A 72,089-nucleotide genomic window follows, 5' to 3' on the forward strand; every position below is an offset into this window, starting at 1 on the left:
AAACTACGCCAGACTAAATGCTATGACAAATAATTTAGATATTAACATTTTCGCTAGATAATAATAAATCTGAGTAACAACACAACAACAACAGACTCTAAATTTTCCACTGCTGGGCTATGACCGCCTCTCCGTTTGAGGAGAAGGTTCACAACATATTCAACCACGCTCTTCCAAACCGGGTTGGTGGAAAATCTGAGTAAATACTTTTTTTAATCTGAGTTGAATTATAAAAAAAAAATCATCTACAGTCTACAATCCTCGTTATATTATATACTAATGTTTTTAACGATCAGCAGCACAGTATATATATTTTGATATGCACCACCTAGCGAAGAGCTAGAATGCCTTGTATATATGAACGTAAATGCTCGTAATAACATTGTCCTTAAGTAATTCCACAATTTTAACGGAGTTATAGATCTCCAAGCCTATGAAAGCAAATTGACCAAGTAGCTGATGTGAGATATCCTTACACATACCCAGGTAGAAAAGGAGACGTCAATTTCTTAGATCAGATTGGAAGCGTTGCAAACTTTTATGGTGTTTGGTCATAGTTGTCGAAATATAAAACTCAAAAAACTATTATTAAAGTTATTAATTTCGGGATATTTACCATGTTTTTATTTTTGTTTGGTTGAGCTCGATATTTCGACATTATCTACGAAACCCCTACAGAAGTAGTAGTAGGGGTGAAAGTGACAATAGTAGCGGTGACCGATGTTTACGCAGCAAGCGTACGAGAAAGGAGGTAGTCCGATATGGACACTTCCAACATTATCAACATCTACCCGCAAACTTCAGTCTCGTGAACAAGACATTCGTAGATAATGTCGAAATATCGAGCGCAAGCGAAAAAAAAAATTAATTTAATAATAAAATTAACCATGTTAATTTAAAATCAAAAAAATATATAAACGTAAAATTGAAATACAAGATTCTCGAATCAAAATTTTAACATACTTCCATGCAAATGGTTGGAAACATGAATGTTTCTCTACTTAAGGTCACAACTTCGATTCTCTCAGAGAGTAAATATAAGAACGTTCTCTTATCTGTATGAATTTCACAAAAATAACAGTTGCATTTGGAATTCAGTGGCTCTAAACGAATTTCGCTCAGGCACAGGTCACGTTACAGATTTATCGCTCCTTTTTATCTCAGCTAACATACGACCCTCAGGTGTGGTGAAATAGTTATTACGGTGGATTTTTTTAATTTTTCTTCCCTTTTTTTCTAAATATTTTTACTAAGTCCGGTCGTGCTTGGAATAAAAATTAAGCAAATGTTTTACGGGTAGCACTAACAGAGCAAATATGAAAGCACTTTATTGAAGTATTCGAAATTGGTAACTGAAGTAGATTCTGTTGTTGGTGGTGTTGTGACGGTGTTAAGTTCTTATATATCTTTATTATTGAAGGTTATTTACCCTCCGCAATAAAAGCAAATAATTAAAAAGTAACATAACTAGTTGATTTGGTCGTTAAATATAAAACCATCTGTTAAACCAGTCAACAATTCTGTTGACTGGTTTAACAGACAGATAAACAGAGTTACTTTCGCATTTATAATATTAGTATTTTAATATTACCGACATCATACGGAAGAGTAATTGTTACCTAACCAGGCAAGTATGGACGTAACCTTACTATAAAAAATGGCACTAAATGGTGAGTATTGCTCATAAACCTTTTAAAAAGTATGACACGCTACGAAAACATAAACGGATATACTGTACTTTACTATAAGACCTGTGTTACTTTTAAGAAAGGATTTGATAATATATTTTGCTATCGTGTGGTATATCACGTCTTCGTGTGGTCGCCGTTGTCTTCAATGAGATTATCGGCAACAGGGGACAGAATATATACAATGTGAAAATCTCTGCCAGCCATGTATCAGAAACAATAAGCTCAGGAATTCAATAAGGATTATCTCACTGATTGAAAGGTTGAGTTAATTTGTTCCTACTTGGAACAAATCTTATTCTTACCTAACATTTTTCGTATTTGTAAGTTTCAAAAATTACTTGTGAATCAAATTATGAGGCGATTGTGGAGTAAGATTAGTCGGTAAAAAATGTTCTTGTACTTTTATATACTTGCGCAAGAAGTTCAACTTAAATGCAGCAAAAAATTACTAACTATATACAAATATGAACTAAAACTACTATAAACTTATAGCTACAGTTATAGTTACTGTAACTTGTAACTGTATAAATCTTGGCCGCGTGGAATGGTGGCAAGAATGCTAGCAGCATTTCCCCGTTGAATCGCAATTCCGATCCCCTGGGCAAAAAACGAACCAGCCCTCATTATTTATTAATTCTTATGTTAATAACGTTAATTCCATAACTATATACTATTAATAATGTAGTAATTGAACATAAATTATTGTTACTTAATTTATTTTTTTAATGATATAAATTTTATCAAATAAGTTTAGGCTTGAAGTTGTCTACTTCGTACCTTCATTGTGTAGTTTTCATGTCACCCATATCATAAAAATTTACTCTCATATACGTAAAATAAGTATAAATTCAAAAGATTACTAACCGAGACAGATTATTTTACTAAACATTTTAAAAATAAAATCCGTAAAAAAATTTAACACCGAGTGAGTTGTTTGAATCGACATAACCTCAAATGATATCGTTTGGACCAAAACGTTGATAAACTAAACACGTTACGTTAAAGTAACATTTATAACGTAAATACATAAAGTTATTCTTTCTTAGCTCAAAATATTCTCTATTTACGTAGGCTTTTGTAAGCACTGACTGGGATGAACGCTTCAAAAATATATATGAATATTTAATATGAATATTTTTGTCAGATCTTAAGTGCTTCTTTTTGAAACGAAGGCAGACCTTGTCAGTCAAAAAGGAAGAGTAACGCTTCTATATAATAAAGATTTTTTATTTATATTACTTTGACTTTTAAATTGTCTTGCGGCAGTATAAAATTAAACTTAAAACCACAACTAGGTACTTGTGAATGTAGATTCTACCAAGAAGAGCGGGAAAGTCAGTCATAAGTTATTTTCAAAGAATTCACAGAAATATATACCTATAACATTGATTAACTATAATCAAAACATTATTATGAAAATGATTTTAATTATAGACTAGACGCCCCAGCTTCGTACGGGTACAATACTGATACTAAATAAATACTATTGAATTGGTAAGCGACTTTGTTTTATATTATGTAATGATGATACCCTTTAGGGAGCTATAAGATCTGTTTATTAAGATTAATTTACTACATTTTTTTTTGATTCAGTAATTAATAAATAATAATAAGTTGTTTATGATATTCTAAAAAGTTAAGTCAGGTAATATTAAGATGTCAAAGCTGAGTCAAAGTTACTTGCCTGATTTTACTTTTTACAATATCACAAATATAATCTTGTGTATATTTCTAAGTGTTTGGTGTAAAACAGGAATGTCAAGTGTCTGAAAACATGGCAATCAATCAGCAGCTCGATGATCTCGTTACCAATCATGGAGTCAACATTATGAAAACTGGAAGTGATTTCATATACATTTTATACAAGTAAAACGGGCTAACTGGTGACCAGTTCGTGACCACCCATAGTCACGCTAACGCTGACGCTCCTCCTCAAGGAAAATACTCATTTTATGATGGTTTAAAGGTTTTTCACCAAGGTGATGAATTTTATAATATAATTTCATCCAACGTACGTTGGCTCCTTGAATTGATGACAAACAAAATCAAATCAAATCAATTCAAAATCATTTATTGATATAATAAACAAGAATCAAAACCTGTATACCTATATCATAGATTTTAAAGGATATGCGGTTAATAGAATCAGTGAATACAATTAACAACAAAGATTTTGTTCGCTACCCTCGGCTTCGACCACATATTATAGCTGTCTAAGTGTATCATAGAAAAAGAAATGTTAAATGTAAGTGATGCGGGTCATTATGACGTATGTGGTCGCGTCGATTGTAAGCCCATTACATGAACCACTAAAACTATGAACTAATATTGTTTTAATTAACATTATTTATGATAAGTACTGTGAGCTCCAATTTCAACAGATCATATACTGTCAATTCTTTTGTCTTTTTTATGTTATGTAATGACGATTTAAGAAATTTTATTCGTTCCTTACATCGTCAATGCGTCACCAACCCCAGAAGCTAAAATGCTATACTAAAGTAAAGTAAAGTAAAGTAACAGCCTGTAAATTTCCCACTGCTGGGATAAGGCCTCCTCTTCCATTTAGAAGAGGGTTTGGAACATATTCCACCACGCTGTTCCAATGCGGGTTGATGGAATGCACATGTGGCTGAATTTCGATGAAATTAGACACATGCAGGTTTCCTCACGATTTGCTTTACCACCGAGCACGAGATGAATTATGAACACAAATTAAGCACTTATATAGTGGTGCTTGTCTGGGTTTAAACCCGCAATCATCGGTTGAGATGTACGCGTTCTAACCACTGGGCCATCTCAGCTCAAAATGCTTTGCCCCTTGTTAATACATTTGTTTCCTCATTCTTCATACCGGAATACAGCAATAATAAATATTACTGTTTAGCGGTAGAATATCTGATGAGTACCTAACAGACGGGCTTGCACAAAGCCAGACCACTAAGAACAGATTATAAATTATATTCCTCGCTGATTTTGATTAGCTGGAGAAATTATTGAGTGACCTTGTGTTGTATTAAATTTATTATTTGATCTTAAACTTTATCGGTACATAGTTGGAGAACTTGTATAAAAAATAAATTATTCGTTGCATTTTTTTTTCTTTACTTTTGTAGGTAAACGCTTTTGCTCTAGAAATAATATTCTTATTTGAAACGCTCACCAAAGTAGTAAGTAGAAAAAAAATTAAAAATTTATTTCCACACGCGCCTTATTTTATTTTGTAGTGATTGTCGACTTTTTTGAACTACACACACCGTCCACAGTCGTGTGACGATGGGTAAAATTTTGCTCATAAACACATAAAAAATAAATAAATATAAATAAAGAAAGACGCACAAGAGGCATCTTTATCACAAAAATACTATCCTGGGTATACATATCATAAGTCAACGTAATATATAAATATATCATAATTAAATATCAATAACATTAAAATGCACTAGAACTATCATTTTCGAATTACTTTGACAAAGTTGCATCAGATTATACCGACAGCCATAAATAATATGTCGATGTGTAGCTAACAATAAAATAGTTGTAACGTGACTTGCATCTGTAGTTGAAAAACTTGCTCTTTCACTATTTAAACCGACTAAGGAAATACTTCAGTCTTTCTACAAAATAATTTTGACTCTCAAAGGACTAAACTAGAAACGATAAAATTTTTATTATTCAGTGACTTTTCTTTACAAATTTAAATTAAATATTATCAGATAGCAGAGATAAACATTATTCCTTGATAGGAAAGTAAACATTATTTTTTGTGCTTGTGTAGTTTAAACAAAGTCTTGAACATTTCAAAGTTCCAAGTTTCATTCAATTTTAAGACGTTTCCTGCCTTGCACTCGTTTTTCCGAACCGATACGACTTGGGAACCTTCAATATAACAGAAGAAAACCTTGTGTTGCGAATGTCTATGGATGGTCTATGTTGACCGCCGTCCTGGCCGTTTCATCGCCACTGGGCGTTACTAAATAATAAACAAATAACAAAACGATAGCGCAATTAATAAGACATGCAGCGCCATCTCTCGAAAAGATTTAGCACTCGTCCTCAAGACACTCAACCCTCTCTATCGTACAGTTAAATTACGATAAATAATTAACAGCAAACATAATATAAATCTAGGCACTAAGACACGTCGATAATTTAAAGGCGCGTCATCATAAGTGAACAGAATTATAAATGAACAGTGAAAGATAAAGCTGCGTCCAAATTTCCTAGAAAATAGACATGAGCTTGTTATCGTGGAATTCGTTTTTAACTATCCTTTACACCCCTTTAAATTGACCAGATAAAAGTGTACATTATGCAGCTCGGAGTAAAACTAGGTTTCGATAAAACAGTCCTTTTGATTTTCTCGCATTGCATTCGTTTGGATAAAGGAGAATTATAGCTCATAAATATCTAACTGACAGATTAAAACATCCCCGCCTATTAGAGAATTTAAATTGTAAGTATAATTCTTTATTTCACGATTCTGCTTTCCTACGTGCGATTTGAAAAACGGATAATATATAACACGTGTACTTTGGCGCTAGTTTTGCTGGTCAAAGATAAATTTATAAATCTAGAATTTTCCGTTACCGCGAATTCAAATGAGTATTTCCTGCACAATGCACTCAAATCTAAAATTGCAGTTGTTTTTTTTTACATTAATTGTTATCTGTGAATATCACGTACACATGACGTGAGACGGTGATAAGGTTCCAAATTTAAATTCCATGAAGGGTTTCTAGACAGAACCGAATATCTTTATTTCGGTTGATTATTTTTTAAACCATTATAGATCGACGAACGAACTCAGGAGTTCGAAATTTGAAATTTCATTTCGCTAACGTTAAATTAATATTATTATTTTTTTATAATTACCATTCACGAGTAATTTTTTTTTTTAATTTATAACAAAAAAAGTAAGTATTTACTGTTATAACTTTCTATTATATAGACTTGGCATATCGAGGTGTTTATATCTGTGACTGTTGTCGCGTATAATAATGATCAGTAGGTCAAGAGGCTTCGCAAGTTCATGTCTACAACGGCAGCTGTTAAACCAATATTGAAATTTACAACAGGAATTGTATCTCAGTGAGATTACACAGATCAACAATACGTGATGTAACTCTGTAACAAGATATTAAATAAACAATCTAATTTATTTTTATTTTGTTAATATTTTATTTACTTTTGTTTCTAGACAATTTTATGGTTCAAAAGGCGGACTTAACGCCATCTAGGCATTTTCCGTGAATCAACGTTCAACAACAAACAACAACAACAGCCTGTATATTTCCCACTGCTGGGCTAAGGCAGGAGGCCTTAGCCCAGCAGTGGTTCTCCCTTCGAGGAGAAGATTTGGAACATAGTCCACTACGCTGTTCCAATGCGGGATGGAGGAATACACATGAGGTAGAATTTCTATGAAATTAGACAAATTAGAGTGCAGGTTTCCTCACGATGTTTTCCTTCACTACCGAGCACAAGATGTATTGTAAACACACACTAAGCACATGAAAATTCAGTGGTGCTTGCCAGGATTTGAATCCGCAATCATCGGTTAAGATCCACGCGTTCTAACCACTGGGCCATCTTAGCTCTAATCAAATTCCTTTGACTATCTTTCTTGATTTTCTTTGTAATTTTTATCATTAATTTTATAGTAAACTAGCGACCCGCCCCGGCTTCTCACTGATACCTAATATGTATCATTGTATTTTGCCCAAATTACATTAAGTCGTTATAAATTGTAGCCTACGTGTTATTCGGATATATAACCTATATTACTATAAAATTTCATTCAAATCCGTTCGGCAGTTTTTTCGTAAAAGAGTAACAAACAAACATCCATCATCACAAACTATTGCATTTATAATATTAGTAGAATTGAATTGTAACAATCATATAAATTAAATAATACAAATTTAAATTTTATTGCTTTATTATAATCTTATATTCATATATAGCTTCTTTTTTTACCTCGTGATACATGGTCAATACCGCCATTACATCGCCAATGCGCTAACAATTTGCGACCTGTGCTGTCAATGTGCCTGTATTTAAAACTACTTGAATTGTCTTTAATACAAGAATGATTAAATCGATATTATAAGTTCGATATCCTGATCCATCCAAATCCCATTACAAAATGGGTTAATCAGATTAAAAGTTTAAGTTTTCAACGGAACGAATAGTCTATAAAATCTAGCAAGATCCTTAAGTTATCTTTTATTATTACAGAATTGAGGAGCGTCTGAAGTTTTCTTATAAGTCGGTAGTCCCTCGTTTATATTCCAGGTAAGGGACGCCGATCTCAATCAAACTTCGTCGCCTCTAAAACGTGAGTTCGGCCAAACAGTTTGCTAACTTATGCAAAAACGCGTCCTCGTGTTCTCTTTAGAAGTAATCGGCTCACAAATCAACCCTTCTTGAGCGTTTAAACACAATTAGCAAATAATTCCTGGAATTTGTGGGTCGTGAAATTTATTTGTCGAGATGGCCCAGTGGTTAGAACGCGTGCATCTTAACCGATGATTGCGGGTTCAAACCCAGGCAAGCACCGCTGTTTCATGTGCTTAATTTGTCTTTATAATTCATCTCGTGCTTAGCGGTGAAGGAAAACATCGTGAGGAAACCAGCATGTTACACATTTCATAGAAATTCTGCCACTTGTGCATTCCACCAACCCGCATTGAAACAGCGTGGTGGAATATGTTCCAAAAACCTTCTCCTCAAAAGGAGGTCTTTAGCCCAGCAGTGGGAATTTACAGGCTGTTATTGTTGTTGTTTGAAATTTATTTGTGGGTTATTTTACAGCCGACAATAAACTTTTGTGAACTTTATAGATGATATTATATTCTGATACCTTATCTTTACCAACGAGTTTCCTTGATGTTTGGAGCAAAGAATTAGTAATGCCTTCTTCAAGATTTTCTTCCTACCATTCTTTGGACATGAATATGGCTGGAAATCTCAACCATTTCTGCCCGATAAGCTAGTTACTAGACCATCGAGGAAGTTTGTGGCTTAATGTGAAGTGCACGTTTGTCTAGAGGTACGTATTCAGTCTTGTCTTGAAAGTGCCTAAGTTGTATGTGGTCTCAAGTACAGAGAATATTAACTCCCTAGTCGGTATAAAATACGCCGGTCAGTTTCACTGTTTTGCCATTCTGCTGCTAGCGTCAAAAAGTATAACGGAAAGCGCTAAGTTGACATTCATCGCAAGTCAACAACAAAAATCAAGGACTTGACTGATGGTACCGTAGCCTATTCAAATATTAACTATTATTTTGTATTATATGAAATAAAACTCAGCAACTTCTGTGTCGCAGTATAGCAAGACAGTAATATATCTGCAGTTTTATTACAAGTCTTTCATAAAAGTGTTTTTTTTTTTTTTTAAAAACGCAATATTTTTTTAATCTAAAATAAAAGTAAGTAAAGTAACAGCCTGTAAATTTTCCAATACTGGGCTAAAGCCTCCTCTCCCATTAAGGAGAGTTGGAACATATTTCACCACGTTGTTCCAATGTGGGTTGGTGGAATGCATATGTGGCAGAATTTCAATGAAATTAGACACATGCAGGTTTCCTCACGATATTTTCCTTCGCCGCCGAGCACGTGATGAATTTAAAATTAAGCACATATATATTATAGTGGTGCTTGCCTGGGTTTGAAACCAAAATCATCGGTTAAGTTGCACGCATTCTAACCAATGGGCCATCTCAGCTCATTTAAAATAAGCGAAAGTATTTCTTTATAGGTGTGTTTATGGCTACACTACCAATTCAGTCATTAAAATCTCTCTCAAATTTGGTTGTCATGGAAAATGACTAATTAGTCATAACATCGCCCAATAATAAACGCAACTATTTATCAGTTCTAAGCTAACTTACTGAATTGTAAATTGTGGTGTACCATATTGGGTGATTTAATATATAATATTAATTACGCTTTCTTCCATTATTAATTATATCAAATGGCAAAATGTATAATAGTTGCAAGTTAAAATGAATTTGTACAACGTATATGTACAGAGGTTACGCAAGTCATTAAATGATAACGTATTACTTAGCGTACTACAATTATCAATAATTACTCTGGATGATAATTACAGTTAATAACTTTAAGTTCACAAAACCAGATGATATATCTATGTAATAGCTTACGTAATATATCTAACTTTACTATGTTTTTTTATATAAAAGGTAGACGGCAAATGGGCTACCTAATGGTAAGTGGTCAAAACCAATCACCAATCAACTGCCGCCCTTTGTAAGAAAAATTAAATTGTAATAGAGATTTCTAAGACATTTTCTGTTGCTCGACAACTTTGTGGAACCAGCTTTCGTCGGCGGTTTTTGCGAACCGATACGACATGGAAACCTTCAAGAAAATAGCGTACTTCTTTCTTAAAGGCCGGTAACGCACCTGCAAGCCCCCTGGTGTTGCAGATGTCTATGGGCGGTGGTAGTCACTTTCCCTCAGGTGAGGCTCCAGCTCGTTTGCCACCTATGCCATAAAAAAAGAAACAATAAGCATTCCTTACTCACATCAATACGCTACCAACCCCAGGAGTTAACATGTTACGTCTGCAGTTACACTGAGTGAGTGACTCAGCCGTGACCGTAGTGAGTGACCCATCAAAAAAGAACGTACCAATACTAAATATAGCTGTGTGATGGTAGAATATTTGATGAGTAGGTGTTACCTACCCACGCGGCGTGGTAATACAATTGTTTGTTTTTAAAACAAATAAATATTTGGAAATATTTTTTACGTCTTCATAATCGATACAATTTCATACGTCAGAATGCAATACCAATTTATTTTTTTGTCGTTAACATATAAACACAATCATTTGTTTTTATGTATAACAACGATTAGATGAAATATTGCCAGCGCGATCCGGCTCATATAAAGAATATGATAATACGAATATTGTATCGCGTATTCCTTGGTTATTCAAATAACGTATTCTTTTATATTTATTTTTGTTTATCTATGCAATCGGTTTACAATCAATAAACATACACAACCAAGAAGTTTACATGCTTATAAAAGTATAGAATAACCGAAAAATAAACTGTCATGGCCGGAAACAATTTTATTTTTATTTTTATTTATATGAAACAAATTAATTTAAATAATTGTATTAACTAACATGACTGTATTTTTTTTAAATGTTGAAAAGAGTAACTACTGATTTTCTTGCCGGTTCTTCTCGGTAGAATCTACTTTCCGAACCGGTGGTATGTTCACTCAATTATTAAATGACGATTCAAAAGTGCTTGTAAAAACCCACTTGAATAAAGTATAATATTTTGATTTTGATTATTGTTCTTTGGTCTAGAAGGTCTATAAGTATATACATAGACTCTTGTTTGACCCATGCAAAGCCGGGACAAATAGATAGTTAATCAAAATTAATTTTGCTTAAAATAAATTTGGTTTAATTAAACCATCAAAGATCAATGAAAAAAAAGAATCAACTTAATTCTCGAATGCTGACGATGCACCTGGCCGTCCTTCGGCTGTCTATTAGACGACCCTCAAACAAGATTCCATTGCCATAAAAAAAAAACATTTTTTTTGTAATGAAAACAATAAAAGTCTAAATATAGAACATCAATGAGACGGAGAAACCCAAACTGCATGACGTCCCCGGAGATATTCGGTGCTATTGGACCAGTTTGTTTCACATATTGGATCCCTGAATACATTATGCTAAGCAGAGATTCAATCCGCTTACAAGCTAATGTATATAATAATATTCTTCATATAAGTTTCCATGTTATATGTGACTTTAAGTGTTACAAGCAATTTGAATATTATTTCTAAAATGATTCTATCTTCGGAATTTTCTAAGTGGCCAGGCAACGTGCAAGCATTTCTGAGTACAGATGTGTATATTTGAAGAATTATATAGATTCTATTGTTCTATGTAATAGTTTCCAGCGTATTACACATTTTCAAATTTTGAATTCAAAGTTTAGTCTACATAGGAGCATTGCACATACATATTGATAGACAAAGAAAACGACGACCTCCGTGGTCAAGTAGTGTGTACACAGGTTTTCATGGGTATGCCATTTTTCGGTCCTAGGTTCGATTTTCAACCGAGTTGATGATCACAAAATTCATTACTTTTCTATGTTGTCTTGAATCTGGGTGCTTGTGGTACCGTCATTACTGCTGATTTTTAATGAAAGTTTCGTCAAAATTGGTCTAGCTTTTCCAGAGATTAGCCAGAACAATCAGACAGACTGATAGACTGACTAACAAAAATTATAAAAAAATGTCATTTTTGTTACAAATATAAATGCATTTAGTAAGAACTTCTTACTAAGAAGCAGTTAATTTAATATTACGAACAGAGACTTCAATTTTATTATATGCACAGATTTTCCACGCCACATTCCATAATTTTGTTATTAACATTTTTAATATCGTACAAGTTTTCCAGTTCGACTAGACTTTATCGATTGGTACAAGAAGTGAAGCAGGGAAGTCTGGTCAAGATTTCCTACACTAAGAAAAGTTACAAAGTTCACAATTTTCTTTCAATTCTTGTAAAACACGTTGTCATCTTAAAGTGCTCATCGCTTCTAGTTAAGACGCAGATGTGACCGTCATCTGCACTTGCATTGTTGCTGATATATCATATAATAAAACTACTTTAGTAGTATATCGATCTACATTTCAAAGAAAATAAGGTCTTATATCTTATACTAAACAGATCATTTTTTTATGATTACTTTTTTTGTTTTGTAGATAATAATTATAAAAACTGTTAGTAATAAACTTCCTTGTTTTATTCCTTGATTTTTTGTATATATCTAGAAAGCATAAAATATAATTATAATAAAAAAAACACGTTGCAAAAATTAAACATTTCTGACCAGTTAAATCTGTACGTTACACTTATATGCATTTGTAACTTTGAATTAATCGCATCCAAAGAGGTTTCACTCCTAAAATAGTTAAACTACCCTGCACATTGGCCTCACAACATCCAGTTTCAGAATCCAGAATTCGCCGAAAACTAACCTCAACAATTAAGAAGTCGTCGTCAAGTCCATTGGAAACTTGCATTTAAATATCTATTGTATACAGTCGCTTTTAATCCCAAAATTTATATCGTAATGATGTCTGGCAATAAACACATATACAGGGCACCGCGTCTGTGAAAATAAAAATAAATACCACACACCATAATTCTAAATTCAAAAATCGAATTCAATTAATTTCTCATTAATTGAATCCGCTTTTTTTACATTAAGAAGTCACTTGACGCATCATAAAACGCATCTCGTCCCAAACAAGTAAAGTTAGACGTGGATTCTAATTATACGTTTGACCGGTTCCTCGTATTGTAGCTATCGAATGAGAAAAGTTATATTGCTTTTGTTCAATTCTACGTGCTCGGATTAGTAGAGATTAGAGAGCCTTGTGATTTGAGTTTATAATTTAATTTCCGTACCTTAAAGTCTTTAATTTTATTTGGCAAAACATTACACACATCCTGATTATTAATATGTTATCTATATATTTAACATGCTTATTTTATATTTGTTACAACCTTATTAAAAATTATATATTTGCATAATAGTTAATAATCGCATTTCAGACACAATTTTGATATACTAAGGAAAGACGTCTAAAAATATTATATGATGCTTAACTGAAGTAGCAATCTTTGAAACCACTGCATAGTTAAGGTTGCTTTGAGGAGAAGAATTGGAGTTTATTCCACCACGCCGCTCCAATGCAGAAAGCTGGACGTGTGACAGAATTTGACAGGCTTTTTCTTCAACGCTGAGCACGAGATGAATTATAAAAACAAATGAAGCCGAGGAAATTTGGTGGTGCATGCTTGGGTTTGAACAGGTAATGAATATGCATCTCTTCTAACCACTGGACCATCGGCTCATGCCTAATTAACGTCTAGCAAATTAATCGCAGATAAAACCGTATTCAGTCATAACATGTGATACAGTAACATTTGCATTCTCTGTGTATTTTTAGTACATCGGTGTGAGAATTTGTAATCATCGAACAAAAACAATTTATATGAAACAAATACAAGATACCAGGTATTTAGTTCGAATATAAATCAAGATTATAATATTATGTACGATTAAATTTCATAACATAATAATACTTTTGTAATATTATCGTTTCATAACACGAACATTGGAACAGCGCACTGGATTAAACCTTCATTAGGAATAGAGTTTTGCGAATCAATGTTACAATTGTTATTATTAATATTCCAGTCCACCTCTCCAATTAAGCTTAAAGCTTGTGCTGGGAGTACAGCACAGTACACAAGTCGAAGTAACAAAACCGACTGGAACTTTCATAAATAGATGTTGAAGTTATTCCTATTTTTTATGTATATATTTCGCCACGTGTAACGTAAGGGTTTATGGAAAAAGTTTATACGATTTCATCAAAATCGAAATCACACTAGTGACTTAGTATTGATTTTTTTTCAATTTTTATTGGCATTTAAGTCAATCTAAACTAAATCATGAATATCATAAATTAGCAGGAAATGAAATTCACGCTTGTCACCCAAATTATCTTAACTTCAGCTGAATGAGACTGGGAAGCGAAGTTAGTACAATATCATAAACTATAATCTTCCAAGACGCGCACCATCTTCTGGTAAGTTTTATGTGTGCTGGTAAGGTTTAGTCGTTTTTACAGTTAGGTAATTAAAAAAAAGTACACCCTAGTATATGATGCTAGTACTGTGTATGAGTCATCTATTACTAATTCTGTTCTTTCACCATAATTAATATAAATACGAAAGTAGATCTTTCTGTCTGTTCCTCTGTCAAGACCAAACCACGGAACAGAATATAAAAGAATTTAGCAAACTTTTTTATTTAACAACTGACGAATAAACTCTTAAACACGATCAACATCAATCGATCCGTGGGAAACTCTATGCAACTATGTTCCAGCTTAAAGGACCTTGATAATAACATCTCAGACTTCAGTCGCTAGCGCATGTAGAGATAAATAATCTTTAATCTTCTTGAAGTGATTATTGGTAAGTACTTTGTTGTACGACTTTGAGCAAACTCAACTTTGTAAGTACCACCCATCACATACTAAACCGCCAAATAGAAATACGGAGTATGTTTGTGTTCCAGCTGGAACGCTTCTAAAAGCATGATTAAACCAGTAACTATAGACACAAGGCTCACGCCACCTTAGTTTCCAAGGTTTTTGACACATTGGCTACATAAGGAATGGTCAATATTATATGCCAATGTCTTTTTGTATTGGTCACTTACCGGTGGCCCGTCCGTCTACTTATGTTAGAAAAAAGGTAAGTTTTGTCAAAAATCACCAATTGTCTTAGACTATTTCAGAATTATTAAATGATTAAGGGTTTTCAAATCTAAAATATCCATTTTACGTATTAGAGTGTCACGTCTTATTCCGTCGTATAAAACACGTTCAAACTCATGTTACCAAAATTAAATGACGTTATATGACAATTACATTTCTCTAAAAGGATTTTCGACTCTTGTTACAGAAAATTCCCTTTTCTCAGCAAAATCATCGTCGGCACGTAGACTGCGATCGTAAACTGATAATAAAGTGTCCGACGCACAACGCACGTATCATTCTATAACGTGATTTGAGAGAGGTTTTGTATCAGGCTATCAGAGACCGAGGCCTTCGGGAACCATAGCAGTTGTGACATCAGAACTTATCGGCTAACCGAAGATGTGCGACGCAATTGGTATTTTATATAGAAATCACATACTGGCAAAAAGCTTTCCGAAATCTGATATGTCCTTTGAATGTATATCTTATGCCAGTTTTCTCTTCGCTTTTTATTTATAGTCTTATTCGTCAGATACATTTCTTATATAAAAAAAGAATATTCTTAACGTATATTTTTTTTTTGTATCTCGACTGATTTATTCGTTTGTGTTTTTTGTTTCCGTATTCCCTTATTATTTGTTTTATATTTCATTGCTCCACTTTTCATGACATTACATAGTCTTAAGAATAATTTGTATAACAAAATCATTATTATTTACTAATTAAACTTATCACGGTATTAATCGGGTTGTATTGGTGATGCAGACGGTGGATTCCAGGCCAAAGTGCTTGCGGTAAGGAAGATTAATTAAATGTCACATCGGTTATAATATGACAATTCATTTTTTGGAACCATTATAATGTTTGACCCATTTTAAGTAGTATTGGAAATTTGGAGACACGGATGTTAGAGTTTGCATTAAATATCTGTAATTTAAGATTAAGTAGCTCATAAAATATATAGCATCTCATAATATGAATCTTCACGTAAAATGTGTCCAACATGATTAAGCTAATTATCATCATTTCATTGCATAGGTTACCTACTTATACCACTTGGTGATTAGTGGGCACCAATGTTGTCAAAAGGCACATAGGTGCCAAAAAAACCATAACCATTCTTTACATCGCCAATACGCCACCAACCTTGGCAATTATGTTATTAATTGTTATCTCCCTTGGGTCTGTAGTACTATACTTTAGTGCCCAATGCGACAACAACCTTGGCATTGCGATTTATCTTTCTTTTTCTTTCAATAATTAGAGTTCCTTTGGATCTCATCCTTAAGTTCTGCAGCTAAAATAACTTATATCACCATCTAAATGTTTGAAACATTGCATACTAATGATATTTCTAAACTTCATCATGGAAATACCGATTGGAGCTCAATTCCGAATGATATATATTTTCATAAGATTATTTTAAATAATAGTATAATACTATTTTGACGAGAAATATTTTTATAACAAATTCAAAATTCAATTTTAAATATTCTAAGGATTACATAAAGCATTATTTTTTATATAAACGTCTCATTTAAAATAAACAAATACATATTTTTTACTCTACACTATGTAAAAGTTTTATTTACCCTGTTATAATTGTATTTGTATAAATTAAACAATGAACATTAATATTTATTGTTCTATGGACATTATTATGACCCAAAATGGGAATCCTCGTGAGAGTCGTATAACGTATATTAATTAAATAAATTTATTATTTCATTTTCAACAATCATTTATTAATACCTTATTACAGTGTAAAGGTAATTAGTCCACAAAACCTTCTTAAAAATATTAAACACATTCAGGTTTCCTCATGATGTTTTTCTTTACCGTCGAGCACGAGATGAATTATAAACACAAATTAAGCACATATATAGAGTGGTGCTTGGGTTTGGGTTGCCTGGGTTTGAAGCCGAAATCATCGGTTAAGATTCTAACCACTGTTCCATCTCAGCTCACTTAAAGTATATGCAGCTTAAATTCAAGTCAACAAAAAAATGAACCACTAATGAGTCAAAGTCTCATTTTGAGAAAGAATGGAGTTAATTCCACGACATTGTTCTAATATGGCTTGGTATACACGTATGACAAACTTTATATATATAATATTAAAAACCTCATTTATATACCTCGGTAAGATTCCATGATACCTTTAAAATATCTATTCCAGATATTAAACTATCTATCATATCGACAGGCCATTGCATTTTCATCATTTCATCCGACTTTCAATATGGACCTTTGCCAAGTTTAAATTATGTAATAATACTAATGTCCTAATACTGAAAGAGGAATTTCATGTTTATTACGGTTTATTGCGAGTGCGGTTTACTTCAGACGAAATAAATACATTTTATACTTATACTATGTTTTTAAACGTGCTGTACGTTTTATTCGAACAAGCATTCGTTGATTTTAATGCTTGATAAATGTAATTAAATTAATTATTGGAAATTGTTTGTTTGTTTAATTTCTTAACGCTTCTTCTCGATAGTAAATAATAATTATAATATATTTATTTTTCCTTTAAAAACCACGTATTAAATTGTATTATATTCAGTAAAATTGTATAGAATGGGAAACAGGTCCATAACACAAGCGTGTTTAAGTTTGTGTTGTGTTTGCGTGCATGTGTTGTATGTGTGTGTGCTGATTATGTGTATGTATGTATGAGTTTTTTTTATTATAGTTATTAAAAAACGGATTTTTACCATGTTTTTCTTATTTTTATTTGATGGACCTCCATATTTTAACATTATCTACGAATGTCTTGTTCACAAGATATATAAAATATTCCGTTTTTAATAACTGTAATAATCTATGTGCAATTCATGCATTTAATACTTTTCCCTTAAGTTTATACAAAGATAGTAAGTTCTAATTGCAAGGAGCCTAGAAGTGTACGTGGAACTAGTTCCATTCCAAAATAACACCATTGAGCATAATTTGGGTCTATTTCATACAAATGCCGCATGATGTTCTACCACGTATGCACCGAATACAGCAAAGAAGCGTCGAAAAAGCTTAAAAACCCGTTCCTTAAAAGAAGATAAAACCTTTTCAAGCTGAAGGACATGATTTTTTAAAATGAGAATTACATTTTCTTAACATCCCGGAGAAGTTACGACCTTTTGAAGTTGATGGACACTTATGAGTTTTTTAAATGACAATTACATCTCCGTAACATCCCGTAATGCATCCATCATGAGACATTCCAAGGGGAATTCAAGTTCCAAAGCATAGCTCCCGACAGTCAATAGCTTTGTGTCACATAAGTGGCCATTATCGAATACCTTGCAATACGTCGGTGTATTCAATACCATTGTGAAACTTGAGATGCTTTCAAATTGTATCTAACACCCTTAAAAGCCTTTGTAAGGACACTACACAATTCCACGTACGAAACTTTGTTCGATTCAACCAACTTTTTAATGCAATCCTCGCTAATATTATAAATGTTGTTTCACAGCTGCTTGACAATATGTTTACAAGAATATTACGTTATTATCAAAAAAAAAAGATGTGTGTGCACTTAAATGACATCACAAATATAATGTAGGGCTTTTTCAATTTTAGAAGGGCATAATAAAGAATTGTTCTCACTGTGTAGACAAACACAATTCTACAATATTATCTTATAAATAAAAGCAATCGCTTTTCATGCAAAATCCACCAATCACCATAGCCCATTTAAGGCTAATAGTTCCACATTAGGGAAAGGCAAAGTCTTGTGGAATGTAAACTGAAAAAAATAACGCTGGAATTGAGTCATAACAATAAATTACTCTCTCTAACGACATGGAAAGAGTCCAAATGGTCCGGATTTTGAATCGATTGTTTGGGTAACGCATAGTCTAGTTGTACTCCCTTTAACGTACCTTTCAATGGGAATTAAATTCGTATGATTGCTTAATTCCAGTACAGTATGGACATATTACGAGGAATTACCATGTCGTAAAGAAGATCTTGAGCATGAGTGTGAATGGATATAGAAGTAGAGGACGACCAAAGAAACGATGGATGGATTGTGTGAAAGAAGATAAGGTTAGAAGGAATGTTACTTGCGAGATGATGTCCGACAGATAAGTATTAAAGGCATGCTTCGCATACACGAAATTAAATTGAGATAAAGGCAGGAGGATGATGATGTCTCATTCCAGTAAGCTCAGAGTAACAAAGACACCAAATATACAGTCGGCAAGTAACCACTGTTTTGTTTATTTTCATGTTTATAATTCATCTCGTTTCCGGCGGTGTAGGAAAATATCGTGAGACAACCTACATTATATGCCAAATGAAACTCATCACGTCCACCAACCCACATTAGGAGTATATGATGCAATAAGCTCCAAACGTCCTCAAAAGAATTAAAGCCTAACAGGGATATTTAGAAACGTTTTTTTTACTTCTGAACATTCGTTTTTCAAATTCAAAATTTTTCATTCCAAATTTAAATTATAAGTATGTGTAGATGGCAAGTTTTATAGTAGATAATAGCCTTTGTTTTTTTAAGATTTTGTGGGCTTAAATATTAACTTTGTAAATTATAATTTTTTAGATAAAATTAGGTTATTTATTATTTACCGATGATTACCGTTTCAAACCCTGGTAAGTAACACTTATTCATGTGGTTAATTTGAGTTTATAATTCATCTCGTCTTAGCGGTGAAGGAAAACATAGTGAGGGAACCTGCATTTGTTTTTTGACAAATTTGACAAATGCAGGTTTTTTTTACTTCTAACCATTCGAGCATTCCAAATTTAAATTATAAGTATGTGTAGTTGGCAAGTGTTATAATGCATAATAGATTTGGTATTGCCTTTGTTTTTTAGATTTTATGGGCTCAAATAAGTTGACATAAAACTATACTATAGAGAATTGACATACTTAAAGTATCATTACTTTCCTTGGATATTCAATTGTTTTCGGATATTTAGATTTGTACCAAAAATTTTTGAAATATGGTCATTATAAGAAAAAGTTTCTTAACTACAACTCAATATTTTCTAATTATAGAATCAAACTTAAATATTTCATAAAGGTCTATTTGAATAAGCCAATGTAATGTAATGGCCAAAGCCATAATAGACCCAAAAGATCATTGGATCTTGATTTGATATTTCAGTGAGGATTGGTTTGACCTTTACTTGACATTAAAATATTGATTTAAAGACTATAATAAATCATTTAATTTGAAATTTGCATTGAAATGCATAAAATGTTCATGTTTTATATTTTTTAGATAAAATTACGTTATTATTTTAAAATTGAGATGCGATATGGCCCAGTGGTTAGAACGCGCACATAACCGATGATTACGGGTTCAAACCCAGGCAAGCACTACTGAATATTCATGTGCTTAATTTGTGTTTATAATTCATCTCGTGATTGGCGGTGAAGGAAAACACCGTGAGGAAACCAAATTTCATAGAAATTCTGCCACATGTATAGTCCACCATCCCGCATTGGAACAGCGTGGGGTAATATGTTCCTTCTTCTCAAAAGAAAGAGGCCTTAGCCCAGAAGTGGGAAATTGACAGGCTGTTGTTGTTGTTGCTTCAAATTTAAGTCAAACTGGCAAGCTGTAATAAAAACAATAACCACTAATTAACTAACAGCGCTTCATTTCACGTTCGTAGTCTGCGTTAACTAATATGTTTGTATAGTTATTATTACTTGTATTAAATTTCCAATCCCTTGAGTATTATTGTAATATACCAATGAAACGCCATAATTTATTCTGGTAATGACCCTTATTCACGCAACCGTTCCCTAATAGTCCAGAAAAGTATTACATGTGTTCAGAAATTCTTATTTCCGAAACTTGTAACATCAAATTATGCTAGATTGTTTGTATTATAAAAAGTTACTTTATTGACAATAAGTGACTAATTAGAGATAATAATTTTAAGGAAGAATGGATGAAGTCTTCAATGAAACACAATTTATGAAATATTTTATTCAAAAAAATGTATAAAATTATTTGTTTTTATATTCCAAACGGCGCAATGACTATTAAATTATTAAATAATGTTTATTATTAATAAATTGTTCAATACGATTTTAAATTTATTCAGCTTACGTTTATCACGAAAACCTTTTTATAATTTACAATTTTAAATTAAATTAGTAATTTATTACGGAATGACGAATTCTGTGTTAAAAAATTAATGAGAACAAATAATAGTAATGTTTAATTTACACAATTTATTAAATTTAATCATAATTGCATTCAAAATATAATACTCGTTCTCTTTTAATTTATTATTTATTTATATAATCGTATGATATCAATTTAAGACAGACATGTACGACCTTATGTCTGCATCTTTTGATGCGGTTACGGAAAATATACTCACACAGTTGATTGACTTAAGACCTTTTAAAATTTTGAGTATAAACGTATGTTTGATTCATCTTATGTACAATGTGATACTATTTCTTCTTATTTACTTAGTGCACTGTGAAATGTATTTAAAAGTTACGCTAGGGAAGAATTTATAGCGACAATATAATCGCTTTTTAAAGCGTATCCACACCTGCGCAAGTTCGACTAACCGTCTGGTATATTAATGTAATAAGAACTTATTCACTTGCTAGTTTCGTAAGCTTGGTTCGTGTGAGCAAGTGTGGATGCGTCTTTATGTGAGAAAAAAAAATATTTTTTTACGATTATAAATTTAATTAAAATATAGAATATTGAAGCTATTTACAATATTTACATAAGTCAGCTGTTATATGAGTTAAGGCTGAAGTAAATGAAACATTATATAATTCTTTTTACACATAGATAAATAATACATAATATTTATAATTTTGTTTTTGATTTTTCATCAACACCATAGTATAGCTACTGTTTGACAAAGAGTTTTTTTAGATAAATTACTAATTCGTTGACAAAAGAAGGCTTTTATTTTTTAATATATAATTTAAACATTCATAATAGTTTCAATACAAAGATATATTAAACAAAACATTTTGTGAAGTATATAATATAAAACGGTTGAAATATAGCGTGAATATGTGTGATAACAGCGAACATACTGTAGTTACAGTCTTATCATAATTCGTACTTATCATAGCACTGCGTTTTAACTTATATACTACATAGTGCGATAAATACACTTATAATTGCTGTCCAATTAAACATAATTCCTATAAATAATTTTGCTTTATAAGCACTTTCGTAATCATCACTAAAACATAGATATAAATCGCTAAGTCCTGGAAGTGTCTGTTTTAGTAATATCTTTCGAAATTAGGACTAGTATATCCAACCAAAGTTTGGATTCAACTTGATATCAGAATCTATTTCTTTGGTCATAAACCTTGTTTCACGTGAATGTGACGGCGCGTAATCCACATTACCATACATACTGGCGCCCGCACAGGGATATACAGTTGAGAGAGGTTTCATTGCTCTCAAAGCTGTTTTGGTTTGACCATCTCTATAAAGGATCATGTCTGGATGCAACGGATCGTAGAACGTTCCAGAAATGTGGCTTACATCAACATCGTCTATATCTGACGCTGCGTCGTTGAAAACGTTCGGAGCTTCTGTCGTGAACATGTCACCGTTCTTGGAATTTCTAGATCTTTCTCTGTTTTTGTAATACCGGATACCGAAAAGCAATGCAACTAAAATAATGATAATCAAAATCCCAATACTAATGTATATAAGGAATTTTGTATTTGATGAATAGTGTGACGACTCCTTTACAAGCGACGATTCTGTAACAAGTATTATTCATTCAGTGCTATCGATTATTAGTTAATGTGAATAAATAATAATAGACGAAATTTATAAACATTCATATTATATTCGAATCAAATATAACTGTAATTATGATGATAATTTTCATTACAAATTGCATTTTAGTCACGGTTCTATAGTTATATTAGTATTAATAATTATATCATCTATTACAAAATGAACCGAAGTGTTCAGACGAATCACATATATTTCACTATCGCCTGTTCGAATACAAACAAACAAGCGTGTTTAGTAGTAATTGTGTTTCGGATTGTAGGGTGACTTAGCCAGTATACAGGCACAGCTACAGGCACAAGGGCCAAGACATCTTGGTTACCAAGTTTGACGACACTTTGACAATGGAAGCAATGATTGATATTTCTTACAGCACCAATGTCAGTTAATGGTGGTGACCACTTTATTTGTGTATATTCTTTTTTTTAAATCGATATATTTCATGTCATAGATACTTCAATACAAATAATATTATTTTACAGCATACCCATTTTTATGTCTTAGATAAAAATATGTTAATTTGGAGTGACAACTGTAGCTGTGAAGGTACCAATAGTAGCAAATGTACCAATTTGTCAATTTATACGCTGTTGGCTTCCTATTTATTAAAATAAAATAAAGAAGAATTATTCATTCTCAGCCTCCATGCGTCGAATAAAATTAATATAGGAAAATTTATTGGACAGAAACTTTACTGAGTCCTTTTCAATTACTTCTTGGTGGTAGGGCTTTGTGTAAGCTCGCCTGGCTAGGTACCACCCACTCATCAGATATTCTACCGCTAAACAACAATACGCAGTATTGTTATGTTCCGGTTTGAAGGGTGAGTGAGCCAGTGTAAATGCAGGCACAAGGGACATAGCATCTTAGTTCCCAAGGTTGGTGGCGCAATGACGATGTAAGAAATAGTTATTATTTCTTACAGCGTCATTGTCTATGGGTGATGATGACCACTTACCATCAGGTGGCTCATATGCTCGTCCGCCAACCGATTCCATAAAAAATACTTCATTAAAATCAAATAATAAGTGTACCTAAGGCTATCGACAATCGACTATTAGTTTTGTCATAATCCGGTCCATAATAGTTGAATATAATATGCCTACGTTAGAGCTCGGTTATCGAAATTTTAATTATTTGGAATCATTTGTGGTTTGCCACAACCGTGCCGAAATGTATGCAAGAATTATCACACGAGACCATGACACCACATATTACTACGATCATCTGGACCTAATATTAAAATCAGTCTAAAATATAATAAAACCATATAAGTTAATTTCAATTACAAAGACTGTTAAATCTGAAGACAAAATCTAGAAACTCACCTTTAAAATACAAGAGTGCTAAATTTAGAAATTAATAAGTTCATAGTAATATCAATATAACGCTTTGATAGCAACTTTATATTCTTAACTAGCTACCCACCTCAGCTTTGCACGTAACATAAGTCGGCATATTATACACCCATATAATACGACGATTTAAGTTATATTAAAGAATGTAAGTTATATAAGGAGTATTTAAAAGGAGAACCTACCAAGAATTATATTGTTTTCTGCTAAGAATGTTAGGAGAATAACTCAACAAAGTTTTATCACAATCGAAAGGACGGATATACTAACACACATTTTTATTGACTAGAAAATTAATGTAATCAGTTTTGAATATATACCTTTTTCGTTATCCATATTTGATACTAATATATGTATCGAAGTATCTTCGGTATTCCTTGAAGACGGAACGTTTACATCCATCGGTGCCTGCAAAGCTGGATTGGAAATTGGAATACTTGGCTCCCTCCAATTTTCACCAATATCTTTAACAATATCATTAATTATTGGACGAGTAACTTTTACTGTCTTACCATAGCCAAAATGTAATCAATACTTACAAACTAGAATCTATGTAGGACAGTATGAAAATCACACAATGACAAAAATATTTATATGTATATATCCAAACAATAATTTCATAACAATATATACTTTTTTACTTTAAATTTCATTCCATACCATCAAAAACAGTAACGGTAAAACATTAAAATCAAAATATGATCACAGAAAATACGACTTTATAGCTGAAAACATTAAGCTTAAATTTGATGAAATTGTTTTAATCAAGTAGCTTACCCGATTCATCGAAGAGACCAGCATTTCGACTTGCGTTATAATGGTTCGTTACTTCATCCTCTTCGATAGGACTTTCATACTTCTCCGTAAGAACTCCAAGAGGAACTGTATACAGAAAAACCATAATATTACATTTACTTATAGAAAATTCTTCAAAATAATTTTCTCTGGCTTCTTTGGTATTAATAGGGCATTTTTTTTTGTAAATAGATTACTCAATTGTCATTCATGTTATAGTTCTTTTTTAAAAATCGAATATCAAGAATTGATAATATGTATGTTTGATTAGTGATATTATTTATTTGATCCCCTGCTCGTAAGTGGAGGAAAATATGAGGAAACCAACATCTGACCAATTTAAATGAACTTCTGCCACCGTGTATTAACCAAAACAAAATGGGACAGCGTGGCAGGATTAACTCCAAATGCAACTTTTTCCTCAGAAGAGGATGAAAGGGATGAGCCCAGCTGTAGGATATTCAAAGTCAGTTCTGTTACTTCTATTATTATATAATCTATTATTACATAGTCTCTCTATAATTAGCATTATTTACGGTCGATATAATTTATATAATCACTACAATTTAAAATATTCATAGTAATAGTAATACTGAGTGAAATAAAATAAAACACATCGTGTTGCAAAACTGCAATGTGTTATTGCATTTTTTAAATAAAATAGTTTATTCAAATTTAAAGGAATGCCTATATTGCCTGTAACATGGATGAAGCGATTATTTCCCAAGAATCTCGGTATTTAATAAAGAGACCAGGGTCACATTGCTGTATATAGAAATATACTCGCGGGCCATACACTCGAATTATTTGATATGACATGCAAAACGAAATATTGTTACTGATTACAATTTGAATTATATTTGTTACTAAATCATTAGGTTTAGTAACAAATGGAGGATAACATTTGAAGTCGAACCTTCGGAGTTGATGGTACATAGCTTGCAAGGATTTCACATTTTTTTTTTAATTTATAGCAAATATAGACTAGCAAATGGACCACCTGATTTTAATCATCGATATTAATCTTGGGAATTACAGGAACACTTAAGTAATGCTGCTTACGGTACTATATATGATAAGTAGGTGAATTCTACCTAGAAAGGTTTAAACAAACCCAGACAACCTAAAATATTTATCGAAAAATATTTGGCGAATATTTGGTCATTTTCGTTCGTCAGTAAATAAAAAATACATTATTTAAATTTTACAAATGAAAAGATATAATTGATTGTAATATTAAAATAACCAATTTTTACTAAATGCACACATATGCATACACGGTACAAATACCAAAATAACATTTTTACAATTTTTGTCTGTCTATCTTTTCTCCTTCGACCTTTAACTTTTTTACCTTGTTTGACATTTTATTATTTAAATGGTTCCAAACAATAAACGAATCAATAAACCTACCGCAAGCATAAACAACTTTGAGATAATTCCTCGGATTTGGCTTGCAAGGCGACCCGAACGTTCTGTTATTTGCCACGATTTGGCACCATCGTTTACCGTGACAGATCTGCATAACTGTTTTCACAGCGTGTGGAGCGAAGCATTCTGCAAGAAAATTTAAAGTGTATACTATTATATTTTAAAACTAGATTATTTTTTGTTCGAATTTTGAATCTGATCTTGACCAAATATTTGATAGTTCATTTATTAAGAAACAATATTGTCTGTATAACTTTTATACATTTATACCGAACAACCATAAGGATTCTTTTTTTTTTCTTAAATATATCGGTGGTCTAGCAAATAGCAAATGGACCAGCCCATAGTACCTATATAGTTAATTACAGCAGTTTAACGTATCCACGTTAAACCTATAAGTGTTATCAAAATGCTTCCTAATGCTATAAATAAAGTATGAATACATATAATAAATTGGAATGTCTGTTATATTAAAATTTGTAAGAATTCGCGGACGGGATTGAGACGTAATGTCTTTCTCCGTCTAATCTCTACAACGGCTAGACCAATTTTGTCAGGACTTTCACTGGCAGATAGCTGATATAATCAGGAGTAACTAGGCTTCTTTTATTTTAGAAATATACATAAAATTTCAGTTTAATTCAAACCCGCACGATGTCGCGGTCACAGCTATTTTATAATAAAGCTGAAAAAAAATACTATAATTATTATTATACACAAAATATATCACGTCTTCCTAAATTAAGTAGCAACAGGATTCTATAGCTTATTATAAAAAATTACCAACAAAACCAGAAACCAGACGAAACAAAATTTAAACCCAACGGACTCGAACAATGGAACAAGACTCATACGCTTTGTCTCACATAAAACAAACATCGTTCGTCCTCGCAAATGTTTTATTACATTGCATTAAATACTATAAATATTTATATGAAACAGCCATTATTCGCTCAGTTGCTTTTTTAATTTACTTTCATATGTTATAAAACAGAAGCACAATAAATTCTCCATATATAATAAAATTGTTTGTTTGTAATATTAAAATAGCCCTTTTTTACTCAATGCATATGCACGGTACATATACCAAAATAAAAATTTTCACCATTTTTGACTGCCTGTCTGTCTGCTTATTCCGGCTAATCTCTGGAACAGCTGGACTGATTTTGACAGGACTTTAATTGGCAGATAACTGATATAATAAGGAGTAATTTTGGCAACAATAATATATTTTTTTGTTAAATTCAAACGCATACACGGTCACGGGCACAGCTAGTTTACAATAAAGTCCGAGGTTCGCTGTGAACGTTTCATTTCACTTTTGAATTGTCATTTTAGTGAAGTTTAAATAATGTATTCCGAATGACATACAACTGAATTAGTTGGTGTTTAATCGTTGGTCACGATAAATACTTCTAAATGTGTAGTAAAAAATCTTCGATCCTCATCTAAGATTGAGAGTCGCGTGCTTGTAATACCTGACTTATTTTACCTTCAAAATGAAACATAAGAAAGCATTGTTATGTTGTACGATAAATATCGAGGATTGCTTCGTCGCATCTTGTTTATTTATTAATTTATTAAAGAAATAAAAAAACAAAAGAAGTACAAGTAAATTATAAAATGTGCTAGCCTTATCAGTTACAGAAGATCTCTTTAACGCATCTCTTAAGGATTTAGAACAGGACAGAAATCGGACACATACATTTAACTAATACATAACTAGTATACGCAGTACATACATATATCTATACTCTTTCACTACCAAACCGCTAAATCGAATTTGATAAAATTTGGTTTGAAGCAAATCTTATCTCTTTTTGCCTTACACAACCAAACCCCTACACGCAGAAAACAACTAGTGTAGACAAGTGTATAATAAAAAAATCTTGTGAGTAATTATATGAGATCTTACTCTCAGCAATATTATCTGGATACTGAGGACAGTTCATCGTTTCGTAGGGCGCTCTCCCGAATTCCGCGTTGAATATCGCAACTCTGGAATGCGCGTTACAGCTTAACTTGACCACCTCATCTTCACATCCTGTGCGGCTGCGGAACTCAGCTGTTGATAAACCATTATCATTAAACCAATGTGCACATAATTACTATACGAAATTTCTAATACAATTTGACACTATAATATAATATAATGTATAATCTATACATAATATTGGAGTGTCTGTTTGTTATAATAAAAAAGCCCTTTTTTTACTCAATGCTTATAGATTTATACACGGTACATATACCGCAATAACATTTTTTGTAATTTTTGTCGGTCTGTCTGTTTGTTCCGGCTAATCTCTGGAACGGCTGCACCGATTTTGACGGGACTTTCACTGGCAAATAACTGATATACTAGAAACTAAGGCTTAAGACAACAAGTTGTTTTAAGCTTTAAAACAACAAAACGCATTTTTTGTAACGTTCCAATATATAAAGTATCAGAAAAAACATTTCTAGAGCGACAACAGTTTACTCCTTTACATATTTTTATAAAAATATCTTAGTATTAAGTGCTCGTCGCCAAGTAAAGATTACTTTTATAATTGGCGTAAGAGACAAACGTAATCAAATCTGCATATCAACTTCTGGCATAATCGCAATAACATAAGTGTGCAAGCTTTGCAAAAATTTTGTATATAATAACATATATTTTTACAGTGAAACGTAACGAGAGATTTTTTCTTTCAAATATATTTTTATCGATTGCTTTTTATTTAATTACTTATTTTAGCAGAGAGGAAAAACAATTATTTTTATATCATGACCTCCAAAGATACAGTAAGATAACCAAAAATATATTTTATAACAATAAACAATTATAATCAGAACAATATTTATTAAATTTTGTTTCTTTTCATAAATATTCGCTAACATTGAATTATTTTAATACACAATTAACAAATCATGACAGTTTTTGACATGTCGAATCATAAACACTCAATGAACGAATAAAAACGCAAAAGAACTTATTTCTATTCGTATTTGATTGGATAAATTAATTTTCTTTCGAATTCCATTATGTCTATAAAAATCATTGATTATTTCCTAAAAGCCTTCAAGGGGCCACGTATCATGTATAATTTAATATGTGAACATGAAAGACCCCTCGTAGGAGTTCATTTACCTCCCTCTTTTACTTTATTGAGGGAAATTATTTACCGTCATGGTTACAAGCTAATGTCCTGCATTATGATTCTATAAATAAGTGCACAGATAGCGTAACACAACATGTAGAATTCATTCGAAAAATAAAACAATCCTAAAGATATATATAGCCGTGGATTTCTGGGTTGGGCATAAGGAACTAATCAATACTTATAAAAAAATTAAATGAATAAATATGAGACAACATCACATACATTACTCTGATCCCAATATAAGTAGCTATATACTTGTGTTATGGAAAATCAGAAGTAACCACAACCAGCCAGATCCAAGACAACATAGAAAACTAATAATAATCTACATTGACTCGGCCGGGAATCGAACCCGAGACCTCTGCGTACCCATGAAAACCGGTGTACACACCACTCGACCACGGAGGTCATCAAAATTGTATGAAAAGTATTAAAAAATTATTTGTTGGTCGGATTGCATAACGGATTCTAAATTCAAATTCTGCATTATTTTTTTAATATCGCATTTTAAAGCAATTTCAATAAACTCAATACTGATAAATCTAATTCGATATCTTCGTTGTTATTATTCACGTAATAAATACTTTTAAAACATATGTTCCTCCCTAGATGACTCATAATATACGTATTACATAGTTTCAAAACAGTACGTATCGTCAAACTGTTTCTAAATTAGCCATATCAATTGCCGTGTAAACTCTCACAACCCTTTCATACCATTAGAAATCTTACACCACCAATCAACTAAAAGGAGTGAGAATTCATCAATTAGTACCGGAGTGTTTTGTACAGGGGAATTGTATTCACTATTTTAATGAACTAAGTGTGGCGCAAACATTAGTTTTGTTTTTTTTTTTTTTAATCAAAATAGACGGAAGTATGATAATATGTTTTTTTTTATTAATAAAATTATCTTTTTCATTTAAAATACAAACAAAGTATATAAAATAATTTATGATCGTGAACTTGTTAAATAATATATGAACATATTATATTACAGCTGCTAATTTAATTTAACTTAAATGTCACGCGAAAACGTAATTATGTCAACATGAAACGACTATTAATGCAATATATGACACGCAGTTTTAAAAATTTACATTCAAATACATGTAAAAATGTATTATATTAGCAAACGTATTCAAACAACAAAAACATTGGCATACTTCATAAAAACTAATATTATTAACATTAAAATATGGCAATTATAATAAATGGCTAAAACATATTGAACCTGTTTGTCTGAAGATCTTAGACAATGATAAAAAAAAATAAAAAAAAAAAGTTTTGATATCACTCGTTTGCACAACATGCTCCCCACCTAGCCACACCTACGCCGCGCCTAGGGCGCTGACCTCTACCATAAATTTAATAACGAAACATAAATCACATCAACACACTCACTAGCCCCTTGCAAGCGGACAGCGATTAGTGATCCCCTCACCGTTCGAAAAGTATTTCATTCTATTAAGTATTTGTCCGTGTCTTTACATTGTTAAGTCTATATAAGATTATATAGACAGCTTGTTCCATAGCGCGGCTTCACCCGTTCGATCATGTTATCAAATCAAAATATACTTTATTCAAGTAGGCTTTTACAAGCACTTATGAATCGTCAATATTCGTCATACGAAAGCTACCACCGGTTCGAAAAGTAGGTTCTACCGAGAAGAACCGCCAAGAAACTCAGTAGTTACTCTTTTTCACCATTTAAAATATTATAATGTTAGATATTCTAAATCGTTTTCAGTACCGTTAGCATCATGTATTTAATTTCATAACGATATTTGGAGTAATTAAGATGTAATGCGTAACAAATAAGCAAATTAATTTCCTTAATTCTAAATTAAATATTTATATTTGTATATATTCTTCAAATATGTGCGTTACAAAGAGTATATAAAAGAAAAATATGACTTTTAAAATGATAAGTCTTAACATAGTTTGAAAGAACGAAGACAGGAAACTTTTAGATAATCCATAGAGTATAAAGTACATTTCTTTGTTCTATTTACTGATACTTTGTCAAGATAGTATATTTCTATAAAAAAAATAGTCTATGCTAATCGAAGAAAAAGCCAATTGTTAAATAGGTATATTGTCACTATCAAATGTTCCTATAAAATATATCTTTATGTATAATACAAGACTTCTAATGACAGTTGGGGTGGTGTTTCAAAACGCCATTTTTAATTACACTTTCCATCAATGGTTTTTCAATTCAGTGTCAAAAGCTGTTTATTTGGGTTGTGTCTTGTAGTTGGAATATACTGTACAACTTTTTTTTATGGAATAGATTAACGGACGAGCATATGGGCCACCTGATGGTAAGTGGTCACCATCACCCATACAATGACGCTGTAAGAAATATTAACTATTCCTTACATCGTCCATGCACCACCAACCTTGGGAAGTAAGATGTTATGTACCCTGTACCTGTGATTACACTGACTCACTCACCCTTCAAACCGGAACACAACAATACTGCGTACTGTTATTTGGCGGTAGAATAACTGATGAGTGGGTGGTACCCAGGCGGGCTTGCACAAAGCCCTACCACAACTATTATTAAACGAGAAACAAATATACAAAACCGAACTACCTACATGTGAATTTTGTTGGGACAGAAACGTACACTGGCCGTTATAGTCCTTTCTAAATCCCATCGCGATATAAAATGTCATAAGCTTAAAGGACGATGGACGGACATTTATTATTTTTAGAAAATGATTTTTCCATTACGCCTTCCAAAGAATGTTTTCTTTGGACATCTTGTTTTACGTATATTAAAGCTCTCGGCCTTTTCGCTATGGAATCATTCACGAAATTCTAGGTAAACTAACGAATACACTTTCGTATTTTATACAGATGTAAATGCTGTAATTTTTTGACTGCTACTCCAAAGCCTTCTCTCCCTTTGAAGAGAAGGATAAGAACATATTTCACCATGCAGCTCTAATACATGTTGGTGTATTTACATGTAACTTAATTTCGTTGAAATGAGACACATGTATGTTTTCTCACGATGTTTTCATTGGTAAAAATGGACGCGTTCTATCCACTGCTCATCTTTGCTCCTAATTAATAAAATTCAAAGATATTTATCGCCAATTTTATATATTTAAATGTACTTTCTGGATAATCCACCAACCCTTGTTATGATCCAAAACTTCTCAAGAGGGAAGGAAGCCTTTCTTCAGCAGTAGGATATTACAAAGTAATTTACTATATTCAAGATTCAATTTACTTACAAGTTACGATAAACATTAGAAAATTTCACGTAGTCAAATATTTGAATGAATAATTTATTTTATTTAACATTAAAATCAAATAGTTTCATAACTATAACACATATGTTTAGAGATAAAAGCTCTTTATAAATTTATATTATATCAATAAATAAACGATTACTAGTCAATAGTTTATTATTAAATAAAGAAGAATATACCGTACGATGTAGAAATAATGAAGACTTACTTCAACTCATTAATTTAACGAAATTTCTGAGTCCAAACTTCCTATAATCAGATTTTTACGAGGAAACTTAACGCCGAAAGAGTGCAAAGTTCATGAATAAATAAACGGGAAATAAATCAAACGGGACTTAGCCTTACCACACTTTTCCGCTCGAATTTGTCCCAACGTAAAATGGTGTAGCCATACATTAAATTTTCACACAGTATATTTCATACCTCATAATGGCAACACTTTTATTATTTTCTCTTTCTCTTAGCGATAACGCTTAGTGATCATATAACACTACCAACTCGTAATGCATACAATGATACTCGAAAAATGCATATTTGTGAGAACTTTTATTTGTTGATAAATTTACATATTATGATAAAAAAAAACATGGAGGGTAATTACACAAAACAATAATTTATATTAATATTATACATGTGATAGTAACTCTCACTCTGTCTGTCTGTCTGTTGCTCTTTCACAACCAAACCAATGAACCGAATTTGATGAAATTTAGTGTGAAGCAAGCTTAAACTTCAAGGAAGGACATACGCTACATATTTACCTAACACATGACAAGCAACCCCCGAAGACGCGAGAGAAGCTACGGGCGAGAACTAATAATAAAAAGATGAAATTTTTTTAAAAATATATAAATTTATCTATATATTGTTGACTCCATTCGAGAAAAAGAACCTACTGTTTTTTGGCGAGTATTCTCAGATAGAAATAATATTCCGTTGAGATGAAAAACAATATAGCTATATATAGCTTGCAATACTACCTGAGCGAATTAAGTACCGTCTTGGTACAAACCACATATTTACCTATTTTGAATCCTTTGATGCGTAACTAAACACCGACAAGTGGTCTTATTTAAGCAAATATAATTAAATAATGAAAGCTTCTATATATGTTTCTGCAATCGAAAAATCAATTCTAATATATTCTTTGCCATGTAAAATGTTTGTTATATACTTAAATGCATTTTATTGCCTGAAAATCATTGACTTCTTAATAATAACTTTAATTTATAAAGAATAAAATACAATTAAACTAAGACCACAAACTAACACCAGGCTTCGCACGGATGCAATGCTGCTACTAAATATGTGTTAGCGCAAAAAAAAAAAAAATACGATAACACATCACATCAAAATTTATATAACACTTGATGGTGAAGTTATACCAGCAATGTTTTACCGACTTTTAAGAAAAGGAGGTTATAAGTTCAACATGTGTGTATGGCGCATTGTTCGAAATTTATTACAATTGTGTTTGATAGTCCATTCGGGGGTTCATGATTTTTTCTGAAACTAGAAGTCGTTTTGGGATGATCTTTTTTAATCTACGGTACAATTTCACTTATGGAACAGTTTAAGTTTCATTTAAATCGGTCTAATAGTTTCATAAATATGTACTCGTATATCCTTTCTTTAGTTCACCAGCTGTTTTCAATAATTTTGAAGTCGGTCTCACATTAGATAGTAGTGGTAATTTTAAGACCTTGGCGAATAAACATTTAAAAATATTCAGAAATACTTAAACCACGTACTTACAAGGTCTACACTTATACGCAACCTCCACAAACTTCCTCGCACGCGGGCAGGGGTCAACCATCTCTGGTTTTGACTTCGTGCTGAACTTGCATTGCGGTTTCTTTTGACATGCCTCGACCACCGTTTGCAGCAGCGAATACTGTATGGAGAAGTTCGTTGACCTTTAGCCAGTTAATATTACATTAGCTTATTTGCTGGAGGCATCGTTCATTAACAATTTACAGGACAAGACTGCTCATACATAGTCTTAATATTAATAATGAGTTTATCTTGGCTCATTTTAGAACATTATATTGCCATCAAGGTACTCTGTCGAAAATTGTCGAAATTTATAGTTTTCTATGCATATAAAAAATAGGGGTATCTGTTTGTAATATTAAAATAGCCCATCTCAATAAGAATTGAGAAAAAAAATGTCAATGCTTATTATGTATTTATATTTTATACACGGTACATACTATACGGTATATACTATTTTTGTCGGTCTTATCTGTTTGTTCCGGCTAATCTCTGGAAAGACCAATTTTGTCTGGAATTACAATGGCAGATAACTGATATAATAGGAAGTAACTTAGGCTACAATATTTTTTTTTGTAAAATTCAAACGCCTACATGGTAGCGGACACAGCTAGTTGATAAATAAATATCGAACAAAATAAAAAATATATAGCGAATTGTAAACCTAATTAATACAATCTTCTTTTAATTATAATAACATAAAGGTCGAAGTGAATAAGACTTTTATAAATGTATAAATTTTCAGCAGTCCTGTCTTGGTGTTTGTTTAAATTAAAAGGTTGATTATGTATAACGCAACTGACTGCGTTATCAGACATTATCTATCAACAACGTACAACAATTTTATGAAAACTGTCTAATCTAATGTTTCATTGTTACGAACTATTCGAAACATAATATCCGTATTAAAGCCAAGCACATCCAAGTACAAACAATGGAGAATTTTGCTTGCTATTAGGTATCGAATTAATATATTATGTAATCAATATTATATATATCAAGAATATACCTGCATTGTGTTAGGCCATAAACACTTTTCCTCTTCAGCTACGTCGTCGACTTTTGAATTGATAGCAACGCAGCCGTGCCCTCCAGGCGCCGCTTTGCCGTACTGAGCGACCTGGATATTGATAGAGGTACCAGGAGGGCAGGATAGGGATACCATTTCATCGTCGCATGCAGCTCGCTGAGTCGTCTTTAGAGTGCCAGCCAATAGAGCTGTAACAAAAGAAGAAAATTAGACGGATTTACAAGCACGAGTATTCTATATAATAATAAGCCGATTTTTGTTCCAGCAATTACGGAACTATAACACAAACAAAATCGGTTATGGTCTCACTTCGAAAAGCTCCAGCCGTAGTCGTGGAGAAGATAAAAGAAGATATAAGAGGATATTTACTAAATTGTTACAATTTAACATAAATAATTAATTTTATAAAGCGGAAAAAATTACTAACCGATTAAGAGAAAAGATAAAAAATGTAAACAAAATAAAAGTAAATTGTTTTCGACAAACTCGAATCTAATTGAAGAAAATGACAAGAAAAATTTCATTTAAATAGGTTTCATAATGTTGGCAACAAATGCAGGCGGGTGACTTGCAGTTTAGAATGAAATGATATCAAAATCGAAGCTACCACAGGTTACGATTTGCCTAAAAAAAACTTTTTAAAATAAACGCGAAGTGCCGTGGGAGAAATGTATAGTATGACACAACTTAGATGTAGCATCGGCAAAATTCGTAAAACCGATCACATCCGAATTAAATACGCCATCCCAAATTATCAATATTTATTTCTTATGTGAATATGATCTTTACACAAACAAAGGGGTCAAAGTTGCTCACGTCCGTAGGTATCACCAAAGACAGGTCTCATCCCTCATTACCCTACACGTGGCCCCTGGGTGGTGCTAATCGAGCAACATATTCTAGGTGGGAGGCTCCGGCCGTAGCTAGCATTACCACCCTGCAAACAAAGCCGCACCGCCATAGCGATTTGTCAAGTGGCTTAATTCACATTGTCGCGCAGCATTCCGTGTTCCGGTGCGAAGTTTGCAGCAGCTTACCATGGGGGATTGGGTCTGTATAGTTGTGCTCTGCATTTGGTGACAGGTTCTGACCGTAGTCACAGTGACGCCGGGCGGCTCAATCTGGAGGGCAGCGGGATCCGAAGCACGGTGCACCGCTGGCCGACCGCAGTTAGTAGGGGGCCCAATTAGTAGGTTCGCCATCTACGAAAGGCTGCCCCGCCAACTTGCGAAAAATCCTGGGATGGTTTCCACCGTTCTGGTTGGCGACCAGAGAGAGGTCCCGTTGGCGATTTCCAGGGGGGTTCGGGCGTCCCCGCGGTCTCCAGTTGAGTCTACCATCTCCGTCTCTGCAGTAAAAGTCACGGTGTCCAAAATGCGGCACCTCGTACAACTTCCATTTCCCCACCTATTCACACCCACAATCAATGACTGATAAAAAAAGCAAGAAGAATGTTTCACAGCGGCTGCACCACCTCTCATTTTCAGTGCATCTCTCTAATATACGAGGTTTGCACTCCAATCTCTTTGCGGTCCACCACCACCTTGAGACCGCCATGCGGCACTTGCTCTTTCTCTCGGAGACACAAATCACCAGTCCAGCGGATATAGCGTACTTACAGTATCCCGGATATTCTCTCGAGCACAACTTCAAACCTCGTGCTGGGGTCTGTATGTACGCTCGTAATGACGTCTGCTGCCGACGTCTCCGAAACTTGGAGGTGCCCGATTTTTCGGTAATGTGGTGCATATCGGATACAGGTTTGGAGCAGATTGTATACGTCTGCGTCTATAGGTCGCACAAAGGTGACCAGGAGACAACTCGGATGTTTGAATATCTCAGCGTGACAGCTGATGCCGTCCAAAGTCGTTACCCGACTGCTCAAATGGTATTTCTGGGGGATTTCAACGCTCACCACCAAGATTGGCTGTTCCCATTCCAGAACATCGACCACGCCGGAAGAGAGGCGCTAAAATTCGCAATATCCCTAAACCTCTCTCAGCTGGTTCATGAAGCAACTCGGGTACCGGACGTGGACGGTCATACACCTAATTGTCTGGACCTTCTGCTGACTACCGACCCTGAGGGGTTTTCAGTGTCAGTTGCAGCTCCCTTTGGCACTTCTGATCATTGTGTGATCAGGTTGGTTTTCAACTTCCACCCTCTGGACTCCGGTCCCACTGGAACCAGACGGGTGTGGCGATACAAGTCGGCAGACTGGGACGAGATGCGACACTTTTTTGCATCCTACCCTTGGCGGCAGATATGCTTCTCTTCCACTGATCCGTCGAGCTGCGAACAAGCCATATCTGAAGTGATATGTCAGGCTATGGAGTTCTTTATTCTATATATATATATATATATATATATATATATATATATATATATATATATATATATATATTATTTTATGCTGACGTATCACTGGATGGCAAGATCCCTAGGCGGTACAACGCTGAGTGCGCCGCAGCTGAGGCCCGTAAAAACTCAGCGTTTGTAGCGTGGGCAACAGCCCGCAGTACCAAAGCTCCGGACATTGCGATTAAGAAGAAGCCTTTAACTCTGCTGCCAAGTCCTACAAGAAGGTTCTCAAGAAGGCTCGTTTCAACCGAACTAGACGTCTTGGAGCCAAATTAGCTTCCTACCCCCCTGGTAGTAAAGCATTCTGGTCTCTGTCCAAGTCGGTTGAAACAAACTTCTGTCGTCCATCGCTGCCTCCACTGCTGAAGCCTAACGGATCCTTGGTCTTTACGGCAACAGAAAAGGCTAACTTATTAGCGGCCCTGTTTGCCGAAAATTCGCGTCTCGATGCAGGAAGTGCCTCACCGCCAAATATACCACCCTGCGACTCAATGATGCCAGAGATACGAATTCGCCAAAGAGAGGTCCTAAAAATTCTGCGCACCTTGAACGTGAATAAGGCCAGTGGCCCTGATGGGATTCCAACAATAGTCCTGAAGAATTGTGCACCTGAGTTGTCCCCTGTTTTAACACGCTTGTACCGCCTCTCTCTTAAATCCGCTCAAGTCCCTAAAGCCTGGAAGATTGCCAACGTACAACTAGTACCTAAGAAGAGTAGCCGTACCGACCCGGCCAACTACCGACCCATAGCAATCACCTCCATACTTTGCAAAGGTTTGGAGCGTGTATTGAATAACAAACTCCAGGCGTACCTCGAAGAAAACGATCTCCTATTGGACCAGCAGTACGGCTTTCGTCGGAATCGATCAACAGGAGATCTCTTAGTGTACGCTACTCACATCTGGGGCGAGGCCATGGACAAGTATGGTGAAGCGCTAGCCGTTTCACTTGACGTGTCCAAGGCTTTCGACCGGGTCTGGCATGCGGGCCTTCTTAGCAAGCTTCCTAGCTACGGGATACCTGTTGGCCTTTGCAACTGGATATCAGATTTCCTGAGTGGACGATCGTTTCGAGTTGTCCTAGATGGCTTCTCGTCTGATCTAATGGCGATTAATGCCGGTGTTCCTCAGGGTTCAATTCTCTCCGCCACACTCTTCCTGCTGCATATAAACGATCTGCTGAAACCCGGTATCTTTGGGTACGCAGACGTCAGCACTGTCACGGAGAGATACATATCCGGTCCCCGAGCTAGTGCAACAGAAACTCGAGAGCACAGGGAGGCCTTGGTAGAACGCATCAATTTGAGATTGGAAGAGGTTTCGAATTGGGGCGATGATAACAATGTCAAATTTAATCCTGCCAAGACTCAAGCGTGTTTGTTTTCTGCCAAGCGGAGTCCATTCCACCTGACTCCGACTTTCCGGAATGTATCTGTACCCATCACCGACAGTATTGAGCTTCTGGAGTTACATTAACATCCAAACTCAACTTTGGACGATACATTGAATCCAAAGCTAAAACTGCTGGTAAAAAACTTAGCATCCTCAATAAGGTCAAACAGTACTTCACACCAGAACAGCTTCTGACTCTTTATCAAGCCCAAGTCAGATCGTGCATAGAGTACTGCCGCCATTTATGGGACGGCTCTGCTAAGTACCAACTTGATGCTTTGGATTCAGTGGATCGTCGAGCTAGAAGACTCATTGGCGACTAGACACTGGTTACAAAACTCCAGACCTTAGAACATCGTCGTAAGGTTGCCTGTCTGTCGGTATTCTACAAGATATATTTCGGCGAGTGTGCTCAGGAACTATTTGATTTGGTTTCCCCGTCACCTTTTTACAAAAGAACTGCGAGGCATCGAAAGGATCTTCACCCGTACGTGGTTGACGTTGACGTATTTAAGACACGTATGAATCGTTTTGCTTCCTCGTTTCTGATACGCACCACCAAGGTCTGGAATACCCTCCCGACCTCCGTTTTCCCCACCACCTACAATATGGGTACCTTCAAGTCCCGAGTGAATAGGCACCTTCTAAGCAAGCGCGCTCCATCTTAGACTGTATCCCACTTTCCATCAGGTGTGATACAGTCAAGCGCTAGCCTATACATTTAAAAAAAAACAACGTGTAAGATCATATGACCTAATATATTAGTTGATACGTCGATTTGCTTTCTCGGTTTGAACTAACTCTGCCGATGAATTGGTTCTACTGAATTTTGCCGATGCTACATCTATTTTGTGTCGTACTATAAATTATTAGTGATAAACATTATTAAACTAGAAGTGACTCTTTCGTACATTTGTACAATGTTTTTTAAATCAACTTGACAACCTTTAACACGGCTACCACAAAACAAAAGGAAAAAATAAATATTATGTAGTAAAAAATACGATAAAATATCGATAACATACATTTGACCTGTATAAATTGTACTTAAATATAAAATACTTTTTATTTATTCGGACTGTACGACTCAAAAGAAGTTCGATATTTAAGAACGTACTTGTAGTATTGAATATAAAATTACGTCGCGGCCACAAGTCGAGCCAGTAAGATATACAATTACGAATCGAATAATAAAGTATATAAAAAAATCCTCTATAATATTTTCAAAAACTATATAAGGAAAATACTAGCTATCTGTTCTGTCTTTATTCGTCTCACATTAAAACAAATGAGAAGAACTTTACAGTTATTTTTATCTTGACCTATGTCAAAAAAACACTGATAAATGAGGTACATTGCTTAAAACAAGATTACATCAATGTTAAAAAAGCCTAAAGTTAGTATTTGTAATTTAATTGTATTTAATTTATATACATAAATCGTACCCAAAACGATGACAGACTAACTTGTGCATTGCCAACACTGTTTCTTTTGTGATTTTGCTAGAATTTTTTTGTATATTATTAACTTGCTGATGCAACACACTCTAGAAATTAATAACATTAATCAAATTAAGAACGTTATCGCAGCGATTTTAAAATGTATATTTTTATAGTACAGATATATTATTATACTGGTTGCCCCTATAGTCTTGCTTGCGATTAAAGGGTTATTTGTCATATTTTAGGCAAAAAGTAGCCTAAAATATAATGTCCTTTCGTCCTTCAAATTTTCTGCGCACCAAATTTCATCAAATTCGGTTGGTTGGCTTGTTATTGAAAGAGTGATTGAAAGAGAAAGACAGACAGACAGACAGAGTTACTTTATTCATAATATTATGTAAATTAAATTAGTTATTATCAATTAAACATAAGCTATCATGGGGGAATGCGCTGGAATCGACCCCCTTTATAGAAGGTTAGAGCCAGCGCTGACCTAATTGTATGACATAATTCCTGCTTAATTCAAACATTAACATTTAAGGTCTTTAAACCCCTTTTTTCTGTCATATTTATACGCTTTTTGTGTTATAATAAAAATAATAGTAATTAAGGTTATTTTGTATAATTTTCAAACGCCCTGTATTTGAAGAGATTAATAAAATTAGGATAATGGAATAAGGCCTTTATGTGTTAGATAAATATACAAAAAAATGTGTACGACTGTTCAAAATCCTTGTGGATAGAAACAGGTGACATTTAAACTATATCAGGTAAACACAGATGTAATTAATTCGGTTGTTAGAGCATGAAGTAAATACTAGATAAATATACAAAAAAAAAGTTAATAAAACTAATTAAGAAAAGTTTTTTCTTTAACTTAAATTACCCTCCAATGCTGGAAGAAATGGTTGCAATAATTGGTCACTTTATGAAATTCGAAGTTGACTTTTTTAATTTAAATAAGTTTATGCCCAGTAAATTAATCAGACCATTATTCTGAGTTCTGTAATCACAAGCCGACAGTGACATTAAAATCAATTACAAGATACGCAATTAAATTTGACGAGGCTTTTCAAAGGCAATCAAAACTAGGTACAAGGACTGCACCCAATGCCTCTTCTAAACATTAGCGACTATTACTAGTATTCGACCAGTGTTATATCTTTTTAAAATTCATTGGATATAATTACTTATAATATTAAACATAACGTAACCTTTTTACTTGTCCGAGAGAGACAAGTTCAATAATCATTCGAAACTTAAAAAAAACGAAATTTTTATAATAATTAAAATAAAATATTTATAGTATCAAAATTGCATATCTGTATTGATTTTAAATATTTTCAAATGAAATACGAAGTGATTTATTATATAATAGCAATGATGGTCGGGTAATAGCAACCCCATTACATTCAATGGTTCTAATAGAATAACGGAAATTTCAAAGAAAAGAAAAGAAGAATATAATTTTAGTTTATTGGATAAGACTTTTACTTAACAGATCAAAGTTTCCCATCCCTTTGTAAATTAAACAACCACTCCATTTATATTAACGTAGAGAGCTTCTTTATACACAAACATTTTCAAGACTATAGGGTATGCTGAAAGGATAAAAAATCGATGAAACTTTTTATCAAATATATACATTGACTACTGGAAACGATTTACACATAGTTTAGCTTTTCATAAACTCTACTTTTAGTGTGCACCAGGTTTACGTACGCATCACCGAGGTTTACGTGGTTACGTAGCAAGTCCAAACATCATTCTTCCGTTGTGGCATGACTGGTTAGAAAATATACGTGAAGTACAATTTCGCATAGGCAGGTTTCCTCACGATGTTTTTTGTCACCACTAAATTAAACATGTGAAAACTCAATGGTATCCAAACTTCAAACCGCGTTTTAGAAATAAGATAAAGTTGCTCTATAAATTATAGTACTACTTGGATTTATTATTATAATCAACCAAATTTTTAGCTGACATGGTGTATCTTCTGATATAAGTTTAACATTTATTTCATGTTTTTTGGTCAAATTGTTTAGTTTTTTTTTTTTTGTTTGAGAATATAGAAACACTTTTTTATATAAAGATTGTAAATTATTACAGAGCTAAAACCTTCTCTCCCTTTTTGTGGAGAAGGTAAGGTTAAGAGCATATTCAGCTACGTTGCTCTATTGCGAGTTTGTGGATTCAAATGTAGAAGAATTTCGTTGTAATTTATAAACGCAAATTAAACACATGCACATGGTGATTGCCTGGGATTATTTCGCTATCATCGGTTAACATATACGCGTTCTAACCACTGGGTCATCTTGGTTCTTAATTTAATTGTAAATAAACGATACATTATTTGTCTGCCTACACGAATAAAATACTATTTGATAAAATTCGAAATTCGAAATCGAAATTCAAAATTGTTTATTTCTAAATATCTATGAACAATTTCAGTATTAATAAAAAATTATAAACGTTTTGATTTCATTCGGTTCGTCAAGAAAACGTTTTATTTTGTCAACATCACGTACAATGGAGATGACAGGAAATAGATTGATCACTCGACGTTCGAGAAAATCGAAGATCAAAATACTGTGAAACTACTATTGTAATATAAATGATTGAATAAAAATGTCTGTTTTTTTTTCAATTATATTATCTTTAAATGAAATTGATATCGATCTGCTGACTCGGATCACTGGTCCAAGTCCTATCAACTTGTTAACATAAAACCTATCCCGTTCAAAATATTTGTAATAGCAGTGTTTTTGACTTCTGATGTTTAATATATTTGTCAAATTAAAACCAAGCCTGGATTTTATAAATATAAATATTGCAAGTTTTGCACACGTAAGGTGTCGAACCGATGTGTCCAGTGTCTTATTGTATTCAAATATATATAAAAAGCTTCATCAAAAGTATAACACCACGTCTTCTCCACTTTTCGGGATTCTTCGGCATTCTTGCTACCACGCGGTCAAGATTTATACAGTAACTAGTTTTAGTTCATATTTAAGCATTTAATGTTATTAATTTTTATGTCCTATTATATTAAAAGAAAATAATGGTTGGCGGTTTATGCATAAGGTTGATTTTTATGACACTGACGTGAAATATGGCGGCAGAACCCTAAATAAAAAAGTTCTTTAAAAATGTATACAATTATTAATATATTTTAAACAGAATGAAATTTTCATCTTGTAGCGATTTATAACGATGACCATTTCTTTGGTCCAGCTGTCTTATGAGCCGGTACCGTGATATATGTATGATAAATTCGCAGTATATTAATATTGGGGATTCTTTTCTTCTATTCAATAGCTGATTTTTAACAAAGAATTTCCGCCTGTAGATTCGCTGGCCTATGAAAAGGTTCCCCTTTACGTGTATACAAAATATTATTAACATTGGTAACAGACAAAGTAATAAATTAATTTTCACCAAAAAATACTTTTGTAGCATTGATCACTTTGACAAAATCTATGATAATCATTTTATGCGCACAAGAAGTAAGGACAAACTTATAACGCCAAGTTTCCGACTTCGCGAGGTCAATAAATCCATATTCTTTTCTTGGGACAAGGTATTCGTTTCTATCATTAAATTCCACAGATATTTTTAACTTTGCCGTTTCATAAATTTAAATCATTTGTAAAAAAATACGTTAGTAAAGGAGGTCTATCATTCAGTACAAGATTATGCAGACAATAAAAAAGCGTGGAATTAATACTTTTAGACTTTCAGGCAGGATAAATTACATATATATTTAATTATAATTTACTAACATGACTGTATTATTAAATGGTGAAAAAGAGTAACTACTGAAATTTTTGCCGGTTCTTCTCGGTAGAACCTACTTTCGGAACCCGTGGTAGCGTCACTTAAAATAGCTGTTAAATGACGACCCTACTTGAATAAAGTATATTTTGATTTTGAATAATATTTTTTATCGCATATATCTTAAGCTTACATTAAAGAACCAGACATTGAATATTTTGCTCCACTTAAAACACAAATATGTGATCATGGTAACGTAAATTATAGTAATTCAAAATCCCATACAAAAATAAAATTACACATTCAAAAAGGAACATCAAATGATACTTCAAGGAAAACCCTCGCTCTAAGTAATACGTATCATGATTTCGACTCGAGCGAGTGCCAATAAAGAACACACGTATGTTTATCACAGCCCGAAGACGCGTACAACATTAGAAAGACAAAAGAACATCGCATCCAATATAACATACTGCGCCGTGAAGGGAATCGTGTGAAACAATAGTCTGAGATAATGTGAACAAACGATGTTGCGGAATTCCCCCTCACACTTTATAAAAGTCTTTTCACACGAGTGTAATGTAATGGCCCAATAAAATATAGTCACTACGTTTGCGGGACCAAATATACATAATTGTTTTGTATGTTATGTGCCTTAAGGATGATAAGAACAGTATCACTAATATTAAGTAGCAATGGAATAGGTGTGTTGTTCATTTTCTTCTTCATCATTATCTTCATTCGTGTTCGAGTAACAGACAAACCGTCCGTTGATTTCAACTACTAGCTACTTAGGACACAACTCCTGTCAATGCTTCTCAAACCCTTTCTTTATAATCTTTTCACTATTGTTTTGTTTTTTTTTTCTAAAATTACCTAGTATATACTTTTTTGTTACGTCCACCAACCCGCATTGGAACAGCATGGTGGAATATGTTCCAAACGCTCTCCTTAATTGGAGAGGAGGCCTTAGCCCAGCAGTGGGAATTTTACAGGCTGTTACTGTTACTGTATTGTTACTACTTTATTACATTTTTTGGTACGTTTATGAATAAATTGTTCGACTTATTTTTTCTTTCAAATTGAATTAATAACATCATGTAGAGCAAATCTGCTATTGTCTAACTAATAACTGTTTTTCAGAAATCAACACTTCCTTCCCCTAACGCTTTATTTACACACACATTTAATCTTAACTTGGCGATACACACAGGCTCCACGAATTCTAAAATAAGCAAAAATTTCTTTACAAATGAATGATTAATATATACAAATACATGCTTATAAGTAAACACAAAAAAAAACATAGTCTTTCAAACAACAAACCAAACAAAACAAAAGTGTTATAGTTATCATCACACCCGTTAAGAAAATCATTAAAAACAAATGTTATTTCCAAATATGTAAATAAGCGCTTCATTCAAATACGGATTTTCTTGTACGTAATCAATAGACATTCATTCTTCAGATGAAGATGCCCTTTTGAGGATTCCACCGTCATTGATACAATCTAATTGTTACACGGAAAACTCACATGGTACGTATACATTGAGCTCCCGAAGATATAAGATAAAAATTACTCTTTATTCCTCTTCATTAGTATTTTCTGAAGTTCTTCGTAAGTGTTAATAGCATTATAGCTCAGTCATATGGTGGTTTTGACCTCAGAATCAAAGATAATAAGCTATAAATTGGTATAAACCTTTGTTTTGTCGTTCTCAATGTTATCTTAAAATTCACAGCTGCTATCGTGTCCGCATCTTAAGATGTTGAAGGTCAAAGGTCATAAAAATTAGTTTTTAAAACTCACCTCTTCCTTAAGGTAGGGGAAAGAAACAGACATAGAAAGAGGTAGGGGCGTATGTAGCAGATATAAACATAATAAATAAATAGGTACATTATAGTGAAATAATTATATATTTAAAACAAAAATAATGATATTAATAAATTTAAAACAAATCTTTCATTCCGAGGTTGGCCCCGTTTTGTACCTAATATGACAGGGCTATTAAAACTATCAGTCTATTTATGTTTTAGTCTTTTACTTCAGCCTAAAGATAACTGAGATTCACGGTGTATGTTCGCATATCTGCTTTTACCCTTAAATACATGTACATAGATTAAATCCATTAAGATATTTTAATAAATATCATGGATTAAATTGTTATTGTTGGATTTTTTGTAATAAAATGATTGTAATCATTTGATGTTGACCATGATGTCCTTTTGATAGGACACAACGGGCAATCCTAAGAGTGACTAGCTAACTACGTTAGATATATTTCGACTGCGTTCACACCAACTGACTATCAGCCGCTGAAAGTGAGCGACCTTTTCGCAGTTTATTTTATTTCCATATATTATATTTTTCGTTTAAATCTATCCGACAATACTTAAAACGCTATGAAAACAAAAAAAAATCCTTAAAAAAATCGGTACATCCTGGGATTTGACCTAGAATCTCGGGTCTGTTACAAGACTAAACAGGCAGTCAAAATTGTTAAATGAAACAAAATTTATCTAAGATATTATTTATTAATGACAAGTTGAAACTGAGAGCCCTGTGTTATATGGAACAAAATTCTATAATTAAATTTTGTCAACATGCTAAACTCGGGGAGCATGGTGCAGTGGACTCACATTTACCTAAAACTTTTCAACTTAAGTGCCATTAAATTTAAGCAGTTTCTCCTAAGTAGGCGACTGACAGTGTTTTTGTTTTGAACCATAATATGAACTAAACAAAACACGCTTAGGATTACATAGATATGTTGTTTCATATAAAAGTAAAGGAACAGACTTGTAAATGTCCTACTGCTGGACTGAGGCCTTCTCTCCTATTATAAATATTGGACAATATCACATACATTACTCTGATCCCAATGTATGTAATTATGTAAAATCTGAAGTAACGAAGGTACCACAAGCACGCAGTTCCAAGATAACATAGAAAACTAAAAAACCTTCTACATCGACTCGGCTGGGAATCGACCTCAGAGTGAAAACCGGTGTACACACCACTCGACCGCAGAGGTCGTCAAATCCTATCGACTCTTATTCGCAAAACTTCAATTATACAATGATGATGATTATAAAAATGATCAGTATGGATGATTCCTTTTCGTCTTTTCATATTTTTTCAAATTATCAACTCTTTTGACTTTTGATCAAATAAATTAATATGAACTAATTTGTCACCTACTACTATAGATCTATGAACTCTCAAAGGCACAACCCTCTAGTATGCGAGTGAGTGTGGCTCGTGCTTACAATATGTCTTTATCGTACATGACAACTAAGCGACAATACATGAAAATACAAATCGGATTATATTTAGTTTATTTTATTAAAAATTAATCAATTTAATAAAACGCCACTCACGTAAAATTAATTAACGCTTCATGAATTATCAGATCAATAATGTACAATGTTTTGATTAATTTCCAATTACATTTATTAAACCCTGGTTTTATGATTAATATATTTTTCAACGTCAAATTTTGCTTTCGAATCAAAAACCACTACTGTATACTTTGTAGACTTTGATCAATATAAAACACGGTTTTTATTTGTGTTCACGATTAACCTCGTCATCGGCAGTAAAGGAAAACATTGTGAGGAAAACTGAATAAGACGAATGATAATATGCAACATGTGTATCCATCAAGACACGTTGAAGTAACACGGCAAAATGAGCTCCTAAACCTTCTCCTTTTTTGTCTTATATAGGGACTGCCAAATGGGGTACCTATTATCCTAAGTGATTACGACTGCCATAGATACTAGTAGTTACCATAAAAATACTAATTACTTCTCGTATTATCAATACGCCATCCACCTCGAGAACTAAGATGATAACTTCCAAGTGCCTTGAGTTATGGTGTATCTCCAGGCACACAGGGAGATATATGTAGTACTGGAGCTCATTCACACTAGAAATATAATTGGTGGTAGAACATATGGTCAGTGAGGTGAGTGTAGGTAGGTATACCTAGACAAGATTTTACAAAGACTTACCATCAATTAATAGCTTTTTTTCAGGATAAGATAGGCTTTAGGTCAGATGAACGACTGTTATTCCTACAAGTAAAGTGTAGTGTAATATTAAAATTAAAATATGATTGAAAAACACTGAAACAATCTTCAAAGTTATACTGTGGAGCCTGACGATATCTCACAAAAATTAAGAATATTAAACAGAGGAAGAAAAACAGATGCCCTAATAATTAGATAATTTAATCAGTCAGAGTAATTTAATCTTTAATGGCAGGATTAAATTTGCTAATATTAGATTATTTTCGCGACGAATAAAATGAGAAATTTGATCATGTATTATGATTTAAATTCTAATATACATAATCATCGTATGTAGATGTTCAAAAATAGTTACTATATCAAGTTCCTCGTTTTGTTTAGGTCTTAAGCTTGATTACTTGGTCTTACTTTGACAGACTCTTTCACTTAAATGTTATTGTTTCATATGTTGTTCTAAATATTTGATTTGTGTATTTTTGTAATTATAATGATCTAATAGACAATATTATCGAATAGGTCCATCGACTTCTGAAGTTAGGGTGGCTAACAAACTTTTTCAATTGACGGAAAAGTCTTATTAAAACTGGCATCAACTCAAGATATCCAGTTTAATTGGACGTGAAGAGAGAGCCTAAACAATCAGCTTTCTCTTTCGCAGTATGGGCCAATGACTCTCTGCCCTGTGCAGATATGGAAAATAAATTCTGGAATGTCAATGCTGTAAATGTGCTCAGTCTTCGTCTTAGAAATCACGGGCCAGGTAAATTTGTTACAGCACGGAATCAATTGCTAGTTAGGCTTATAGACTTGCATCTACACATGAACTAATTACGTGAACGTAGTCCATACGCACCCAAATAATGAATACGTGTCGCCCAACTTGCTACCAAGGCACGAGAGCAGATATTATCTCTGACGTTAAAACACACTCCAGCCCGTGGTACAAAGGACTGTTCCAATTTGTAAACAAAACTGTTCCAATTTGTGAAAAGAAAAGTGGTGTCAGCCGAGGAGGATATCTAACTCCGTAAGAAAGAGCAAGACTGACTTTGTCGCCGTCTCAAGGTAAGTATGCGACGTTCGAGTAGGAGATCAGCCATAGGGCCTCCGGGACTCTCGCATACCGGACGAAACGTAGCACCTACTTTTTAAGTCTATTTTAGTTCCAGGCTAGTACTTCCCTGGATATATCAGCCCAATTAGCTGCTACTCGAAAGTATGCAGCGTGGCAGTACCCCTAGTAAGTTTTTTCCGTCATAAAAATTTATTGACATAATTATTAATTTCAAAATTGTATCTATATATTCTCATAACTTTTCAGTAGAGCAGTTGATATACAATTCTGTTCAAATACATTTTATTAAATAATTTAAAAACAACTCGTTTGATATTTAATTAACTTGCCTATAACAAAATAAGCTAAACAACACAAAACAAAATATTTAAACCTTATATACATATGTATCTGTCACGAAACCATAAAATGGTAAATAAAACGCTAACAGCATTTCCCACTTTAATTTCAATTTCAATTATCTAGGCGAAAAATGAACAAATCCTAACCAGTGGTGGTAGAGACGGGGCATTAGATTTTCTATTTCGTTTACTTTGCACCGATTGTTTTGCCTGCTACTGCAAAAATATATTATTTAAAAAAAAGTTTAAGCGTTAAAACCTCTTTCGTTCGAATTTCAAATTAATCAAATCAAATATTGGCAGAATAGTGATATACTATTTACTTCTCGATGAGGTTTTTAGCTAAAATATACCGACTACAAATAACCACAGATTATAAATAATCACAGACAACATAAAAAATACATCGTAGTATGTTCGCATATATTCTAAATGTGATTACGAATGAATAAGAGTAAGAAAGTGAAGGTTAGCAGTTTTCCAAGTTAGACTAATGGATATATATCTTATTTAAAACTTGAGTGGTACGCCGCATCACGTATTTGTACTGGAGTTAGTTTAGATACGATTTAAGTCCCTTTTATAAATCTATTTTCTTAGTTAATATTATTTTTATGATTATTTTTCTTTAGTTTTTCTGTAACGATATCAAAGTATATATTTTTACAAATAAATTAATTAGTAATTCATATATTAGTAATTGATTATATCAAAATTGTCAAAAGTATTTAAATCAGTCGAAGGTTTCTTTATGTGCAGAATCGAAACTTAATATAAATCACGGTCGTGAAATTTCAGAGTGACAAGCTAATTTAACGAGAATACTTAATATAACGGGCTAAATACTTTATATAACGGGCATCCAAATAGTCACCATAACTTTTCAGCATTTTACAAGTGAGATACGAAATGACTTCTTACATATTTGACAACTCATATAATTTAATTTAATAAAAAACGATAATCTTTATTAATATTATAAATGTGAAAGTCTAAATCTGTCTGTCTGTCTGTCACTCTGTCACCGCTGAACCGAATTCGATGAAATTTGGTATGCAGCAAACTGGAATTAAAAGAAAGGGCTTAGACTATTTTTTTTGCCTAACACATGACAACCAATACCCAAAAATGCGAGCAAAGCCGTGGATTATTATTATTATTACTGATGATGAAGCTTACTTACTCAATAATGTATTTCTATTATTTTATTTATTAATTTCGGTTCTATTTAATTTTAACTGTAACGTTATGTACACCTATTTATAATATATAAGCGACATCAAAATGGCCTCTGGTTTCGAAACATTCATTAAGAAACACTATTTCTTAAGTAATTAAAATTTAATTAAACACTTAACTTTAGCTTTAAATCAAAGGCATACCCGTAGAAAATATATTTCATTTAGATTCTTAGTAAATGAAAGCCTACAGACTTCTTGACGGCTACAAAACGTTTCTCGTCCATATCTGATGTTTCAAAGATTTTTTTTTTATTTAATGAATATTCAGATTTTTAATTTGAATATCGCTGGGTGATATATAAAGTAATATCTGCTTAAATATTTAAATTTTAATTAAAGAATAATAAGAAAATTGAACGAAGATTTTTACAGTCATGCAAGACCATACCTGGATACCTACTTGGTGGTAAAGCTTTGTGAATGGCCTCCAAATAGCAGTACTGAGTATTTTTATGTTCCGGTTAAAAGACGAATAAGCCACTATAACTCATATGAACAACACAACTCATATAACAATCTCCGTGGTCGAGTAGTTTGTACACCGGTTTTAATGGGTACGACACTCCGAGGTCCCGAGTTCGATGCCGGCTGAGTCGATGTAGAAAAATTTTAGTTTTCTATCAAAAAAAAAATCAAAATCAAAATATACTTTATTCAAGTGGGCTTTTTCAAGCACTTTTGAATCGTCATATAACAAATAAGTGAAGCTGCCACCGTTTCGGAAAGTAGATTCTACCGAGAAGAACCGGCAAGAAACTCAGTAGTTACTCTTTTTCAACATTTAAAAAACAATTTTTTAAATTAATATATCCTGCCTGGAAGTTAACAGGTATTAATTCCACGCTTTAAATGTTGTTTTGGGTCTATGATACCGTCGTTACTTCTTATTTTACATTTTACATTGAGATCAAACTAATGTATGTATGTAATGTTGTCCAATATTTATAACTATACGTGTAACATCTTAGTTTCTTGGTTGATTGATGCCGTAATGGTCAAGCAAGAAATGTTTAATACTTGTTATTGTTCAAGGGAGGTGGTGATCACTATGATAAAAAATACGAATAAATCTTTGATATTAGACAGAAAAAAAAATGCTTACAAAATTCGGAAGCCAACGATAAATTTTCCCCTTCAGATAATAAATTTCTCAACTTTCTGCATTATGTTTAATTATTAATACACAGTCAAATTGAGTTTTCTTTTTACAAGTGTTTTAACAACTTTAAATATGTAAGCTATTCTGTTATAAATTTATTCGACCTGATTCGATTCGTTAAATGTTAAAACAGACGTAATATTCTTTATTCTGTTAAAAAAAAAGTAAAGTAAAGTAACAGTCTGCAAATTTCCCAATGCTGGGATAAGCCCTCCTCTTCCATTAAGGAGAGGGTTTGGAACATATTCTAATACGCTGTTCCAATGCGGGTTGGTGGAATGCACATGTGGCAGAATTTCGATGAAATTAGAAACATGCAGGTTTCCTCACGGTGTTTTCCTTCACCGCCGAGCACGAGATGAATTATAAACACAAATTAAGCACACATATATATAGTGTTGCTTGCCTGGGTTTGAACTCGCAATCATCGGTTAAGATGCACGCGTTCTAACCACTGGGCCATCTCAGCTCCAATAAAATACATTGAATGTTTATTATTACGTTGTACTATTTCAACCTGTGTTTTTAATGCAATAATTATTACGCTGTAATTACCTTGTTGGGTTAGTAGCTGGTGTATAAGACTACGGAACCCAACTCCTGAACTCAAACGAGCACTATGAAGATCTCGCCGTAAATAAAATGAGTTTTTCTTTCGAAATTATACTTAGTGTCACATTACAGTTTAGGTGATGAAAAATTCAGCTGAATTGTAATCTGTCCTCCCACTGGAATCTGAGAGAAAATATTCGCATATATGTGACGTTAATGTTAAGATCCTATACAACCCGTTTTCTGTACAAAAGACATTGTATACACTAAACTTCATAGTAATCGATTCCGAAAATCGATTTTTGAAAACGTAACAAACTAAGCCAACAAAATCACTTCCAATTCCATAATATTAATAGAGATTATTATATTACATTGTTTCTTTAAAACACTTCCTAATCGTTTCTCATTTCTCACCTCATAAGCATGCTGAATATAAAATAAAACACTTAATATATAGAAATGAAGTATTACAGTTTTGTAAACAAATACTTAGAGAAATACCAAGTTTTAACACAAGCAACGGAGCGAGCACTATTCGAAAGTGCATTGTGAGGTTCAACTATTTTAACACTTGTATTTTACGTATATCGGATGCGAATTTTAGTTTAAAACCTTAAAATATTCATGAATATAGCTACACGTGAATTTTATCAGTGGAACAGAAATATAAAACAGATGATATGATAGAAAGGAAAGCCTGCAAATATCTCGATGTTGAACAGACCTCTCTTTATGAAGGAGTGGGTTTAGTGCTTATTTCATAGGCCTACTCTATTCCTTTGACAGGGTTCTAAAATATACATGAGACAGAATTTCACATACGATTATAATAATACGGAAATATTATCTATTAATTATCTCATGGGAACTTTATAATTTCCCACGACGGCTCTTCAAATATACTCTTATGATTATGTTTCACTACAAAAGCCATGGATTTCCATTAAATGTTTTTTTTTATAAGAATATTATTTCTAAGAAGTCTCGCTAATTGTAAAATATTAGGGTTATTAATTTCAGTGTTGCTAACATAAATATATAAGATAATTAATCCTATTAAACGGAGAAATTTTAATTAGTTAATACTATAACATTTAATTTATCTAAAATAACAAAGAGTATCGTTCTATGAACGAATGTAAATATATAAATATAATTTCTCCGAACTTTTGCTTACAAGGTATTCTTTGTATAACGAAACGATAATTGATGAATTTTATATAAAACAAAGAGGCGTGCGAGCCTCGCCCACTCGTATATTAATTAAAAACGTGACAACTGCGGATTTAGCCCTTTCATACCGCGGCCCAGTTGAGTTACAAACAATGTTGTCTTTTTATAGTTCATAATAACGCAATCCATAATTTTGTACGCATAATTAATTGATTTTTTTATAGATACTTTATATCATATATATTACGCGGTTTCGTAATGTGCCAGCAATAGGTTACATAAACAAGCTAAATTATTTATACTTACAGAAATCTGAAGTATTTGCAAAAAAAAATTAAATTAACAAAACGGGCAATACTGCCAAACAAAAAATTCAAAAATAAAGAGGTGAAAACCAAAAAAACGTTTTCTCTTTGTAAATGCAATGTTAATGAAAAAAAATTGATAAATACAACTTCAACCTTCCTTAAAAAAATTAAATAATAATTATGAAGTGCTCATTCGTGATCATATTAAAAACCGTATTAATAACAACTGAACTTATAATATTTATAAATATATTTATTTTGAACCAACTAACAAAGCCACTGTTAATTTAATATAACAGAGAGTTAAGTTTATTGCACTCTTGTACATTTACTAAGTTAAAAGACTAACAACTCTCATATGTAAAGCTACGCCGTAGAGGTTACGTAGGTGTTTCTACGGCAAAGAGAACCTACGTGATTTAAATCCCTCAGAGATTTTAAAGCATTCAACAGCGTTAGTTAGAATTATATCGTTTAAAAGGTTGAGCAAAAAATAATTTATGCAATTTTTAATTAATTAATAATTAAATAATATTCTTGTCAAATCATTTAATTCTCCTTACAATCTCAATCATTTTCGTTAATAAACTTACAAAACATTAATTAAACTTCTCAGGCTAATAGTACAAGCGTTTTGAGTACAATGCTGAAACGACCATGACTGGACGTGTTCTAGTTATCTGCATTACTTTAATTTAAATATCTAATATAACTATTTTATATCTCTTAAAAGGTAACTTTAATAATATAATATACATTAATATTATAAATGTGAAAGTAACTCTGTCTGTCTGTCGTTCTTTCACAAGCAAGCCGTTGAACCAAATTCGATGAAATTTGGTATAAAGCAAAATCTTTTGCAAGACACGTGACAACCAGCACCAAAAAACGCAAGCGTAGCCACGGGCGACTACTAGTTTAAAATAAAGGATTTGTTTGTAGATAATAAACTCTGAAACTACAGATGATTATAATAATTATTATTTTACAATCACAAAACTTCTTCATTCAGAAGTAACGAACACTGCAATTTGTAATATAAATTATAACAGTAAAAATATTTGAATATGAAAGTTCAACAAACTAAAATCCGCAAGAGTGAGGTCGCGAGCACGGCTAGTATTTATAAAATTATGAAACATGTAAAAAACACACACACTAATCCCTAAGCGCGTCTTTCAGTAAAAGCACTAAATGGAAAAACTTCGTTTTCACTACACAAAAGACCGTTTTTGGGTAAGGTCATTGTTGATAATACATTGATATTATACTCCAGTGACGCGAGTGTCGCGCTTGACGCCTAGCCTTATCTTTTTATATATATAAACTAATATATGAGGAAACATTATCATATTAATACCGAACCGAAAATAAAACATACATTACTAATACCAGAAGATACGAGGAATTTATCTCTCTTTTTCTATACTTATAAAAAAAAAACATGTCTTGATTAACTGATTCATCATCACTATACTTAAACTCTTATATTTAGGACCATGGAATTTGGTGAATAGGATCGTTTTATTGAGTAGTCACCCACTAGGGGATTATGGAAATTTTACCCCTAAGGGAGTTGAATAAAGGCTGCTTGTTAATATGTATGACGTTTTTTAAGTTAGAAATATGAGCCTTCATTTCTGGGATACTGATTCAAAATGAGTAAATACGTATCTAGGCGTTTCTGTATATTCTACCCCTATGGGGTAAAATTCTTTTATGGCAGTCCGTAATATTTAAAGACTTAGAAACTTTATTTTTGGCATACTAATTAAGAGATCTTAAATCAAAGTATTATTTTAAGTGAATCTGTAAATATATTCAACTTTCATGCAAGCAAAGTTGCGGGCAAATGTTAGGATTAATATATAAGTAAATAAGGGGCTTCGCAATTTCACTCGTTTTAAAATAAGACATCTTGAACGTCATGCACCTGCACGTATGTCCAAAACTCAAGTATAGTTGACAAATATATCGAAGGAAATCTTAGTTCCAAGTGTACCTGTAACTATGACGATCATTACAGATTCCCTTTACGCTCGACGTAAGCCGTGTCCAGAATAAGATGTGGTGGTCATTTCTATACTTTGCTATCAAGTCACGTACCGTCCCGAGTCCCATGTATATTTGAACTAATGTACAAAATTTCATGTATAACCTTGGTGTGAGTGAAGAACAAAATGGCGGTGTTAAACGTACATAGACATGTGACGCTCCAGTGGTTCAGTGGCGGTTTATTTGTGTGGAAGTCGTAGGTTCGATCATTACCCCAACCAAATACAATAAAGTTGGTGTAATGGTAGCGAATACGAACTTTACTTTCGATATTATAAATAATAATAATTTAATTAAGAATAATTAATTAAATTAACTAATTGTGCACTTAAAATTATTCATTATTTTGTGGTTAAGAACATCATCATCATTAATTATAATTATAAGACTAACCAAAAATATAGGTTCCATAATCCCTGAAATTATAAGAAAAAATTATACAATTTTAGTTATAAGCGTACAACTCTACATTTCTATTTAAACGAAGAAAAAATGAAAATTGAGAGTGAAAATGTAGTACATATAATTTAAAAAAAAATAATTAAAAACATTTTATAATAACACGATTACATCACAATCAATAAATATGTCCAAACCGACCTCACAAAGTTTCGTTGTGACAGATTCAATCGTCGGAATTGACAGATTTTAATTACACTATGGGCCTCTTAAATATAATAAGGTACCTTAAATTGAAACCAATACAGTATTAAACTCATTATAATAAGATCAACATCGAAGATAAAACGAATAAAACTAATTTGTTGACATACAATCACAATGTTTCATCAAAGATCCCTAACTCAGTAAATACTATAAAATCCACACACTCAAACTAATTAGAAACATATCAACTAAATGTCTGACAGACTGTCATTAAGTAAGCGCTGTTATCTTTGTGGCTAGTATTTATGTTGGTAATAAATTTACTGACCTAGATTATCGGAGTTCGTACAGGAAGGGCCGGGTAACACTAGGAAGCCGAAAACCAGAGCGATAGCTGTATCCATATTTAAAAATTAACCGTTACAAGACGATTCGAATATTTAAATAACTGTCACTGACTTTTATTCAGAAAATAAAAAAAAATTACACCATCGATCAAAACAAGTAATTAAAAAATATATTATTAGGCATTCCATTTTCGAAATCCCGTTTTAAACATCAAAACTAAAGTAAAAATAAAAAAAATAAACAAACGAAAAGTATTTAAAATAAGTTTTTATCCATAGACGCTCACGTAATAGAACACCAAAAAGTTTTTAAGCCAATTAACGAATGTTCATTAGGCTGAATGCGCACGCGACATGTCTCAATTACCAGCCACGTGGGTTTGACCGCGTGGTATTATTTATCTGTTTACAGCGAGCGTGTGCCCACTCTCGCGCCAAACGTCCAACTGACGCGTTCGCCCTTCATTCACTGGTCAGAAGCGAACCCATCAATTTAACCCGACGTTTCAATGGAACCTTTCCTTTTTCCCTGGTGAGCAATTAGGAGTTCTGCTTCTAATTAATAAAACTGGTTTGGAAGTTTAAAAGATTAACATGAGATACGTCTAATTTTCTTTTGAGATTTATTCATTATTTTTAATTACATACTTGAAGCAGAGTTTAGTTTTCACTATTTACATAGTGTGCACAAACGGAATGAAACACGAAATAAAAAAATTAAATAAAGTATAAACTATTAAAATAATTTTAATACTAGTATCTACATTTATTAAACTAAAACATGCCTTTTATGTATAATAAAGCAAAACATATTTACAACTTTAAAAACGCTCACTTATTATTTTTTATTTTATTTTTTTAAATGAAACCTTTTTTAATTAAAATATTCTATATTCATTATAAAATCATTACACTAACTTGATCGTCGTCATAGCAATAACTACGACCGATGCGGAAAAGGAAATATGCAATAAGAAAACCGGGAAACAACCGTTAAAAGATACTCAGCGTTTATTATTTAATAAATAATTATAAAAGTCAATTTTTACGGAATAAAAAAGGCAAAGCCATTTCTCTCATAATTCCCCGCGGTCACGCGAAAAGGTCAAACCGCAGTCAAATAGTTTCAACAACAAACGATCTCCGGGAAAATTGTGTAATAATATGGCGCGAGTTCCGGAATTTCTTTTGCATAAGAAATATGATAAATGGTGACAAATGGAATGCTGCAAACACATAAAAACGGCATTTGCCTTCGTTACTTTATTCCGAATCATTATATTTTTTTAACCCGCATTAATCTCGAATTCTTTGATAAGGAATTTATTATGACTTTTAAAATTAGAACACACGCACGTCGTTATACTAAGCGTGCATGTGTGAGTGTACTAGACACTCACACATGCACGCTTAGTACATCAGTATTAAATTTTTAAATCTCTTTTATTGTAAAGTAATTATGTATCCCATACACAATACCAGTAACAAGAAATATTTGAAGAAATCACAATTTCACTTGAGGACCACTTTTGCTTTTCACTAATCTCTTTTTATATTCGTAATTGAACGAAATGAATGAAAACGATTGAATTATGGTAAGAACCTCTCATCGATATTTTTTGGAGAGAAATAAAACTTAACTTTGAAAGAAAAAAATGAACTGAAAAGAACGAGTGAAAGCGGCGGCGAAACTTAAAGTGATTTTTTCTTGTCGAATTCACTTGTCACCTTTACATTTTTTTTATTTCCTTCACGAAATTGTATTCGATTTCTTTATTACAGTTTTAACCGAGTTCTGAATAAGGAAATTATTAATTCGACATGTATGTATGTAACATTGTTAGAATTTAATAATATTTGTGTATGATGATCCGTTTAGGCTTTAAGGACGTATGCTTCATTTCATAAGTATATGTTTGTATGTATATTCGTATGTTTGTTCACGAATTTCTCGAAAACTAACGAAAAGTGGTATTTAGGTTAAAATTATTAATCTAAGTTAGGTACACTACAACTTAGGGAATAGTGAGAGTCTCATTAAAATCGGTCTAGTGGTTTCATAGTTATGTTCTTTTATTTTTTAGTTTACATCTGTTTCTAATTTGTTTAATACATCTGTTTCTAATGTTTAATTGTTTTTAGTATTTTATAAGCTCAGATCTTAAGGGAAAAAAATAGTACCAAGCTTAGTACTAACTTACATATGTATAGATACTTTATTTTGATACTAGACTGCTCGCATACCTTTCCAAAATGTAATTACAAAGCCGAAGGAATATATCGTAAGACCTACTAGATATCAATATACGTTAGTTACGTTACTTTTTTAAGCGTGTTTGTGTGTCTTTTGATTTTTGTCATCAAATTTCCAATGACCTCTATAAAATAATAACAGTTAATAACATTATATGTATCGCCTAACCTTAAAAACAAAAGCCACATTAATATTTTTTCAATTTATTTTAGTCAGGCTGTATAAACTAACGTTCCTTAAAATATCCGGTAACATATATAACAGAAGTTAAAACATTTAATCACGATAGATAGGTTTTGGATAAATCAAATTGAAACATAGTCCGATAACAAACTAAACTAATTACGTGCGATTTATGTTAGAAAATAAAGTCACTTGAAGATTTTAAGCGAAGCGTTTAAGCGAAGCAAAAGTGACACTTGCTAAAACCAAACGCAACGGAATAAGATAACAAAAAGAAAGACGCTGCATTTGCTTGTCAGTTTTAAAATATAGCTTCACTTTTTTCTTGACATCTTAATATTTAATATACGCATTGATCATAATATGTATATTGACGTAATACTAAAACCATATACATGTTTATTTAATATACAGTCGCTAATTAACTTTTAATTAGATTTAAAATAACATAATCAATCATTCCTAATTACATAATTTATGGAGCGATGAACGAAACCTATACAAAGTGTGAATATTACCGATATGTATTAATTTTTACTGAATATTAAGCGCACTACAATTTCACCTTATTGTATGCAAAGCTTTAACAATTTTATAAATGCAAAAGTAACTATATCTGTATGTCTGTTAGTCTTTCGCTGCATAATTATTGAAACGAATTTAATCAAATTTGATACTGCAGGCTTGAGCTCTAATGAAAGGAAAAGAAACAACTGACAACCAAGGAGTGATAACTAGTTATACATATATATGTATATAAAGATGGCAGAGTTTTTGGTATTTTTACTACACTCAATTGTATATATGAACTAAACGTCTTCTCTCATATTCATTTCTTCAACTCAGAAAAGTTGAGTCAAGTCATTTTCAACGCATGCGCAAATTCGTCGAAACTTACAAACATAGCACAAAGCAAATTCAAACAGACAGAACTGGTCTTATCGCTCAAAGTACAATAGCGTTCACAATTTAATTGACTTCGATCATAACCACTGAAATTGAATTGAAATTTTCAGAAAAACTCATTCCAATTTTTTTTTTATATCGATAGCACTATAGCTCATTAATAGCTACCAAACAAAAACAAACGGTAAACAGTCAGGGAAGAAGAAAGTACTATAGACCCATTTTGTAAGACGGACCTCGAAATTCACCAGTGAACACGAACGTGAAATATCGGGATGTGATATTCGACATTGATTATCACCGTTAGTCGGCTGTCGATATGTCACGTGTCAGAAGGGAATCCTAATTCGGATTCGCAATGCTGAAATGAACTGAATATTTTTACACATTTATTACAAATGAAGCATAATAAAATAGTATATCAATGTATGTGTATATTTGGGTTAAAAATAAATCAGTAAAACCATCTCTGGTCGGCGATTTTTCCGATCCAATACAACTTAGGAGTTTAAAAATGAAAATACATATATCTTAAAAGCCGACAACGTACCTGCAAGTCTGAGGTTGTGAAGATGTCCATGGGAATTGGAAGTCACTTTCCATCAGATGACCTTCTGATTATTTACCACCTACATCATAAAAATATTCTATTACTTTTCATTAAATTTCATCGAAATGACAAGCTCTTAAATAAATCTTATTGCAAACTCAGTCACTTACGTATGCACATAGAACATAAAATATCATGCAAATGTATACACCTTTTATAATAAAATTTCCGAGATCTAAACTACGTTTCATTAACATTTAACAAACTCCCAGAGGCTGTTTTCCGCTCTTGTAAATTAATTTAATTGAAACTTTAAACTAAGAATAGTTACTTTCGAAGAACAATGGCTATTCTCTGTTACAGTTTTTAACGGCTAAAAAATTAAACTTGGAATAAAAATAAACCACAAATTTTAGAGAAATTTTAAACATAAAAAATTAATAATATCATAAATTAAAACTATATACATGTATGAAATCGATATGATAATATTCTCATGATTATTCTAGATTCAAAATGCGTACAGGCTTTTTCCTCACACTCATAAGCGGATAGGACGGCAAATCTAGCATGACGAATTTTGTTCACGCACATGACCCACAGCATACGTGCATCCTCAAGGGATCTCTCACTTTTAACTCCCAGACTCCCTGGCTGATAGTTTCTGGCCGGAACTCAATAACCTTTTATCGTACTGACCTGGTGTTTGAATCTAGAGCTGATCTGTGGCCTTATTATCTGAGCCACTTGACAAACGAGGTCGACAAGATTAATATAACATCTGCATAAACGTCAGGATGATTCAGTAAGGGGAAATGTGTAAGGCGAAATTGAATGACAAAAAATGGCTTATAAAACTGACGATCTTGAGCAAAAAATGACCCGCTTTTTATTTCCGTCCCTAAGGTACAATTCCATTCAAATCTTACTCTCATTTTGAGAGATATGTCGTGAAAATAACCATGATTAAGAGTAAAATGTTACGCATTTATACGGAGGACTCACCTCCAAAACCCCTTAAGAACTATCCACCCTTGTACCAAAGGTAGAATAGCCTTTCTTAACTTCTTTGGCCCTGCTGAGAATATACACAGTACCGTAAACTACGTCGGTCGCCGGTATCAAGCTTCATGGCGATATGACAATAAAAATAGAAAATATTTGTCCGCAAGTAAGAAAGAAAACATGTGTTTATTGAATAATTAGCTGTTGCCCACGGCTTTGTACACATGGAACAGTGGACAGATAAAAATTGAAAAATATGTTATTTTGGTATTTATCATGTACACATATATGCATTTAGTACAAACCGGTTTTTTTAATATTACAAACAAACACTACAATTGCATTATATGTATTGATTTTCATGACCATTTTATTCAATAAGAATTATTTTATTATTTGATCCCGTAAAGGGTACGTCTATCATATTCCAGGCTGATATTGTGCGGCCATTTTTAAACACCGTAAGTTATGACGTCATTCACACCTGTGACTGAATCAGTCATAGCATACGGATGTAATATGTTAATATCCGCTCCTCGGTAAAGGTAGGCGTAAAACCTACGCGTTCATTTCTCTACCATGTTACGAAATAAAATACTCGTATACCAGGAAAGCATATCGAACAATTATTTTTTTCATATTTATGTCACGAATTGAATCTACCAAAACATATTTTTTAAATGAACTCAATACTGCAGTACGTTATATTGCAGAGTTTTCATTACATTTAAAAGAAGTCGCCTTCATTTCCTCCTTCATCGTCATATTCGGATTATATTCAATAAACTAATTTACTTCTATTACTATGGTGGTCTGTACGGATTTGTCTGTCGTTTTAGTCTAAATGTTTTCGAATAAGGCTTCCGTTCCCTCGAGATTTCGGCCCGGAATTCCCCGTATAGTGAAAAGTCATTGGGGTTTTCTATCTAGAAATTCCGAGTAGCAGTCCGGAGTACGCATAGCACTTAAAGCCATGGCCTTTGGGTAACGAAATTAAATGCACCGCATACCATACGAAAACATACTTTGAGCACATTGGTGTTCACTATCGCGAAAAGTGGACAAAGAGAAATCATTCTTTGTTATTTCTTTTTTTTACGGAATAGGTTGGCGGACGAGCATATGGGCCAGCTGAGTAAGTGGCCACCATCACCCATAAACAATGACGCTGTAAGAAATATTAACTATTCCTTACATCGTCAATGCGCTACAAACTTTGGGAACTAAGATGCTATGTGCCTGTAGTTACACTGGCTCACTCACCCTTCAAACCGGAACACAACAATACTGCGTACTGTTGTTTAGTGGTAGAATATCTGATGAGCGGGTGGTACCTACCCAGGCAAGCTTGCACAAAGGCCTACCACCAAGTGATTCCGTTAAGAATTCCGTGGGATTTCATCACAAGTTTGACGCGATTCGTCTCATAAAGGCAAGATAGTATAGCACTGTGAAGAACTGATGAACAGTTCGTCACAATGCTTTGCGTAATCACAATGCGTTAAGAAAAGGTTCGTCATCTTAAGAACTATTTTCGTGTGCTTAGTATGAGCGATAATCTGTTTTACCGATCGAGAATGACATATTGCTCCTCCATGATTTGATGCTTAGATTCAAAAGGTACTAAGAGTTTAAGACTTGATAAAGGAATGAATTTGAAAGCTGAAACTATCACTTAGTTATATGGGAGGTGTACACCAATCCAATCCTTTTCACGAGATGACGTCACCAAAACTTGAACACGATGAATGACGGCCGCCATATTGAAAATTCTGTCAAAATCATTCATCAATTTTTTAAAATAACTACGAAATATGCCTTTTCGATTTTAATTGTCAGGTTTTGTTTATTTTTAACAATATTTTCTATTTAAATTTAACTTTAACATTGTTAAAAATGATTCGGAATAGATACATTTTTTCGAAATATTTTTTTATTCTATTTTTAAATTTTCGGTCCTTCCTTTAAGATATATTTAGTTTAAGCGATGTAACTAAAACTTAACGTTAAGTAACCGTATATCAAATATTGATTATATCTTTCCTTGTTTACCCATTTAAGATAAGCGTTATTTTAGGTCCTCTACAAATAGAGCGTTGAAATTGTTTTTGTATTAACCTTCAAACTGAATACATATATATAGTGTAGTGTATATGTATATATACATATATTACGATTCGTTATGACATAAATAGTTATACCAACGTTAAATAGCTTTTTATATAATAGTTACACACCAACAAGTTGTGTCATCGTGAAGCGTAAAAATATTTTGTAAATAAACTCGAAACTCACACCAGAAACATGTGAAAAATTTAAGGATGTGATAAGCGAAATCATCAATATCAATTACATGTTTTTATGATAAGCGTAAATATAGCACACTAAGTCTGTTCGCGTTAAGAATGCAGTGAGTTGTCATTGTTCACCGGCCTGACTCCGCCCCCTTTGACCAATCAATTCTTTTCAAATTACAAAGTCAAGTTCACATTCAGTTAATTAATTAACTGATATTTTTATTATTATAATTTAAATTTTGTTTATTTATTTATATTTAATTTATGCAAGTTGTACGCGTAATTATTAATGTAACCTATAGCTACTATATGACGTTATGTAAATTTCTACATCGCGATGGCAAGATTTGCAAACGATTGTATGTAGAGTTAAGAATTTTGTTGATTAAGCATGACTTTCAGTTGAACCATTTGAGTTTACTATTAAACAGGAACCTTAGGTCCGAGTGATATAAGTTTTTCACAAGTAATTTGTTTATATAATTTGTTTATTTATTTCAATTATTTATTTTATTTAAAATTTATTATTATTAACTGATATTAAAAAAAAATGAATACCACACCAATTTGTAAAAATAAAAGTGCGAGAAATGCTGCGACCACGTCTTAAGAAAAGAAATTGCCACGGGGATTTAGATGATGTTATGGAACTCGCTGCAAAAGATTCTTTTATTATAAACACTAACGACGACACTAGTAATACTGATCAAAATATTAATGACTTAATTTAGATTTTTTAATATTAAATGTATTTTTTACATTCATTATACTATGTCTTTAACAAATATAATTAGTTGGAATTTTAACATAGCATAACAGGTTGATTGTCGAAATTTGACTTTTTACAGTATCGTATCTGCTGGCACGTTGCCATATATGTAATGCTACGACTTCATATCTTAGCAATAAACATCACACGAATGTGTGTAACACACACATTCATAATCTGAGTATGTGTGTGTGTCAACAATTATAATTTGAAGAATTAAGAAAAAGACGCGTCGTTTCTTTCGAAAAAAATTGCCAATTTCCTTTCACTATTGTTTTTGCATTTGCTTTTGTTGCTTCACCCTAATGTATTGTAAGCTCCAATGCTGCAACTGGAATAAGTTGTACATATTATATTCGTTTATTCATTTCAGTTGGGCCTAGATTCATGCAATCAGTGCTATTCGTTTTTAGGGTTCCGTGGGGTGAAAATGGACCCTATTACTAAATCTGTCCGTCTGTCTGTGTGCAAGTGCTATATTAAAACAGAATAAAATAAATATTTAATTGGCTCCCATTCAACAGACATACCTTTGTTTCACTGTTTATAGATAACTCTTGGCTAGTTGTATTATAAATGGCCGTGAGTAATGATTGGAGAAGCGTGTTTCAAATAGTATTTGTTTATTTAAATATAAGATTGTACCTTTGATATTTTTTAATCAATGTATTGAGCGTCTAGTGAGTAGACGAGGCAGTACCAGGTAGTACCAGCATTGAAAGGCATTTGCAAATTGGCAAAATTGTTAGAATTTCAATCATAGATTTAATAAAACCTTTTCAAATACTTAAAATATTTGTTTTTATGTATAAATAAGTAATATTTTTATAATTTTAAAATAGATCACTATAAATTTTGACAATACACTGAATAAAAATAATAATAAAATTAAACATAAAATTCCTGAATTAGTCCAGTTAGCAAATATAAATTCTTCAACTTTAAAATATACAATATGATGAAAACAAAGCTTGTTGTTTTATTAAAACCTTGGCTAACCATTTTCACTCTAACAAAACATATTTATTTTTCATAAGAATTAAATACAGTCACTGTACAAATCATGAATGCGTGGAATCGTATTAGGAATGCTTGCAGCATTTCCCCGTTGAATCGCAATTCCGATCCTCTGGGCAAAAAATAAACCATCCCTTGTCACGGGAACTTTATTTTTACTTTTTTTTACAGTAACATACCGTGAAAAATATTAGAAAGGTTTGAAACAAGTGAACAATATTCTCTTTCATATTTTAAATACATATATTTATATATGAGATTTCATTCGAGAAAAAGTATTTTAGCCTTTTCGTTCAGAAGTTGATCTCAATTCTGTCAGCATAGGGGAATATTCATATTGAGGCCTCTTCGTCAATTTTTGTGGAGTGCTTTCAGGAAACGAATAGTGTGAAATACAAAACGTAAGCCTCACCTGATTGGTAAACAAGGGAGGAAACGTCGAGTGACGACGTGATTCAAGGACACTTCCTCATAAAAAGGTGTAAAATTTGCGTCACAAGTCATAAATCAAGAACATTTACTTGGTGGTAGGGCTTTGTGCAAGCCCGTCTGGGTAGGTACCACCCACTCATCAGTTATTCTACCGCCAAACAACAGTACTTAGTATTGTTGTGTTCCGGTCTGAAGGGTGAGTGAGCCAGTGTAACTACAGGCACAAGGGACATAACATCTTAGTTCCCAAGGTTGGTGGCACATTGACGATGTAAGGAATAGTTAATAATTCTTACAGCGTTAATGTCTATGGGCGATGGTGACCACTTACCATCAGGTGGCCCATATGCTCGTCCGCCAACCTATACCATAAAAAAAAAAAAAAAAAAAAAACATTTTTTATTTCAATTCTTCATACATATATATTGTAAGGAGGAATCATTAAACTTTAATTAAAAAAGACTTTAAGACACTTTATTCAGAGACAAGACAATCTAAAATAATAAATTTCTCATTTATTATGATGACGAAGGGAGTGGGCGTTCTTTTCATAACAATGTGACCTAGAAAGATTAAAACAAGTCGGCAATTAAAGCAAGAAAATCCCCTAAAAACCACAGTGACCAATCAGAGCTATTTGCGCAGGAAGAATACTTCACGAATGTACTAAATACCAGTACAACCTTATAATCCAATAAATCTGTAATCCAACTAGACATTCCAGAGATCAAAGCAAAGTAAAATTACTTGAAAATTCCAACCTACTGAGGACTATTCGCTACAATAATACAATAGTATTTACCGCATAAGCAGCCGAATAATTTTGTCAAATGTGATCAACAAATGGGTCGTATAACGTGTTAAAATAGCTTCAAGACGTTTCAATAAATTAAATTATTTACAAATATTTTAGTGAACGCTAAAAGAGATTGAAATATAATCAACAACTATATTTATTATTGAAGTTATGCTTATTTTGGTGCTTTATGAAGAAGCGTTGAGAGTGTTTCTATATAATACGCAATCAAAAAACGATTTGATAATAACATACAGTAACTCGTTATCGCTTGAAATTGACAACTTCACTACTTATTTTTATCAGGTTACTTTTTTATTCCATTTGCTGTCGAAACGCTTGGCCCTTGGAGTGATGGTACAAAAAGCTTCATCAAAAGTATCTCAACACCTCGCCTCATTTCCTCCACTGGTGACAGGAAGGCTGGTTCGTTTTTGCCCAGAGGCTAGGAATTGCGATTCAACGGGGAAATGCTGCTAGCATTCTTGCCATCATTCCATGCGGTCAAGATTTATACAGTAACTAGTTTTAGTTCATATTTGTATATATTTTAGCATTAAATGTTATTAATTATTATGTTAATAAATTGTACAATTATTATTATAACTTATTTTTAATTTATAACATACAAGTGACCCGCCGAGGTTACGCACGGATACAATGCTGATATCAGAATATTTTTATTTACGACATTGCATTAGAAACATTTAAAATTATTACTTTACTATATTGTCCATGTGTTATCACTTACATCAATCACTCGATCTAATAAAAAACGCAACAAAATCCGTTACGTAACATTAAAGATCTAAGCATACATAGGTTCAGACAGCGGTGAGGACTTTGTTTTATACTATGTAATGATTTTAATGCTGTGTATTTAAATTTATATGTGTCATTATAGTAATTGTGAAAAAAGAAGTAATTAGGTTATCACAATATTTGTTATTACAACTAATTATTTGCATGCAATTAAAATACATTGATTAATAAACACACAAGTTTTAATATATGTAAATATGTAAGTAATTTAAACGATTCGCTAACCATAAGTCATATTAAAATAACATCAATCAAAATTAAAATTTAAGACATAAAATCACCAACAAAAATTCTCCAAATCCCGCACAATAGAACGGGTTTCCAATTAAATTCTTGACAAATAACTGCTTTGTTAAGCAAGTTCGCTATTTGTAATTGTATTCGCTTACCTGAGAATCAATGTTACGTAGAAGTTGTGAAACGAAATTGATTCTATAGCAAGAATAAGACATTAAATTTACGATTTTCAATTCAATGTTCTAAATTCAAAATAGCGAAACACAGCTATTATTACAACTAACTGAACCTACGGCTTCATCAGCGCAAATATAAAATACTTCTCATACACAAACTTTAAAGATTAAACGAGGATTAAACTTAGGTGATATAGTTACTGTCGCTTTTATATATAACTATAGATAAATATGTTAACAGAGGTTACTTGGTGTTAGGCTTTGTGCAAGCCCGCCTGGGTATGTATCACCCACTCATCACAACAGTACGCAGTAGTAATAAATAAAATTTTAACAAAAAGAAAAACCGACTTCAAACAAAACACTATTTTAAAACAAATGAATATGCACGAAAAAGTAATACAAATAATTGCGTATTCAACATATTTTTTAGAGTCTTCCTAAGTTAAATGAAATGAAAAATATTAGACTACTTAAAAGTCGATTAACGATTATATCATGTAGTTATAGTTATTGGTATATTTGGTGCCGGTGTCAGCCACGGTGCCCTTGCCCCAACAATCAAAAGAAAGAAGCGATACGAGCCCCTTGATTGATCCAGTATATTAGTGTGTAAAAGGTAATTTGTAAAAAACATATTTGTTAAAGTATTCTCGTATTGTTTTTTGATAGATATACTGCAGGGTTTTATTGGCTGACACCGACTCCAAATATAACAATAATTATAACTACATGATATAATCGTTAATCGACTTTTAAGTAGTCTAATATTTTTCATTTCATTTAACTTAGAAAGACTCTAAAAAATATGTTGAATACGCAATTATTTGTATTACTTTTTCGTGCATATTCATTTGTTTTAAAATAGTGTTTTGTTTGAAGTCGGTTTTTCTTTTTGTTAAAATTTTATTTATTTTTTGATTTTAAGTGAAGCTGATGTTGAGTAACTAATTTTTTTTTAATATGGATAGATTAAGCGTTCCGTTTATATGAGTCAGAAACTACTTCGAGGACAATTTCAAAGGAAACTTGCGAATAAAGCAAAAATAGACTTTCGAAAATGCGGATTTAATACGTCACGCGGCGTAAACTACAAGGATCCCTCGAAAGAGCTGTAATCGAACTCAGCAAAAAAACTTTGAAAAAGACCAACTATATTTCGTACATCATATGACATCACATCACATACACAAAATTTGATTAAAGATAGTAAGAAATTCTGCCCCATATCGCACCCTAACTGCGAGCCGTATAGGAGTTCCATCACTACATAGTATAAAACAAAGTCGCTTTCTCTGTCCCTATATCTTTAAATCTACGCAACGGATTTGACACCGACTCCAAATATACCAATAACTATAACTACATTATATAATCGTCAATCGACTTTTAAGTAGTCTAATATTTTTCATTTCATTTAACTTCGGAAGACTAAAAAATATGTTGAATACGCAATTATTTTTATTACTTTTTTGTGCATATTCATTTGTTTTAAAATAGTGTTTTGTTTGAAGTCGGTTTTTCTTTTTGTTAAAATTTTTATCATACGGATACCATCATCGGAAAAAAATAAAAAAAAATGGGATCCCACGGCAAGCATTACCTTTCAAACAAAAAAAAAATTATCAAAATCGGTCCACCCAGTTAAAAGTTATGAGGTAACAAACATAAAAAAAAATACAGACGAATTGATAACCTCCTCCTTTTGGAAGTCGGTTGAACACAAAGTCGCTTTCTCGGTCCCTATATCTTTAAATCTACGCAACGGATTTTGATGCGGTTTTTTTTAAAAGATAGTGTGATTCAAGGGGAAGGTTTGTGTATATAATACATGCAAAATATAGTAAAGAAACACTGATAATTTTAGAAGTTTGCGATGTGATGTCGTGTATAAACAAATTCTGTAGTATATTTAGTATCAGTATTGCACCCGTGCGAAGCCGGGGTGGGTAGCTAGTTGATTATAATATTCGACTATGATAATTACATAAACATAACCACATTACGGAAGGTGACTCAAATATCCAAATAACCTATAAATAAAAGATTCGACCGAGTATCGCTAACGTGCTCCTCAGAATTGTTCCGTTCCCTTCCGTTCCGTCACTTTGTCATGGATCCTGTGCTCAGAACCTTACCAAACTTTCACCAAATTACCCTTGAAGTATATATTTTATAATAAAAAAAGAATTATCAAAATTGGTTAACATGATTTTCAGTTATTCACCTATTTGTCGCGCATATACATAATGCAAATTTAAGACTTATGTCGTTTTCACATGGATACCATCATCGGAAAAAAAAATAAAAAAAATGGGACCCCACGGGAAGTACTACCTTTCAAACAAAAAAAAAATTATCAAAATCGGTCCACCCAGTGAAAAGTTATGAGGTAACAAACATAAAAAAAAAAAATACAGACGAATTGATAACCTCCTCCTTTTGGAAGTCGGTTGAAAAAGGGGTCTATTCTTCGAAACGAGTATCTTTCTCTGCATTATTTTTGAGTTGACCCGAAATGTCTTCATTTATTATTATAGATTCACATTACATCACATCATCAGCCCGTTTTTGTCCACTGCTGGACATACGCCCTTCCAAGTGCACGCCACTGTGATCTTTCTCCGGCTACTCGCATCCAGCTCCTGCCTGCCGTCTTGCGTATATCGTCATTATTATGGATTATATAAAGTTTTTATAAGTCTTATAATTTTATTAGATTACTCAACTGAACTGACATTTATTTCAAGCTTTATTATATACCCTTTATCTTATTCACAAGCTTTTATTTAACTGCGAACTGTTATAACCCTACACTGTTACCCATTTTGCTGACCGAAACTACCGACTCATCACCTTTTCCCCCAGAACCTTCAGTAGCTCGCTCCTCAGAGTCAGTCCTACTCCAACCTCCGATTCCGACGGTCGCGTTTAATAATTAATATTGTTATTATTCTATTTCAAGGACTCACCCCTCAACCCTTACTATTTCTAAGTTTAGTTTTGTGAACACTTTTTTTTTAAAAAAGCTTCAAGTCCGTACCGTATAACATTTTTGGTGGCAGCGGTGGGATCCGGAAATTCTAGTGCCCTATTCTATACGCTGAATCGATCCGGAATCCTATTTAAAGTGAAAATCGGTACGGAACCCGTCGTGAGTGTTAAAC

At 32.8% G+C, this 72,089-nt stretch overlaps 1 protein-coding gene across 1 annotated transcript; it reads right to left on the minus strand.

The window, feature by feature from the left end:
- Positions 1–21,887: 21,887 nt before the first annotated feature.
- LOC124529931 lies at positions 21,888–57,926 on the minus strand. Its single transcript, XM_047103873.1, has 8 exons — positions 57,460–57,926; positions 35,595–35,803; positions 34,568–34,706; positions 28,316–28,465; positions 26,383–26,526; positions 24,952–25,056; positions 24,495–24,638; positions 21,888–22,782 (listed from the first exon to the last, which is right to left on the minus strand). Exons 1-8 carry the CDS (start codon positions 57,533–57,535, stop codon positions 22,316–22,318), a joined length of 1,434 nt encoding a protein of 477 aa, XP_046959829.1. The 5' UTR covers positions 57,536–57,926; the 3' UTR covers positions 21,888–22,315.
- Between the last annotated feature and the right edge of the window lie 14,163 nt (positions 57,927–72,089).

This window comes from Vanessa cardui, chromosome 5 (assembly GCF_905220365.1).
Source record: "Vanessa cardui chromosome 5, ilVanCard2.1, whole genome shotgun sequence".
Classification (NCBI taxonomy): domain Eukaryota; kingdom Metazoa; phylum Arthropoda; class Insecta; order Lepidoptera; family Nymphalidae; genus Vanessa; species Vanessa cardui.

Excerpts from the sequence above, each read along its gene's own strand:
- LOC124529931 (XM_047103873.1), bottom strand. The coding sequence starts at position 57,535 with ATGGATACAGCTATCGCTCTGGTTTTCGGCTTCCTAGTGTTACCCGGC. Across the intron at positions 34,707-35,594 it reads TATGGCCTAACACAATGCAG|TATTCGCTGCTGCAAACGGT; the intron begins GTATATTCTTGA and ends TTCTCCATACAG. Across the intron at positions 26,527-28,315 it reads TCCAGATAATATTGCTGAGA|AATGCTTCGCTCCACACGCT; the intron begins GTAAGATCTCAT and ends ATTTTCTTGCAG.